The sequence below is a fragment of the Triticum urartu genome, chromosome 3A (assembly GCF_056163025.1).
Source record: "Triticum urartu cultivar PI428250 chromosome 3A, HENAU_Tu73, whole genome shotgun sequence".
Lineage (NCBI taxonomy): Eukaryota > Viridiplantae > Streptophyta > Magnoliopsida > Poales > Poaceae > Triticum > Triticum urartu.
In genome coordinates this window covers 642,791,585-642,863,673 of record NC_141875.1, presented here as the reverse complement: position 1 = coordinate 642,863,673, position 72,089 = coordinate 642,791,585, and positions in this window count along the sequence as shown.

Here is a 72,089-nt window from a genome sequence, read left to right as displayed (position 1 = left end):
TATATAATTCTGAGAGCGTAACCCATTTTGGTTGCAAAAATTGGGAAGCATTTTGCAAGATGTATGGTTTTGATGAGGGTATGCTTATCACCATGGATCTTGGTAATCCTGACATCAACCAAGACAATATGGACATTTGGGTCCTTGTTGATACGCCTCCAGTTCTACCGCTATGTGAGTTTCTCAAACATAGTTATTAGCTAATTTATATTGTTTATTTCAAAATAGTTGACAGCTTATTTTTATTGTTCAAAGAATGTGCCGGAGATGGTAGACAAAACCCACTACACCGATGGCTCCGAATTAACAACTTACAAGGAGAAAAATCATCTGGTCGGATTTTGTACTGACATTGAAAATTACATTATCCACAAACAAACTCCTCAACATTATGGTAAATACGTGCCACTAGTGCATGTGTTCAACTACGGTAACTACCATGGAGATACCCTAGTAAGATTTTTACTATTACGACATCCATGCATCTTTTGCATACTTCTAAAACTAGTACATCATTGCTAACTATGAAGTTATTACTATGTTTTTCAACAGATAATCCCAGAGAATTGTGTGCCTCATATGATGTATCTGAAAGGTAGTGTTAATGTTTTGAACATACAGCCAGGTCGTCCTACGAATCTCAACTGTCCATATGAGATTTCTAAAAGAAGTGGAGACATGAAAATCAAAGGATGGAAAAAATGTATGGACAGTCGTAAGGAGCTTCTTGGAAGCAAAAGGAAGCGAAGCGCAAGAATTGGAGACAGGATGTTCTCCATTCTCCATAATGGAGAGTCAGGGTCTATATTGTTTTATGCTATTTTAGCTTAAATAGGGTATTTAGGTCCTGCCTAATACTGATGATCATGTGCTGATGAACAATTAAGTAGGGTTGGTTCGAAGACTATCAAGATGATGATCGTATGACTTGTTATGAATAACGAGTAGAAGTTGTATGATGATGATTAGTAGGACTTGTTAGGATTAGTTTTACTTCCGACAAACTCGATACTCGCGGTCTTGAGACTTGTAATGTTTTATCTTTGTTCGGTCTTTTGAATTCGGAGACTAATATGATGAATTGTATTCGGAGACTAATCTTCTATTGTATTCGATGAATCTGATGTTGCTGTGTGCTGCTGTCTATATTCTGTCTAATAATATATTTTATATTCTGTCTAATAATATATTTTGTAACCTGCGCAAAAATCAGAAAAGGAAAAAAACAAATATTCATACTAATGGCGCATCACCACCAGGTGCGCCATTAGTATGCCAAAGGATACTAATGGCACATCAACAGAGAATGCGCCATTAGTATGACAAAGCCATGCTTACGTATGGCCCCCCGGGAGGCACACTAATGGCGCATGCTGTTACATACTAATGGCGCACTAGTTGGTGCGCCATTAGTATACCAGATACTAATGGCGCACCCGTGGTGCGCCATTAGTAAGATATACTAGTGGCGTGCTACTAATGGCGCACTAGTAATGCGCCATTAGTAGGCAAAACCAGTGCGCCATTAGTAGGCCTTTTCCTAGTAGTGCCTTTTTTAATTGCTCAGTAATGAGGTTGAGGGAGATAAGGACGATGAACGAGGCAAGGCCTTGTCTATAAATGTGGAGAGAGGTGCGGGTATCTTTTGTAAAATTGTCATAGTTTGCTTTATATCCGTCAGATATAGATTGGACGGTCTATATTACAAGATGGCGGGCACACCATCATCACCAACTCATTTTTATAGGAGTAGAGATGATAAGTTTGCTAACTACTAAAGTAAAGTGGAATTTTTCCATGTTATACAAGTAAATTATGGTGATTACTTATCATACGGGTAAGGTTGGACGAAGGGTGGTAGGAACAAATGCTCCGCCTAGAGCATGTGTGTGTGTGAGATGGAGTCTAAGTGTGTGTGTGGTGTGTGTGTGTGTGTGTTTGATGCGGGGTCCTTGGTGGCGGATGTAATTTAAGTGTGTGTGGCTTCATCATAGTGTATAACAGCGGCCACCAACGAGGCGGTGCGAGAGAGAAAAGGCCCGTAGAGAGGGAAGAGAAGGCGTGTGCGCGTGAGAGGAGTCGACATTGAGAGAACGTGTTTGTTCCAGAGACACCGAGGAAGACTACTATATATCGATGGTGCATGTAGGCGGGAATTAAACGAAGGGATTGTCTTATCGGTTTCGGGGATATTGGGGAAGAGTGAGAGGGGGTAACTAGAAGGAGATTGTTAAGTGTGAGTGTGTGTTTTACCCATCCAGGCGGAAGTTATGTGCACACAAGAAGAGAACGATTCGATGTGGCGTTAGGGTTGAGGGTAATTAACTATGTATGGAGACATAGGAGACCTTGAACATGCATGTGCGAGAGGTATACATGGGATGTGTGTGTGTGTGTGCACGTGCGAGCATGATCGAGATAAAAGAAAGAAGACATAAGTCATAAGATCAACGATATGGGAGAGATCGGTATGACAATATGCATGCATGTGAGAGTGCAGGGAAGAAGGCTCGATAATTGAGCATGTGTTTTTGTCTTTAAGAGATAGTGGCGTGGGCTGGAGCATGCATCTATGGAGAGCAGAGGGAGCAATACACAACGATTGTGCAAAAGAGATCAACCTATAAATGCATGTATGGAGAGACATATATAGTGTGGGAAATAGGAAGCAAGAGTGCGTGCGAGAAAGAAATGTTGACGGAGAAACTACAAATAGATACAGAGACAGAGATGCTAGCTAGAGGGACATCGGCTAGTTTGAGTGTTGGAGATGACCATTGGGTGGTTCAGAGGGTGAAGTTGTGTGTGTGAGAGAGAACGATAATATGAGGGCACTTGATTGCATGTAGAGAGAAACATATATAGTGTGCATGATAGGAAGCAAGAGTGAGGGCGAGAAAGAAGGTTGATGGAGAAACAGATAAATAGAAAGATAAAGATGCTAGCTAGTGTGTGTTAGAGATAGGAGTCGAGTGGATCAGAAGGCTGAGTTATGTGCGTGGGTGTGAGAGAGATAGAGAGAGTGTGCATGTGAGTCACATACAAACAAATATCAGAGAAAAATTAGATCTCGAGAGATGGATTTTTGTGTCTGCAAGAGAGAAAGATATTTCACAACGAGAGAGATAGCTAGAGAGACATATGAGGGAACGCAAGATATCTCTAGGGAGAGAGAGTGTGTGTGAGCGACATACAAGACAATGGTGGAGAGATATGAGACCCTGGGATACAGAGTTTGTGTTTGTGTGTGAGAAAGAGATATTTAAGAGGAAGAGTCGTAGCTTCTCATATGTAAGGAGCGAAAGACATCTCTGTGTGAGAGTGGGTGTGCGAGTGGCACACAGGGGAATAGTAGAGAGAAATGAGACCCCGGGAGATGAAGTTTGTGTTTGTGTGAGACAAAGATATTTCACATGGAGAATCATAGTTAGAGCCACATAGCAGGGAGCGAGACATACTTAGAGAGAGATAGAGTGATAAAGGTCGAGGGAGAGAGTACCATCAGTGTGTTATGAAGATAAAATATTATTGTCGGCATACAGGTAGCACGAGAGATACCCGAGAGACGATGAACGCGTATAGGTCTAGAGAGATACTCCTCTATAAGCATGAGTGATAGCTATATGAGACGAATATCTGGATAAAAGGGGGTTCAAATATTTAAACTGGAGATCACGACATTGATAATATCATGACGCAAATTGGTGTATCAAACATGCATATTCATTTGAATTTGGGGACATGTGTAATGTTATATAGTTTATCAATGTTAGTAATCCATAGATTCTTTAATTACAGACAATGCATGATTTATATGCAATTAATGTCTAAACGGGATTACACTATATGTTGCATGTGTGAAACACATTATACATGTTTGAGAAGTAAAAAACCACATGAAACACACATTAATTGGAGACAGTTAGTGAGGAATGCATACATTGTATTTCAACATAAAGTGGTTTCAAATATTTGGAAATCCAAATGAAGATGAAAACAGCCTTATGAATCTGAGATCATGCCATTTGTAAACCATATTTATGTATAAAGGGTGTTGTGCTTTTGAAAGTATATATAAAAAATGATGTACATAGTATTTTATTCGAATCCCAAATGGATCCTGCCCAAACAAAAATAGAATACAAACTAGATTCGAATTGAGTTGGCATGGTAAACGTGCACTCTTGCTCTGCAAAATTATGAACGAAGCGGGGAAAGTCGCAGTAACCGCCCGAAACCAAAATCTATGAGATGGAAATTACTGCCTATCCCTGGCACGCAAAGCCTATCGGCTTGATTTCTATAGGTTTCGAGAGGGGTAGGTTTGTAATTTCACTCAAACGTGACATAAGTGCCTCTCGCCCGGATTCATACACGGTGGGCGCCAAAACACAGTGTCTCCTCGGCCGAAATCGACTCCCACCCCGATTCATACACGGTGGGCGCCAAAAAGAAACTCTCGTCAGCAAATATTCGGTGTATGCGAGATTACCGTCCTATCCCCAAACGACTAAAATTGATGTGATGTAAGAAATTTTAAACGGGGGCTAAGTTTGTAAATTTCCTCGCATTTGGGACAAGTGCGCCCTGAAGACATGGTTCGCCCTTCCTCTCTCCCTCCATTTCCCCATTCGTACTCCGTGGGCGCCAAAACAGCCTCTCCACCCAAGCCTCCTTTGTCCGCCACCCCATCCATCGCTGTCCTCCTCCACCATGCCGGAGCTGATACCCCGATGCCGTCGTCCATTACAAGAGATCGACCTCTCTCATCCACGGCTTCGGACCGGGATCCTTGCATCCCGTCCTCTTGCTTCATCCCCGCGTTGTCCACCTTGTCGGCGCCGCTGCTACGACCATCTCGTCCACCGCGCCCTGCTGCCACTGTCTACCCTCCTAGACCTACTTCCACGCCGTCAACGGCCATCGCTACCGCAGCACCGTCAAATTCTCAGCAGATGCATACACGGCGCCGCACCAGGGGCGGTACTCTTTCGTATCTGCTCAACTTATTTATCGTAGCAAGAAAATAGATCGCCACTGCTTTACTATGATTTTCTTGTCCATCACTTACTTGCTAGTTGAAAGCAAACATTGGTTGTGAAGTTGCCTTTGTCCGGTTTGCACCTTCAGATCCTCCATGGCACGCTCAACACTATACTCACAATGCTTATGGTTTTCCCTCCACACTAGTTAAATGACAGTAGACTAAATTTCAAAATTGGGCCAGTCGATTTTTCAGAGCTCGCCGGAGTTCGCCGGTGTGAATGAAGGGGCTCATGTGGGGACGGTGGTTGTGGGGGCGGTGGTGGGGCCTCGTGGAATGAAGAAAACTCGACGTGGGTGGGGGCGGGGGTGGGGGTGGTGGTGGCGGAGGAACACAAGCGGTGGGGGCGGTTCAGGGGAGGGCGGGGGGTCGGGACCGGTGGTTCGGCCGGCGGCCCATGCGGTGTTCTGTATGGGAAGAATCAGAGACGAGGAAGAAGGGTTAGGAGACGTAGGATCTTCATCCAACCGCCTGAAATGGTCGACTCACCCAAATGACAAAAGTCACGTGACTTGCATGCAGACATGCAGAATATGCTTCCTCTTCTGTTCTTTAACATGTTCCTCTTTTGTTCTTCTTTAGTAAGCACAGTATGTTCCTTGTTAGGAAGGGGAGCAGGGACATATGCAGTCGACACCTCTACTGGGCCAGTTCTGCTAAATGATTTCGCATTTCGAGTTGGTCTGCCATAATACCCCGAAAATGGTGGGAGCCGTGCAGTCTTCAATAGATTAACTGATAGTAACAGCTATGCGCCTTCAGATGAATAGAGCTGGCCTGTGGGTGATCGATAGGCTGCATATTAGTAGCGGCAAAACCCTATGTTTTCCAGCCAGTTCCGCTTTCTCGATTTATTTATGGTGGTTATGGTGTACCCTATTATCTACACTACGATCTGCCTACTGGCTCTGCACTCTCGTTATCATGGTTTGGCAATAAACTTTCTATACAATATATTATGAACCTATCATCTGCCAACTATCCTTACATCCGGGGCCCCCAACAGGGAGCTTATTTTTGTGTAGTTGTGCCAGATTATATTAATCTACTCACCATATTACAGCACACATGGGCTTTCTCATCAGAATCCAGTGATAGCACACAAGAGTTTATAGGGAGCCTCTATTATATTACAATATCCTCTGCATTACAAAAATAATATCACTACTATTTATGTTTTCATGCTTTACAGATATTGTACGTAATCACAATGAATATAAGAATGCGCACATCAGAAGAACATTGCGGAACAGTTCATTGGGTAACAAACTTGGCATCAAGGGATTGAGGTCCATTGTGGAAGCAATGAAACCCACATGCTCCCGACCTATAGATTCGTATTCAGAATATGATCCTAATGACTATTCTGCGCTCAAGGAGTCAAAGGCAGATGGCCTATCCTGTTCACCCAATAAGGTGCATGTTCCAATTTGGCATGGTTTTATTGGTTGCACAAATCTTGCATAAGGTGTCTTGCATTTCTTTTGCTTCGTATACCGCCATCTTCTTAGTTTACTCATGATATATGTGAAGATGCCATGCCCATCCATTATCAACACCTATTCCATTTGTCGTCATACCATGTTTTTCCATTCAAATGTTGTTCTTGTGTTTCAGACATCCAAAAGGAAGAGGGTGATTGCAGAACCTGAAGGAGTACAAGCAAAGTCCTTGAAAAAGGTGGTGCTACCGGAGAAATCACATAGCACCTGACATATATTGGTGATAGAACCAGCGCCGCAAAACCTAGGATATCGCAACTATGTTGGTCGCTGCTCTGATCTTGTGAGTACGTACTGTCCTATCACTGTCCTTACATTCATACCTGGTGGATTATGTGACATCATTGTGCGTTATAGCTTTCTTATCCACTGTTCTCTCCAAATTATTAGATCTATAATAATGCTTAAATTAATGTAGAATAAACCCAATGCCTATGAAGAAATTTAGTTCTGCATTGTTCTTGTAAGTATCTATTGTCCTTCATCGCTGTACTTATATTTGTCAGCTATTTCTTCATGTACACTTTGCAGCTTATTTTCCCTTGTCCTCCATTTTCTACACATCAGATCTACATTTACTCTTGCCAAAATATTGAATAAAACCAATGTTACTGAGGAAGTTTAGCTACGCATTGCTCTTGCCAGTGCCTTCTGCCTATATGATGTATTTACATTTGTACTCTGCATCTTAAGTTAAATAATTGCCATTTGTTCCTATATTTTCACATCTATATTTACTCTTAACAAAATGTAGAATAAACGCAATACTCTTGAAGAAGAGTGTGCGGTAAACTTCTTGAATTCCCCCCCCCCCCATCAATATGGACAAGGCCTTTATAGAACCTATCTTCACTACTAATGTAAGTTTGTCCTCCTCCAGCCTTCAAATTTTGATGTTTATATTTGGATAGCTATGAGTGCAAATGCTGTTTATTTTTGTCGTCTACATCAAATTGCTTGTTCAAAGTTTATAAAGTAGAAGTACATAAACATAAGTTTGTCCTTCTCAATTTCAGTCTTTAGTTGTACAATCTAGTTCCTTATTCATACCATGTAAATTAAACTAAACATAGCAAGTTATCTTCTTTAGCACTATGTGTATGCTTGTGTTCTTGATCTGTAATCCAGTGGTGTGGTGAGACTACCAACAACAGCACAATGTCATATCCTGCTATGTCTCAACTATGAACAATGCCATATTATATTAATGTTATTTAAATCGTGTATCTTTATTTACCAATCTGAAATGGTATAAATTGATAGTGCACTCACCATTCATGCTTATACATTGTTTAGAACTACATCTATGCTTGTGTTCTTGATCTGTAATCCAGTGGGCTGGTGAAGCTGGGCGCTCCAGCACAATGCCATTTCCTGCCGTCTTAACTATGAAAAATGCCTATTATGTTAATGCTATTTTAAACTGTGTCTCTTTATTTCTGACAAAGAAATGAGATGAATTGACAGCGCTGATGCTTATACGTGCAAAACCTGTTATCTACCTACTTGTTTCTCTTTCAGGGTGACAACACTGCTGCTAGGAAGAACTTCCACAATGATAGTGAGACGAACCCATTGTTTGTCCCTCTAACACATATTATAGAGGAGACGGCAACACATATTGAGGGTAGGGATACAACCATGAAGTCACATCTTGAAGTAGTGTCAAACTTACTTAGTGACACAAGCTCGATGAAGTCGCCGCCTGAATTTGTTCGACTTCTTCAGTCTGAAATTCAAGCAAAAATACACGCTTCCACTCAAATACAACTGGAACTCCAATCTCTATGCAAGATTAACCATAAGTATAGGACGTTTATTGATGCTATGCAGCTTAAGTTGGTGGATATGAGCGCCAAAGAAGCGTAGTCTCATCAGGTTGCTAAGCTGCTTGCGCTGCAGCTCCTGGGTCGGGATAACCTTTCTTGAACTGTGTTGAAGTGTTGTCGGTTCTGTCTATTATTTTGTCCGCCTGTTAACTTCCACTGGTGGCGACATGCCCAGTTTATGTAATCTACTATTTGTGTCGGTGTACTAGAGTAGGGGTACCCTAGTATCCCGAACTTGTGCACGGGCAGTCGCAGCGTCCCGCGGCAAGGCTTGCCGGGTGACCGCCAAGGTCCTCCGTGGTTCCTTTGGAGCCATTCAAGAACAAAGTGTCCAAGCCAAGAAGACAAGACCCCAGCAAGAGGAGCTTGCCGGGAAGGCTAGCAAAAGCATCCCAAGACCCCGGCAAGAGGAGCTTGCCGGGAAGGCCACCCAAGGCATTTCAAGGAACTTGCCGCGGTGCACCGCGCGCCCCGGCAAGGCCCGGCGAGCGACAAGCTCCCGGACGCGACAAGACAACGACAGCGGCAAGGCGCTTGCCGCGACAAGCCACCTCCCTGGGCCCGCGCTCCAGCACATCCACCAACGTGTCGCTCTGGGGCCCTTCCAGGCGTACGTGGCGGGAGGCTGTGCAGCCAGTGGCGTGCGGTGGCAAGCGGCGCTGACAAGACCGCCATCGTGGCGAACGGTGGCGTCCCTGGCGGTCCCTTTTCGCACTGTTTAGGCGACGCAGACGGGCATTTAAGGCCCTTGTCCCCTGCCGTCAGGGTTAGGTATGATACACTGTAGCAGGTAGCTGTACCTACTGCAGCACTTTTCCATTTTTACCCTTTGCCTCCGTTGCCACCTGTCGGTGACCCCTTGAGCATATAAAAGGAGGCCCGTGGGCAACGTAGAGGGGGGTTCAAGCACTCACGCTCGGTCTCGTTAGCTGTTGGTGTGTACTGTAGCATTCAGCGCTCCCGAGCAAGAAATCAATACAAACCACGAAGCAGGAGTAGGGTTTTATGCATCCGTGCGGCCCGAACCTGGGTAAATCGCTCGCGTGCATCGCCTCGATTTGCTCTTTGCACGATCTCCGCCCCCGCTGAACCGAAAGGGACCCGGTCCGCCGGTCCCATAGGTGCCCATGGATCAGTACCCCGGCATCTTTGGCGCGCCAGGTAGGGGGCGTCGAAGTTGTGTGAACCAGATCCGGCATTCTCGCGAGCTAGATCTTCATCATCTTCATCAACATGCCGCCGAAGAAGAAGGTTTCATAGGCGGATGCTCCGTCTGCGCCTTACCCACCACCGCCGGAGCAAACGGCTGATGGGGCGAGCGCTGGCGGAAGAATGGGCGTCGACGAGGGAGCTCACGGTGCTGCCAGGTCCAAGGACGAGGCTGCGCTGCCCATTGGCGGCGTAGCCGGCTCCCACAACGACCGGGCGCACTCCAAGACCTCGGCGTCCGTACATGCACCGCGCCCGTCTCAGGAGGCGCGGGACCGGTAGCGTCATGGTACTCACGGTACCATGCGTTTGCTAGACCAAGATCGAGCTGGTGGATCTCAGAGCGCTCAGGACCACCATGCACGCCAACACGCTGGCACGAGCGAGGCACGGTCGCCTGGAGAGGATATTGCTCCTTCTAACGTGGTTAGAAGTCCGAGCATATCCCGCTCCTCGCACCGTTCGCCACCACCACCCGCCACTGCAGCAGAAGCTTTGGCGCGAGCTCAACTGCTCCTAGACTACCCTCCAACGGCGGACAAGATCGACGACTGGAGGGCCACCATCCAAAGTCTCATCGGCTTCGCCAACGGCGACACTCCACGGCAGCCGAGCACGTCGCAGCCGCGGCAAGTCAGCCAGGCACGAGCCGGAGACGACAAGACTGGTGGGGGTGCAACTACTGTGCACTCTCCGCCCCGAAGGCCAAGATCGCCGACTCGCCGGATCCACCTCGACAGCGACTCCACCGCGTCGTCAGATCCGCGAGCTCGTCGCGATCAGCGCCAAGTTCTTCAAGAACGACAACAAGAAGACGCTCGTACTCGCATCGAGCGCCAAAGAGAAGCGCGACGTCAGTCAGACCAGCGCGCTGGGCCCTCTGTTGACATGCATGCGCCAGGGGAACCGGGCGACTTGCCGTACGCGGTAGGTTGCCCTGCGTTCACTCGTGAGCTGCGGCAAGTCCAGTGGCCCAGCACGAAGAATTTCAAACCAGATGTACCAGAGAAGTACGACGGCAAGACGCATCCGTCGGAGTTCCTCAGCATCTACACCATTGTGGTGCAGGCTGCCGGGGGGCGGGACGACAAGATCCTTGCCAACTAGTTCCCGCTGGTGCTCAAGCCCAACGTCAGGTCCTGGCTCATGCACTTGCCGGACAACTCCATATCCTCCTGGGCTGACCTATGCCATCAGTTTGTCGGCGCCTTTACAGGCGGCCACAAACCTCATGGCCAAGAGAGCGACCTTCATCTGCTCGCCCAGAAGGAAGGAGAGCCCCTGCGCAAGTACATTCAGAGGTTCAGCCGTGTATAGTATAACATCCCAGACGTCCACCCCGCCGCGGTCATCAGCGCGTTCCATCAGAACGTGCGTAACCGCAGGATGCGGGAGGAGATGGCGATGTGCAGGATCAGAGACGTCAGTGAGCTGTGTGCCCTGGCCGACAAGTGTGCACGTGCTGAGGAAGGGAGGAAACTCCCCGGAGAGAAGACCAGAGAAGAAGGATCTGATAGTGAGGATGCCGCCCCGAAAAAGAGAAACCGGCGGCGGAACAGGAAGAAGAAAGGCAAAGAGCTGCTAGTCGTTGAGCAGTCCGGCAGCGAAGGTGGCGCCAAGAAGGCCAAAGTTGGTAGCTCCGGCAAGGAGGTTGCGGCGTGCACCAACTGTCAGGCTGTGGCAGTCGCTGACAAGCAGGACGGCACCGACAAGCAGTACTGCAAGATTCACCGCACCAAGGGCCATGACCTCCAGAGCTGCAAGAAGGTCGAGCAGCTTGTCCAACAGCAAAAGGCTGAGTATGAGCGGCAAGACAAGGAGAGGGCCCAAGGTGGCGCTGCAGAATCTGGCAAGAAGCGCGCCGGCCGGGGAGGACACCGCGGCAAGGCCAAGCAGCGACAAGGAGACAGACCTCCCCGCGGCCGCGACAACGATGAAGACGACGACGACGAAGACATGGATGATGTTGAGGCCAGTGAGCAGGAATTTCAGAAAGCCACAGAGGTCTTGTGCGTTGACGGCGGTGCTTCTCTGCATACTTCACACCGCCAACTCAAGCAGTGGGTGCGGGAAGTCAATGCAGGAGAACCACCTGTCAAATCACGCAAACTTCTGAAATGGTCCAGCACGCCTATCATCTTTGATATTTAGGACCACCCTGATCGCACAACTGTGGTCGGGTGCTTGCCGATGTTGGTTTCACCAACTATCCGCAACCTCAAGGTCACTAAGATGCTAGTTGACGGCGGGGTCGGCTTGAACCTGATCTCCTCCGCTGTACTCCAGAAACTCCAGATCCCTGACAACGAGCTCGAAGAGACCGGCACATTCCAAGGAATCAACCCGGGAAGGAGCAAGCCGAAGGGGAAAGTCACGCTGCCAGTAACATTTGGCAGCGAGCTCAACTTCAGGACTGAGAGGGTCACTTTTGACGTTGCCGACATTCCATTGCCTTACAATGGGATACTTGGCCGTCCAGCACTTGCCAAGTTCATGGCAGCCTCTCACTACGCATATAACATGCTAAAGATGCCAGGCCCGATAAGCGTCATCTCTGTCCCCGGCGACAAGAAGGATGCACTTATCTGTGCCGACAAGATCTACCGGGAAGCAGCAGCCGCAGCGGAACGCGAGACACTTGCCGCTGAAGCTCCCGGGGGGAAGAAGACCAAGTCCGGCAAGAGTTCTGATGCCCACTCCGGCAAGCGCACCTCTTCGGAGTGCTGCGCTGCCGTCGAGGACGCACCATCGAGCTCCACCGGCAAGTGTAAGAAGACGATGGCAGCTCCGCCAGAGACGAAAAAGGTGTCCGCCAAGAAGGACGGCACTGGTGGTACCTTCACCATCAGTGCCATTCTTGACCCTAAATAGGAAAGCGCGCTCGTTGCTTTCTTGCGGGCAAATGTCGACGTGTTTGCCTGGCAACCGTCTGACATCCCCGGTGTTCCCAGGAAAGTGATTGAGCACCACCTTGCCTTTGTCCTCATGCGTGGCCCGTCAAGCAGAAGGTTAGGAAACAAGCAGTGGAGCGCCAAGAGTTCATTGCAGAAGAGATCAAGAAGCTAGAAGTAGCAGGCCTTGTCAGAGGAGTGCTCCATCCTACGTGGTTGGCCAATCCTGTAGTCGTGCGCAAGGCAAACGGGAAATGCAGACTTTGTATCGATTTTACCGATGTTAACAAAGCTTGTCCCAAAGACCCATTTCCTTTGCCGCGCATTGACCAGATTGTCGACCCCACAGCCGGATGTGATTTGCTTTCATTTCTTGACGCATACTCAGGATATCATCAGATCTTCATGGCAGAAGAGGATGAGGAGAAGACCGCATTTATTACTCCATGTGGCATGTACTGTTTCGTACGAATGCCTTTCGGATTAAAAAATGCTGGTTCAACATTTGCAAGAGTAGTCCATGTCACTCTTGAGCCACAAATACACAGAAATGTGGAAGCTTACATGGATGACATAGTGGTCAAGAGCAAGGATAGAGCAACTTTGATCCAAGATTTAGACGAGACCTTTGCAAATCTGCGCAAGATCAGCCTCAAACTCAACCCTCCGACAAGCTTCTCGGGTTCTTCGTGTCTCAGCGGGGAATTGAAGCCAATCCCGACAAGATCAAGGCCATTGAGCAGATTGAAGCACCAAAGCGCGTCAAGGATGTACAAAGACTTGCCGGTTGCGTGGCCGCTCTCAGCAGGTTTATCTCTCGGTCTGCTGAGCGCGCCCTGCCATTTTTCAAATTATTGAAAAAGGCAGGTCCAATTAAATGGACTCCGGAAGCGGAGGCTGCGCTGCAAGACTTGAAGAGATACCTGTCCTCCCCTCCAACACTTGTCGCACCTAAGCCACAAGAGAAGTTGCTGCTGTATATAGCGGCAACCAATCAAGTGGTTAGTGCTGCGTTAGTAGCAGAGAGGGAGGCAGATGACGAGCCCGCAACCACGGCAAGCACATCCAGCGACAAGCAGGGGGCTTCCCCGACAAGCTCTGGTCCCGACAAAGATGAATCTGCGCAGATGCACGAGGAGATACGGAAGAAGATGGTGCAGCGCCCAGTTTACTTTGTCAGTTCCCTTCTGAAGGGGGCTAGGTCAAGGTACTCTGGCGTGCAGAAATTGCTTTTCGGCCTTCTCATGGCCTCGAGAAAGCTGCGCCATTACTTCCAAGCACATGAGATCATAGTTGTCACTCGCTTTCCGCTGAAGAGGATACTGCAGAATCCAGAAGCGACAGGCAGGATTGTTGAGTGGGCACTGGAACTGTCAAGCTTTGGCCTCAAGTTTGAGAGTACTTCAACTATTCAGAGCAGAGCATTGGCAGAGTTTATAGCAGAATGGATGCCAACACCAGACGAAGAAATTCCAGAAACGAGCATCCCCGACAAGGAAGTAAGCAAAGAGTGGCTGATGTACTTTGATGGTGCCTTTTCGCTGCAAGGCGCCGGCGCTGGCGTGCTGCTTGTCGCACCCACCGGAGAGCACCTCAAGTACGTAGTCCAGATGCACTTTCCCAAGGAGAAAGCAACAAACAATACTGCAGAGTATGAAGGCTTGCTTGCCGGTCTCAGGATCGCGGCAGACCTTGGGATCAAGAAGCTCATTGTCAGGGGTGACTCACAGCTTGTCGTCCGCCAAGTAAACAAGAATTATCAGAGTTCGTTGATGGAAGCTTACGTTGACGAAGTGAGAAAGCTAGAAGAGCACTTTGACAGCCTACAAATGGAACATGTTCCAAGAGCTCAGAATGCCATTGCCGAAGGCCTGTCAAAGTGCGCCGCACTTAAGTTACCTGTGGAACCAGGGATCTTTGTGTTCAAGCTGACTCAGCCGTCCGTAACGCCATCAACTGGACAGAGCAAGAAGAGGAAGTTGGTTTCTGGTGACTATTTGCCGGCAGAACTTCCCGAAGCCGCCGCCAAGAAAGTCCCTAAGATCAACGCCAAGAACGCTGAGGAGCAGTCTGCTCCGGCAAGCCCTGGGGTTTGTTCTGTTGTAGCAGAAGCTTCCGACAAGTTTTGCTCCGGCAAGCTTGCCGGGGAATGTCACGCTCCGGCAGACCCGTGGGTTCTCGCCGTAGAAGCGGACATTCTCGCAGCCGCAGATTTGCCTTTAGTCCTTGTTGTCGAGCCACAAGCTCCAGCATGGGCACAGCAGATTGTCCATTTCCTTCAGACAGGAGAACTTCCCGAGGAGCAAGAAGAAGCGGAAAGAGTAGCCCGGCAGTCAAGTATGTACCAGTTTGTCGACAAGACACTGTACAGAAGAAGACTCAACGGTGTGAAATTGAAGTGTATTCACCGGGAAGACGGACAAAAGCTGTTGGCAGAGATACATGGAGGCATATGTGGTCACCACATTGGCGCAAGAGCACTTGTCGGCAAAGCATTCCGGCAAGGTTTCTTCTGGCCAACAGCCCTCCAGGATGCAACTGCACAAGTAACCAAGTGTGAAGCGTGCCAGTTCCATTCCAAGCAGATACACCAACCAGCTCAAGCTCTCCAGACGATCCCTTTATCCTGGCCATTTTCGGTCTGGGGGCTCGACATCCTCGGCTCCTTTCCCCGAGCTGTCGGGGGCTTTGAGTACTTGTACGTTGCAATCGACAAGTTCACAAAGTGGCCGGAAGTGGAACCAGTGAGGAAGGTGACAGCACAGTCAGCAGTCAAGTTCTTCAGGTCGATTGTTTGCCGCTTCGGGATCCCTAACAGGATAATCACCGACAACGGTACACAATTCACGAGCCGCACCTTCATGCAGTACGTCCAAGATCTTGGCGCCAAGGTCTGCTTCGCTTCTGTTGCTCACCCGAGAAGCAACGGTCAAGCGGAGAGGGAAAATGCTGAAGTGCTGCGCGGGCTCAAGACCAGAACTTTTGACAGGCTGCACAAGTGCGGAAGAAACTGGATCGAGGAGCTGCCGGTGGTTCTTTGGTCGATCAGGACGACGCCAAATCGAGCCACTGGCCAGACACCTTTCGCTCTAGTCTATGGAGCAGAGGCAGTTATCCCCATGGAACTCGTATACGGGTCACCTCAAGTGCTCGCTTATGATGAGCTTGAGCAAGAGCAGCTGCGACAAGATGACGCGCTGCTCCTTGAGGAAGACCATCTTCAGGCTGCTGTGCGAGCTGCTCGCTACCAGCAAGCTTTGCGCCGCTACCATAGCCGCAAGGTTAATGCCAGAAGTGTCGAGGAAGGCGACCTTGTTCTTCGGCGCGTTCAGTCCGCCAAGAATTCCAACAAGTTGACGCCGAAGTGGGAAGGCCCTTACCGGGTGAAACGAGTCACTAGGCCTGGCGCTGTCCGCCTTGAGACCGAAGATGGAATTCCGGTGAGCAACTCGTGGAACATTGAACATCTTCGTAAGTTTTACCCGTAAGGCGCGGTTGTCGGAACCTGTTCTGGCAACCACCTTCTGTACAAGTCTTGCCGCTGTTGCATGTAATCCTTTGTACAGAGCCGGGCGCAAACCCCGTGCGTAAATAAAGCTCATGTGCTCCGCACATTTTGTCGATTTCATACTTTCTATTTCTTGGCATATATGATCTGACACTCTGTGCAGCACTTACTCCACGGTAAGCAATAACGAGCCGTAAAGCTCCATATCTGTATTGTCTCGTCTTTCTTTTGAAAGGAAGGTTCCCCTCGCCCACAAGTTTGCCGGGGGGGAAAGAAGACGATGGTATGGACCAGGCATCGTTCAAAGAAGTTTCGCCTTGCCGGGGAGCAAACAACAGAAAAGATAAGTTGCCAAAGTTTGAGCAATCAAATTTTTTAAATTTTAAGTTATCTCCCTTGAACGACCGCACTTTGTATGGAAAACCTGTGCGCGGAGGAACCAACTCGTAGCTAGTTGCGCCCTTATTTTGTTTCGAGTCCGCTCAACAACTTAAGTGAGCTGCAACTAGTTGCGACAAGGTTTCTTGCCGGTAGCGGCACCGCCAGCAGGCTGCTGACGTTCCGCACTCAGCGCTCGCGGCTCTGGTGCCTACACCGGCAAGTTCCCTAAAAGCGTAGTACAAAGGGGGGAATCAAGTAAAGGGAATAACGTTGCGATTATTGCCCAGAATAGAGTTATATTACAAAAATAGCCTGTCGCGGCTCTAATAGATTGTTTTCATGACATGATAAACAGCGACAAGGAAAGAAGAAATGGGCGGCCTAATCTACGCGATCGCCTTCGACCCTCTTGATCCCGCTCACCTTGTCCACAATGGGTGCGACAAGGGCCTTGAGCTCCTCTAGATCAGCTTCTGGCGGCAAGGTCCTGAGGATGTTGGTGAGGCGGAGGCCCGGATTGCGGAAGGCCACCTTCATCAATACTTTCTGGAGGGCTCCTGCGCAGATCTTGCGCGATTCGTCGGCCAGCTGCTTGGGGATCCTCTCCCGGAGTCGCTAGAGGGCTGTCGCCACGCCCTTGAAGAACAGGACGAGCTTGGCGCTGGGTTGGAGGTTGTCGTCGGAGGGATACCCAAGATCTTCCATCCCCAGCTGCGCCAGCTCCTTGTCGATATCTGTAGCGGCGTTCACCAGACTCTCCGTCCAGTGCATCACAGTCTCCCTGAAAGCGTTCTGGGCGGCGGCAGCGCTCTCCAACAGCGCCTTGTCGGCCTTGATTTCCTCCTTCAAGGCCGCCTCCCGCTTCTTGGCGCTATCCAAAGTCTTGGTCAAAGTGGTTAGCTTCAACTCAAGATCCACGTTGGAGACCATGGCGGCGCTGAGCTCTCTGCCCTTCTCGGCGAGATCGGCTTCTAGCTGCGCCACCTTCGTCTTCAACTCCTCCTTGGCGGCCTCGGCGGCGGCGGCGGCGTCCTCTGCTTGTTTGAGGGCTCCACTGAGTTTTTCCTCGTGCGCGGCAAGCTCCTCCTCGTGGGAGTCGAGATTGACCTTCCGCTGCGCCAGCTCGCCCTCCTCCGCGGCTAGCTTCACAGCAGCAAGTCGCTGCCGCTCTTCGACTTCAGCCTTCTCAAGGAGGAAGGCCTTCTGCGCTTCACCAAGCTGCTCCCGCTCCTCCGCCAGGGACCGGAGGGCTTCCCGGTGGAAACCCCCGAGCTCTTCCGCGCGCTTTTCGATGTCAGCCCCCGCCTTAGCGACAAGTGCCTCGCGGGACTCCAGCTTGGCTTGCCGCGCGCGGTAGAGCTACATCAACCTGCGCAGCAGCCGCTCTTCTTCGGGCTCGTTGCTGCTGGTGCTTGGCGCGTCGACCAGCGTCAGCCCCGCGGAGGCAAGCACTTCTCCGTCGAAGATCTCCCCCTCGACCGGCGCTCTGGAGCTTGATGCCCAGGGAAGATTGATGAAGACGTCGTCGCCGGCCTTCAGATAGACGCCAGGCCGGGGCTCCCTGGAGCTTGGCGCTGCGGCTTCGGCGGACGGGTCGGCGGTCGGCGTAGCGCCTGGCGCTCCTGCGGCCTCTGGGCCGTCAGTACGATTGTCGGACCCCTCGTCAATTGCTGCGGCGTCAGCCTTGGCGGCCTCCGCGCCGGCGGCATCTTCAGCACCGGCTGCTTCGTCGGCGGCGACCTCGGTCTCCATCTGCTCCGCAGCAGATGGATCTGACGGCCGGAAAAGGGGGAAGAGTCAAGCAAAAATCCAGCAAAAACCCAGAAGATCAAAAGAAGAAGAACCCAAGGGAAGTTTTGAAGCAAGTGGAGTACCTGCACCAGGTTCTGCAGTTGTGGTCTCCACCGTCGGGGGGGCGCTGGTGCTGTCCCTTGCCGGAGAGCCCTCCCTTGCCGGAGACTTCTCCCTTACGGGGAAGCCATCCCTTGCCGGAGAGTTCTCCCTTGTCGGGGGATTCTCCCTTGGCTCCTGGTGGGGCTGCTCGGCTCCTACACAAGTCAATAAGCAGATATCGGCAAAGATAAGTACCCAAGCGCGCCTCGCAGCAGAAAGTAAATCATACACTTACGCTGGGGGCTGCCCTGGAGGAAAGTCGCCGGGTCCGGCAAGGTTGTCTCGAGCGCGCCACCTGCTGTCGTAGTGGGCTCGTCCTCGATGACGATCACCGGGACCTTAGCTCTCTTTGCCGCTCTCTGGGCCAGAGTCCTAAAAAGGAACAAGTTCAGAAGAAAAGCAAGTGAGAAACAAGATCAACAGCAAGAATTGAAGAACTACAAGTACCACAAGAGAAGCTTACTCTTCTTCTTCTTCCTCGTCGGAGCTGAACGCGGAGAAGTCGAAGTCCGGCGCACGCCCGGCGCTAGGAGGCGGAGGAGAAGCTTCCCTTGGCCGCTTGGCGGGAGCAGTGGCGGCTGTCTGAGAAGACCCCGCTCCGGCTGTCGACGCGGCGTGAGTAGTAGTAGGGACTGAAGCGGTGGTCCGGCTAGACTCCGCTCCAGTTGCCGTCGCAGCATGAGGCGCTCCCGCGGCAACGGTGTTTGCCGCGGTGGAGCGTGTCACGCGGCGCGGCGACTGTTGACCCGCTTGCCGCTCCGTCACGTCACCGACCTTGCGGAGACGCCTTCTTGGTGGGGATGGAGGCTCTGCTTGCGGCAAGCTGCTCGAGGATGAGGAGGAGGAGGAGTTGATTTCCAACGAGCCGCTTGTGTCCTTGGCGGGCTCGCTCGGCTCGGCGTCACGCCCGGCAAGCTCCTTCTTGCCGGCAGGCTCCCCTCGCTCGGCACGGCTTGCCGCCTCCGCTGCATCTGCTTCCTCCACAGTGAACCCAAACTCGCCCGCGGCTGCGGCTGCCGCCGCCTCCTCCAGCCTAGTGGCGATGAGCGCCATCTCTGCGTCGGTGGTGTCGCGGGTGAGGCCATCCTTCTCGTTGGCGTGGATCGGCACTTCCACCAAGTCGTCGAAGAACTGCTGCACGACCTCGTCTGCAAGCTCCTGCCAAGTTGGCACAATCCCGAGCGAGTCGCATTCCGGCATCATTGCACGGATGCGGTCGAGCGCGGAATTGTTGCACAACGGAACGACGCCCCCCGGCAACCTGAACACCTCAGGATGTTGGGGGTCATACTTGAAGAGCTCCTGGAGCATTGCGTTGAGCTCCAGGACTGTGAAGTTGTAGTTGAGGCCCGGCCGCAGCCTCATGATGTCTGCCGCGTTCTTGAACTACCAAGTGGGCCTCCCCCGTTCCTGCAGGGGGGCGATGCAGCGGCGAAGGAAGTCTGCGCCAACAGCGCCAACAGTAAGCCCAGCAAGCCTGAGGCGCAAGATCCTGGTGACGGCGATCTTCAGCCTGTCGTCTTCCGGGGCCACGTCGCTCCAATCGCTGCCGCGTGCTACTGGGGTTCGGCGCCGGGTGGTGAATGGCTGCGGGCTCTCCTCGTCAATCCAGCACCAATCAGCTCTCCACTCCTCCCACTTGCCGCAGAACTCTCCCTCCAGATAGGTCTCTTTCTTGCCGGCCCTTGAGATCCAGGCGATTCCGCCGGATAGAGGCTCTCCTCTCTCTACTCGGGGGATGAAGAAGTGGCGGAAGAGAGCTACGTTGGGAAGGACTCCGACAAAGTTTTCGCAGAGATGTGCGAAAACTGCCATTGTCAAGACGGCGTTGGGGGTGAAGTCAAGGAGGTGGAATCCATAGGTATTCATGATGTCACAGAAAAATTCAGAGAAAGGCGGGCAGAGCCCGCAGTAGAAGAACAGAGCAAAAAAGGGGTATCCGTTCGGAGCCTTCTTCCAAGCGGCGGCGGGGAGTACCTTCGTGCGCGGGTGCGCTCGCGTCTCCGCCGACCAGAAAAGGAAGTAGTCCTCCCTCAGCTCCTTCGCGCCAAGCTTGGGGGGGAAGACAGCCCGCTCCTTCCGTAGCGCCGCGAGCCGCTGCGCCTCGGTCGACTTCACGGCCTTCCCCTTGTCGGCTTTCGGAGCCATTGCGGAGATGGTGGAGGAGGTCGACGGCGTTGGTGGCGTTGGTGGCGATGGGGGGCGGAGCGCTGCTCTCTCTCTCTCTCTCTTAGCTTTGGGAAGGCGAGGGAGCGGCGGAGATTTTTGAGATTGGAAACGGCAACGGGCGAGTGGGCGAACTGCCCCTGTTTCCCCTGCTTATAAAGGGGGAGGGGGCGGACGTTCCACATTTCCGAATAAAGAAACCCCCACGATCTCTCCCACGACGCCGCATTTGACGCGTGCCGTTCGGGGAGGGCGCGGTGGATACGGAGTAAGATACGGCGTAACCTAGGCCGCGCGTGCCCGTGACCTGTTTTGGGCCTGGCCCAACAGCGCTCGGCACCGTGTATGGCCCAGGCCCGGGGGCTCCTGTCGGTGTACTAGAGTAGGGGTACCCTAGTATCCCGAACTTGTGCATGGGCAGTCGCAGCGTCCCGCGGCAAGGCTTGCCGGGTGACCGCCAAGGTCCTCCGTGGTTCCTTTGGAGCCATTCAAGAACAAAGTGTCCAAGCCAAGAAGACAAGACCCCGGCGAGAGGAGCTTGCCGGGAAGGCTAGCAAAAGCATCCCAAGACCTCGGCAAGAGGAGCTTGCCGGGAAGGCCACCCAAGGCATTTCAAGGAACTTGCCGCGGCGCACCGCGCGCCCCGGCAAGGCCCGGCGAGCAACAAGCTCCCGGACGCGACAAGACAACGACAGCGGCAAGGCGCTTGCCGCGACAAGCCACCTCCCTGGGCCCGCGCTCCAGCACATCCACCAACGTGTCGCTCTGGGGCCCTTCCAGGCGTACGTGGCGGGAGGCTGTGCAGCCAGCGGCGTGCGGTGGCAAGCGGCGCTGACAAGACCGCCATCGTGGCGAACGGTGGCGTCCCTGGCAGTCCCTTTTCGCACTGTTTAGGCGACGCAGACGGGCATTTAAGGCCCTTGTCCCCTGCCGTCAGGGTTAGGTATGATACACTGTAGCAGGTAGCTGTACCTACTGCAGCACTTTTCCATTTTTACCCTTTGCCTCCGTTGCCACCTGTCGGTGACCCCTTGAGCATATAAAAGGAGGCCCGTGGGCAACGTAGAGGGGGGTTCGAACACTCACGCTCGGTCTCGTTAGCTGCTGGTGTGTACTGTAGCATTCAGCGCTCCCGAGCAAGAAATCAATACAAACCACGAAGCAGGAGTAGGGTTTTACGCATCCGTGCGGCCCGAACCTGGGTAAATCGCTCGCGTGCATCGCCTCGATTTGCTCTTTGCACGATCTCCGCCCCCGCCAAACCGAAAGGGACCCGGTCCGCCGGTCCCATAGGTGCCCGTGGATCAGTACCCCGGCAATTTGGTTGCCCTTTATTATCACTGGCGGCGAACTTTGATGCCGAGGGGATGTAATATGTTGTAATTTCTTTGTTGTATAGTCTAGGTTTATTCTTGGTCGGTGTGCTATAATTTAGGCCGGAAGGTTCAGTGGATCTCAGTGTTGTCAGTCTTTAGGCCGACCCGTTACTCATATGGGCCAAAACCTAGGCCTATAATCATCTTGGGCCATTAGCAGGTCTAAACCTATAGTTGTTTCCCGCCTTTTACAGGCCGAGTAAAGTTCTGTCCAGCTGGGCCAGAGAATACCATGGGCTTTTAATAGGCTAAACCTAGATTTGGCTAGCATTGAGCCAAAAAATTCACGGGCGAATATAGGACGAAACTACCTAAGGCCCATGTTTGGCCTAAATAGGATGAGCAATTAAGAGGCCGAAATATATCTCGGGCCTGTTTGGCCCAATAAAATTATGGGCTTTAAGCAGGCTGGTATCTACGCGGGCCATAGGCCTAAAAGTGTCATGGGCCATTATCAGATGGGCTGTAAGCAGGCCAGATTCAACGCGGGTTGTAATAGGCCCAACTGTTACACGGGCCATTAATAGGCCTATAGGCCAGTTGGGCTGAAATTTATCTACGAAGTCTACGGACTGTTAAGAGGCCTAAAGTTACTTCGGACAAGAAATAGCCCAGTTTCTGCATGGGTCGTTAAATGGCCTAAAGTTAAACCGGGTCGACAACGTCCCAGATGCACCATGGGCCGCCAACAGGCCGAGACTATTATCAGGCCGAACTGGTAAACGGGCATTTGACACGCTAAAATATAAACTTGTCTTAGTATGGGCCCAAAAGAACAGTGGCATGTTAACGGGCCTGATCCGATGTGGACCGTAATTTGGCCTAAAACAAGGCAGGCTGTGAATGGGCCTGATCCGATATGGGCCGTAATTTGGCCCAAAACACGACAGGCTGTGAACGGGCCTGATCTGGTATGGGCCTCCATTTGACCCAAAACATGGCACGCTATTAACGGGCCAGCCCACTAGTGTCTGAAAAAACATGGTGGGCCTTTAGCTGGGCCGGCCTTTTCACCAGAATAGCCCTCGTTGGGCCGCGCCACGTGTCGACATATCATAGCGCCTCCTATCCAATGAGTGGATGACATCTGTCCGAACGATGAGCCGACACGTGTTTCCTTCGGCCAATGAGAATTTTACACGTGGAAAATTCCCATTGGTCCGGGCTGTTAACGGGTTATCTAATCCAAAACCGGACCTGATAGCTTAACGGCGTCCCGTTACAGTGGATGCCACGTGTCGGTCACCCTTGACGAAAGCACTTCTATGACACGTGATTTATTGTCATGGAAGTGGACACTTCCATGATGATAATTTTGGTAATGTCATGGAACACTTCTACGATAGCATAGGTATGACTATCTTGATTTTGTCATAAATGTACATGCATGACATAAAACGTGACCTACTGTGACAAACACGTATCATCACGGAAGTGTATATGTTTTGTAGTGTTGATGAAACATAAGTCTGAAACATTTGAAAAGTTCAAAGAATTTCATAGTGAAGTGGAAAATCATCGTAACAAGAAAATAAAGTTTCTATGATCTGATCATGGAGACAAATATTTGAGTTACGAGTTTAGTCTTCATTTGAAACGATGTGGAATAGTTTCGCAGCTCACACCACCTGGAACACAAAAGCGTAATGGTGTGTCTGAACGTCATAACCGTACTTTATTAGATATGGTGCGATCTATGATGCCTCTTACGGATTTATGACTATCGTTTTGGGGTTTATGCATTAGAGATAGTTGCATTCACATTAAATAGGGCACCATCTAAATCTGTTGAGACGACACCATCTGATTTGTGGTTTGGCAAAAAAACTAAGTTGTCGTTTCTTAAAATTTGGGGCTACGATGCTTATGTGAAAAAGCTTCAACCTGATAAGCTCGAACCCAAATCGGAGAAATGCGTCTTCATAGGATACCCAAAGGAGACTGTTGGGTACACCTTCTATCATAGATCCTAAAGCAAGATATTCGTTGCTTAGAATGGATCCTTTCTAGAGAAGGAGTTTCTCTCAAAAGATGTGAGTGGGAGAAAAGTAGAACTTGATGAGGTAATTGTACCTTCTCTCATATTGGAAAGTAGCTCATCACTGAAATCAGTTCCAGTGATGCCTACACCAATTAGTGAGGAAGTTAATGATGATGATCATGAAACTTCGGATCAAGTTACTACCGAACCTCGTAGGTCAATCAGAGTACGTTCCGCACCAGAGTGGTACGGTAATCCTATTCTGGAGTTCATGTTACTTGACCATGACGAACCTACGAACTATGAGGAAGCGATGATGAGCCCAGATTCCGCAAAATGGCTTGAGGCCATGAAATCTGAGATGGGATCCATGTATAAAGAACAAAGTATGGACTTTGATTGACTTGCCCGATGATTGGCAAGCCATTGAAAATAAATGGACCTTCAAGAGGAAGACAGACGCTGATAGTAGTGTTACTATCTACAAAGCTCGAATTGTCGCAAAGGGTTTTCGACAAGTTCAAGGTGTTGACTATGATGAGATTTTCTCACTCGTATCGATGCTTAAAAGTGTGTCTGAATCATGTTAGCAGTTGCCGCATTTTATGAAATTTGGCAAATGGATATCAAAACTACATTCCTTAATGGATTTATTAAAAAACAGTTGTATATGGTGCAACTAGAAGGTTTTGTCAATCCTAAAGGTGTTAACAAAGTGTGCAAGCTCCAGCGATCCATCTATGGACTGGTGCAAGCATCTTGGAGTTGGAATATACACTTCGATTAGTTGATCAAAGCATATAGTTTTATACAGATTTGCGGTGAAGCCTGTATTTACAAGAAAGTGACTGGGAGCACTACAGCCTTTCTGATAAGTATATGTGAGTGACATATTGTTGATCGGAAATGATGTAGAATTTTCTGGAAAGCATAAAGGAGTGTTTGAAAGGAGTTTTTTCAAAGAAAGACCTCAGTGAAGTTTCTTACAAGTTGACCATCAAGATCTATAGAGATAGATCAAGACGCTTGATAAGATTTTTTCAATGAGTACATACCTTGACAAGTTTTTGAAGTAGTTCCAAATGGAACAGACAAAGAAGGTGTTCTTGCCTGTGTTGCAAGGTGTGAAGTTGAGTAAAGACACAAAACCCGACCATGATAGAAAATAGAAAGAGAATGAAAAGTCATTTCCTATGCCTCGGTCATAGGTTCTATAAAGTATGCTATGCTGTGTACCAGACCTATTGTATACCTTAGCATGATTTTGGCAAGGGAGTACAATAGTGACCTAGGAATAGATCACTGGACAGCGGTCAAAATTATCCTTAGAGGACTAAGAAGATATTTCTTGGTTATGGAGGTGATAAAAGAGTTCATCGCAAAGAGTTACGTCGATGGAAGCTTTTTACACCAATCTAGATGACTCTAAGTCTAGATCTAGATACATATTGAAAGTGGGAGCAATTAGCTAGAGTATCTCCGTGCAGAGTATTGTAGACATAGAACTTTGCAAAATACATACGGATCTGAATGTTGCATACCCGTAGGCTAAATTTCTCTCACAAGAAAAACATGATCGCTCTTTGGGTGTTAATCACATAGCGATGTGAACTAGATTATTGACTCTAGTAAACCCTTAGGGTATTAGTCACATGAAGATGTGAACTAATCACATAAAGATGTAAACTATTGGTGTGAAATCACATGACGATCTGAACTAGATTATTGACTCTAGTGCAAGTGGGAGACTGAAGGAAATATGCCCTAGAGGCAATAATAAAGTTGTTATTTATATTTCCTTATATCATGATAAATGTTTATTATTCATGCTAGAATTGTATTAACCGGAAACTTAGTACATGTGTGAATACATAGACAATCAGAGTGTCCCTAGTATGCCTCTACTTGATTAGCTCGTTAATCAAAGATGGTTAAGTTTCCTAGCCATGGACATGTGTTGTCATTTGATGAACGGGGTCACATCATTAGAGAATGATGTGATGGACTAGACACATCCGTTAGCTTAGCACTATGATCGTTTAGTTTATTGCTATTGCTTTATTCATGACTTATACATGTTCCTATGACTATGAGATTATGCAACTCCCGAATACCGGAGGAACACTTAGTGTGCTATCAAACATCACAACGTAACTGGGTGATTATAAAGATGCTCTACAGGTCTCTCCGATGGTGTTTGTTCAGTTGGCGTAGATCGAGATTAGGATTTGTCACTCCGATTGTCGGAGAGGTATCTCTAGGCCCTCTCGGTAATTCACATCACTATAAGCCTTGCAAGCAATGTGACAAAAGAGTTAGTTACGGGATGATGCATTACGGAACGAGTAAAGAGACTTGTCGGTAACGAGATTGAACTAGGTACGAGGATACCGATGATCGAATCTCGGGCAAGTAACATACTGATGACAAAGGGAACAATGTATATTGTTATGCGGTTTGAGCGATAAAAATCTTCGTAGAATATGTAGGAGCCAATATGAGCATCCAGGTTCCGCTATTTCTTATTGACTGGAGATGTGTCTCGGTCATGTCTACATAGTTCTCGAACCCGTAGGGTCCGCACGCTTAACGTTCGATGATGATTTGTATTATGAGTTATGTGATTTGATGTACCGAAGGTTGTTCAGAGTCCCGGATGAGATCACGGACATGATGAGGAGTCTCGGAATGGTCAAGATGTAAAGATCGATATATTGGAAGGCTATATTCGGACATTGGAAAGGTTCTGAGTGATTCGGATATTTTTCGGAGTATCAGAGAGATACGGGAATTCGTCGGGGAAGTAGTGGGCCTTTATGGGCCATAAGGGAAAGGAGAGAAGGGTCTCAAGGGGTGGCCGCACCCCCCCCCCATGGCAAGTCCGAATTGGACTAGGAGGGGGCGGCGCCACCCTCTCTGTCCTTCTCCCTCTCCTACTCCCGCCCTCTCTCCCCTCTTGGAAAAGGAAGGGGACTCCAACTAGGATTGGGAATCCTAGTTGGACTTCCCCTATAGGCACGTCCCTCCTAGGCCAGCTGGGGGGCAACCCAAAGGCACTCCAAGATTTGTCTTAGCCATGTGCGGTGCCCCCTCCACAGTTTTCCACCTCAGTCATATTGTTGTAGTGCTTAGGCGAAGCCTATTGGAAATATGCCCTAGAGGCAATAATAAAATGGTTATTATTGTATTTCCTTGTTCATGATAATTGTCTATTGTTCATGCTATAATTGTATTGATAGGAAACTCAGATACATGTGTGGATACATAGACAACACCATGTCCCTAGTAAGCCTCTAGTTGACTAGCTCGTTCATCAATAGATGGTTACTGTTTCCTAACCAACGACATTGGATGTCATTGATAACGGGATCACATCATTAATTAGGAGAATGATGTGATGGACAAGACCCAATCATAAGCCTAGCACAAGATCGTATAGTTCGTCTGCTAAAGCTTTTCTAATGTCAAGTATCATTTCCTAGACCATGAGATTGTGCAACTCCCGGATACCGTAGGAATGCTTTAGGTGTACCAAATGCCACAACGTAACTGGGTGGCTATAAAGGTGCACTACGGGTATCTCCGAAAGTGGCTATTGGGTTGGCACGAATCGAGACTGGGATTTGTCACTCCGTGTAAACGGAGAGGTATCTCTGGGCCCACTCGGTAGGACAACATCATAATGTGCACACTGTGACCAAGGAGTTGATCACGGGATGATGTGTTACAGAACGAGTAAAGAGACTTATTGGTATCGAGATTGAACAAGGTATCGGGATACCGACGATCAAATCTCGGGCAAGTACTATACCGGTAGACAAAGGGAATTGTATACGGGATTGACTGAATCCTTGACATCATGGTTCATCCGATGAGATCATCTTGGAACATGTGGGAGCCAACATGGGTATCCAGATCCCGCTGTTGGTTATTGACCAGAGAGATGTCTCGGTCATGTCTGCATTATTCCCGAGCCCGCAGGGTCTACACACTTAAGGTTCGATGACACTAGGGTTATAGGGAAAGTATGTACGTGGTTACCGAATGTTGTTCAGAGTCCCGGATGAGATCACGGACGTCACGAGGAGTTCCGAAATGGTCCGGAGGAAAAGATTTATATATGGGAAGTTCCGTTTTGGTCACCGGAAAAGTTTCGGTGCTATCGGTAACGTACCGGGACCACCGGGAGGGTCCCGGGGGGTCCACCAGGTGGGGCCACCAGCCCCAAAAGGCTGTGTGGGCCAAGTGTGGGAGGGGACCAGCCCCAGGTTGGCTGGTGCACCCTCCCCCACCCCCCCACCAAGGCCCAAGGTGCGTGGAGAGTGGGAAGGGGGCAAACCCTAGGTCCATATGGGCCTTAAGGCCCACCCTAGGGCGCCCCCCTCTCTCTCCCCCTTGGCCGCCACCCAGATAGGATCTGGGGGCTGCCGCCACCCCTAGGGAGGGAACCCTAGGTGGGGGCGCAGCTCCTCCCCTCCCCCTATATATAGTGGAGGTTTTGGGCTGCCCAACAGATGAGTCTCTCTCTCCCTCTTGGCGCAGCCCTACCTCTCTCCCTCCTCGTCTCTCGTAGTGCTTGGCGAATCCCTGCTGGAGTCCCACGCTCCTCCACCATCACCATGCCGTCGTGCTACTGCTGGACGGAGTCTTCCCCAACCTCTCCCTCTCTCCTTGCTGGATCAAGGCGCGGGAGACGTCACCGGGCTGTACGTGTGTTGAACGCGGAGGCGATGTTGTTCGGCACATAGATCGGAATCGACCGCGATCTGAATCGCTGCGTGTACGACTCCACCAACCGCGTTCTTGTAACGCTTCCGCTTAGCGATCTACAAGGGTATGTAGATGCACTCCCCTTCCCCTCGTTGCTAGATTACTCCATAGATTGATCTTGGTGATGCGTAGAAAATTTTAAATTTCTGCTATGATCCCCAACAGTGGCATCATGAGCTAGGTCTATGCGTAGTTTCTATGCACGAGTAGAACACAAGTTGTTGTGGGCGTTGATTTTGTCAATTTACTTGCCGTTACTAGTCTTATCTTGATTTGGCGGCATCGTGGGATGAAGCGGCCCAGACCGACCTTACACGTACGCTTACGTGAGACTGGTTCCACCGATTGACATGCACTTGATGCATAAGGTGGCTGGCGGGTGTCTGTCTCTCCCACTTTAGTTGGATCGGATTCGATGAAAAGGGTCCTTATGAAGGGTAAATAGCAATTGGCATATCACCGTTGTGGTTTTGCGTAGGTAAGAGACGTTCTTGCTAGAAACCCATAGCAGCCACGTAAAACATGCAACAACAATTAGAGGATGTCTAACTTGTTTTTGCAGGGTTTGCTTTGTGATGTGATATGGCCAAAAGGATGTGATGTATGAGATTGATCATGTTCTTGTAATAGGAATCATGACTTGCATGTTGATGAGTATGACAACCGGCAGGAGCCATAGGAGTTGTCTTAATTTATTTATGACCTGCGTGTCAACATAAACGTCATGTAATTACTTTACTTTATTGCTAACCGTTAGCCATAGTAGTAGAAGTAATAGTTGACGAGGCAACTTCATGAACACACAATGATGGAGATCATGATGATGGAGATCATGGTGTCATGCCGGTGACGAAGGTGATCATGCCGCGCCTCGAAGATGGAGATCAAAAGGCGCAAGATGATATTGGCCATATCATGTCACTTTATGATTTGCATGTGATGTTTGTCATGTTTTTACATCTTATTTGCTTAGAACGATGGTAGCATAAATAAGATGATCCCTCGTTAAAATATCAAGAATTGTGTTCCCCCTAACTATGCACTGTTGCTAAGGTCCGTTGTTCCGAAGCACCACGTGATGATCGGGTGTGATAGGTTCTAATGTTCGCATACAACGGGTGTAAGCTAGATTTACACACGCAATACACTTAGGTTAAATTGACGAGCCTAGCATGTACAGACATGACCTCGGAACACGAAAGACCGAAAGGTCGAACATGAGTCGTATAGTGGATACAATCAACATGAAGATGTTCACCGATGATGACTAGTCCGTCTCACGTGATGATCGGACACGGCCTAGTTGACTCGGATCATGTATCACTTAGATTACTAGAGGGATGTCTATCTAAGTGGGAGTTCATTAAATAACCAGATGAACTTAATTATCATGAACATAGTCAAAAGGTCTTTGCAAATTATGTCATAGCTCACGCTTTGGTTCTACTATTTTAGATATGTTCCTAGAGAAAATTCAGTTGACAGTAGCAATTATGCGGACTGGGTCCGTGAACTGAGGATTGTCCTCATTGCTGCATAGAAGGGCTATGTCCTTAATGCACCGCTCAGTGCGTTGAACCTCGAGCGTCATTTGTAGATGTTGGGAAACATCTGACATACATGTTTTGATGACTACGTGATAGTTCAGTGTGTAATACTAACGGTTTAGAATTGTGGCACCAAAGTCGTTTTTGAAACGTCGCAGAACATATGAGATGTTCCAAAGACTGAAATTGGGATTTCAGACTAGTGCTCACATCAAGAGGTATGAGACCTCTGACAAGTTTCTTAAGCCTGCAAACTAAGGGAGAAAAGCTCAATCGTTGAGCATGTGCTCAGATTGTCTGAGTACTACAATCACTTGAATCGAGTGGGAGTTAATCTTCCAGATGAGGTAGTGATATTTATCCATAGTCACTGCCACCAAGCTATTAGAGCTTAGTGATGAACTATAACATATCAGGGATAGACATGATGATCCTTGAGCAATTCGCGATGTTTGACACCGTGAGAGTCGAAATCAAGTAGGAGCATCAATTGTTGATGGTTAGTAAAACCACTAGTTTCAAGAAGGGCAAGGGAAAGAAGGGATACTTCATGAGACGGCAAATTAGTTGCTGCTCTAGTGAAGAAACCCAAGGTTGAACCAAACCCGAGACTAAGTGCTTCTACAATGAGGGGAACGGTCACTGAAGCAGAACTACCCTAGATCCTTTGTAGATGAGAAGGCTGGCAAGGTCGACAGAAGTATTTTGAATATACATTATATTATTGTGTACTTTACTAGTACTCCTAGTAGCACCAGGGTAATAGATACCGGTTCGGTTGCTAAGTGTTAGTAACTCGAAATAAAAGGCTACGGAGACTAGCTAAAGGTGAGATGACGATATGTTGGAAGTGTTTCCAAGGTTGATGTGATCAAACATCGCACGCTCCCTCTACCATCGAGATTGGTGTTAGAACCTAAATAATTGTTATTTGGTGTTTGCGTTGAGCATAGACACGATTGGATTATGTTTATCTCCATACGGTTATTCATTTAAGGAGAATAATGGTTACTCTGTTTACTTGAATGATACCTTCAATGGTCCTGCACCTAAAAATAAATGGTTTATTGAATCTCGATCATAGTAATACACATGTTCATGCCAAAAGATATAAGATAGTAATGATAGTACCACATACTTGTGGCACTGCCTTTTGAGTCATGTTGGTATAAAACGCATGAAGAAGCTCCATGATGATGGATCTTTGGACTCACTTGATTTTGAATCGCTTAAGACATGCAAATCATACCACATGGGAAAGTGTTGGAAATATGCCCTAGAGGCAATAATAAATTAGTTATTATTATATTTCATTGTTCATGATAATATTTTATTATCCATGCTAGAATTGTATTGATAGGAAACTCAGATACATGTGTGGATACATAGACAACACCATGTCCCTAGTAAGCCTCTAGTTGACTAGCTCATTGATCTATAAGATGGTTACGGTTTCCTGACCATGGACATTGGATGTCATTGATAACGGGATCACATCATTAGGAGAATGATGTGATGGACAAGACCCAATCCTAAGCCTAGCACAAGATCGTGTAGTTCGTTTGCTAAAGCTTTTATAATGTCAAGTATCATTTCCTTAGACCATGAAATTGTGCAACTCCCGGATACCGTAGGAGTGCTTTGGGTGTGCCAAACGTCACAGCGTAACTAGGTGGCTATAAAGGTACACTACAAGTATCTCCGAAAGTGTCTGTTGGGTTGGCACAAATCGAGACTGGGATTTGTCACTCCGTGTAAACGGAGAGGTATCTCTGGGCCCACTCGGTAGGACATCATCATAATGTGCACAATGTGACCAAGGAGTTGATCACGGGATGATGTGTTACGGAACGAGTAAAGAGACTTGCCGGTTATGAGATTGAACAAGGTATCGGATACCGACGATCGAATCTCGGGCAAGTACAATACCGCTGGACAAAGGGAATTGTATACGGGATTGATTGAATCCTCGACATCGTGGTTCATCCGATGAGATCATCGTGGAACATGTGGGAGCTAACATGGGTATCCAGATCCCGCTGTTGGTTATTGGCCGGAGAGTTGTCTCGGTCATGTCTGCATGGTTCCCGAACCCGTAGGGTCTACACACTTAAGGTTCGGTGACGCTAGAGTTGTTATGGGAAATAGTATGTGGTTACCGAAGGTTGTTCGGAGTCCCGGATGAGATCCCGGACATGACGAGGAGCTCCGAAATGGTCCGGAGGTGAAGATCGGTATATTGGACGAAGGGTACTGGAGTCCGGAACTGTTCCGGGGGTACCAGGTGATGACCAGCGTGTCTGAAAGGGGTTTCGGAGGCCCCGGCAAGCGTTGGGGGGCCTTATGGGCCAAGGGGAGAGGGAACATCAGCCCACTAAGGGGCTGAGCGCCCCTCCCACCCCATCTCACGTAACCAGGAGAGGTGGGGGCGCCACCCCTAGGGCAGCCGCCCCTCCCGGCTTGGGGGGCAAGTTTCCTAGGGGGTGGGGGCGCCCAAACCCATCTAGGGTTTCCCCTGTGGCCGCCGCCCCTCCCCTAGGGAACCCTAGGCCGCCTCCCCCTCCTCCCTTCCCCCTATATATAGTGAGGGAGAGAGAGGGCAGCCGCACCCCTTCCCCTGGCACAGCCCTCTTCCTCCTCCTACACCTCCTCCTCCTCCATAGTGCTTGGCGAAGCCCTGCTGGAGAACCACGAGCTCCATCACCACCACGCCGTCGTGCTGCTGTTGGACTCTCTTCCTCAACCTCTCCCTCCTCCTTGCTGGATCAAGGCATGGGAGACGTCTCCGTTCCGTACGTGTGTTGAACGCGGAGGTGCCGTCCGTTCGGCGCTAGGATCATCGGTGATTTGGATCACGACGAGTACGACTCCATCAACCCCGTTCACTTGAACGCTTCCGCTTAGCGATCTACAAGGGTATGTAGATGCACTCTCCTTCCCCTCGTTGCTATATTACTCCATAGATTGATCTTGGTGATGCGTAGAAAATTTTAAATTTCTCCTACGATCCCCAACAGTGGCATCATGAGCTAGGTCTATGCGTAGTTTCTATGCATGAGTAGAACACAAGTTGTTGTGGGCGTCGATTTTGTCAATTTACTTGCCGTTACTAGTCTTATCTTGATTCGGCGGCATCGTGGGATGAAACGGCCCGGACCGACCTTACACGTACTCTTACGTGAGACTGGTTCCACCAAGTGACATGCACTAGTTGCATAAGGTGGCTAGCGGGTGTCTGTCTCTCCCACTTTAGTCGGATCGGATTCGATGAAAAGGGTCCTTATGAAGGGTAAATAGAAATCGGCATATCACGTTGTGGTTTTAGCGTAGGTAAGAAACATTCTTGCTAGAAACCTATAGCAGCCACGTAAAAACTTGCAACAACAATTAGAGGATGTCTAACTTGTTTTTGCAGCATATGCCTTGTGATGTGATATGGCCAAAAGGATGTGATGAATGATATATGTGATGTATGAGATTGATCATGTTCTTGTAATAGGAATCACGACTTGCATGTCGATGAGTATGACAACCGGCGGGAGCCATAGGAGTTGTCTTAATTTATTTATGACCTGCGTGTCAACATAAACGTCATGTAATTACTTTACTTTATTGCTAAAGCGTTAGCCATAGTAGTAGAAGTAATAGATGACGAGACAACTTCAAGAAGACACAATGATGGAGATCATGATGATGGAGATCATGGTGTCATGCCGGTGACAACGATGATCATGGAGCCCCGAAGATGGAGATCAAAAGGAGCAAAATGATATTGGCCATATCATGTCACTATTTGATTGCATGTGATGTTTATCATGTTTTACATCTTATTTGCTTAGAACGACGGTAGCTTAAATAAGATGATCCCTCGTAATAATTTCAAGAAAGTGTTCCCCCTAACTGTGCACCATTGCGAAGGTTTGTTGTTTCGAAGCACCACGTGATGATCGGGTGTGATAGATTCTAACGTTCAAATACAATGGGTGTAAGCCAGATTTACACACGCAATGCACTTAGGTTGACTTGACGAGCCTAGCATGTACAGACATGGCCTCGGAACACGGAAGACCAAAAGGTCGAGCATGAGTCATATAGAAGATACGATCAACATGAAGATGTTCACCGATGTTGACTAGTCCGTCTCACGTGATGGTCGGACACGGCCTAGTCGATTTGGATCATGTTTCACTTAGATGACTAGAGGGATGTCTATCTAAGTGGGAGTTCATTAAATAATTTGATTAGATGAACTCAATTATCATGAACATAGTCTAAATTGTCTTTGCAAATATGTTGTAGATAAATAGCTCACGTTGTAGCTCCCTGTTTCAATACGTTCCTAGAGAAAGATTAAGTTGAAAGATATTGTAAGCAATGATGCGGACTAGGTCCCTAGTCCGAGGAGTGTCCTCACTGCTACACAGAAGGCTTACGTCTTTGATGCACTGCTCGATGTGCAAACCCCTACAAATGTCGTCTGTGGATGTTGTGAACCCCTGACAGACACGTCCTGATGACTTCTTGATAGTTTAGTGCACCATACTTTACGTCTTAGAATCGGAATTCCAATGACGTTTTGAACGCCATAAGACATATGAGATGTTCCAAGAGCTGAAATTGGGATTTCAGGCTCATGCCCGTGTTGAGAGGTATGAGACCTCTGACAAGTTCTTTTGCCAACAAGATGGAGGAGAATAGCTCAGCTAGTGTGCATGTGCTCAAAATGTCTGGGTGCTACAATCACTTAAATCAAGTGGGAGTTAAACTTCCAGATAAGATAGTGATTGATAGAGTTCTCTAGCCACTATCACTAAGCTACTAGATCTTCGTGATGAACTATGACATGCAAGGGATGGAGTTGATCCCGGAGCTGTTCGCGGTGCTTAAGACCACAAAAGGTAGAAATCAAGAAGGAGCATCAAGTGTTGATGGTTTAACAAGACCACTGGTTTCAAGAAGGGCAAGGGCTAGAAGGGAAACTTCATGGATGGCAAACCAGTTGCCGCTCCAGTGTAGGAACCCAAGGTCGAACCCAAACCCGAGACTAAGTTCTTCTATTGTAAGGGGAACGGTCACTGGTAGCGGAATTACCCAAAATACATGCTAGATAAGAAGGCTGGCAACTTCAACAAAGTATATACGTGTTATTAATGTGTACCTCACTAGTACTCCTGGTAGCACCTGGGTATTGGATACCGGTTCAGTTACTATTATTGGTGACTTGAAGCAAAATCTACGGACTAAACGGAGACTGGCTAAGGGCGAGGTGACGATGTGTGTTGGAAGTGTTTCCAAAGTTGATGAGATCACCATCGCACGCTCCATGTGCCTTCGGGATTAGTATTGAACCTAGATAAATGTTATCAGGTGTCTACATTGAGCATGAATATGATTAGATCATGTTCATTGCAATACGGTCATTCATTTAAGTTAGAGAATAATGGTTATTCTGTTTACATGAATGATACCTTTCATGGTCATGCACCCTATGTGAATGGTTCATTGAATCTCGGTCGTGGTAATACACATGTTCACGCCAAAAGATGTAGAGTTAATAATGATAGTACCACTTTCTTGTGGCACTGCCGCTTAGGCCATATTGGTGTAAGATGCATGAAGAAACTCCATATTGATGGATGTTTGGAGTCACTTGATTTTGAATCGCTTGACACATGCGAGCCATGCCTCATGGGCAGGATGACTAAGACCCTATTTTCAGGAACAATGAAACGGGCAAGTGACTTGTTGGAAATCATACATGCTGATGCGTGTGATCCAATGAGAATTGAAGCGTGCGGTGGATATCGCTATTTTCTCATCTTCACTGGCGATTTGAGTAGATATAGGTATATTTACTTAATGAAGCACAAGTCTGAAACATTTGAAAAGTTCAAGTGATTTCAGAGTGAAGTTAAGAACCATCATAACAAGAAGATCAAATTCCTACGATCTGATCGATGAGAATTTCTGAGTTATGAGTTTGGCAATCACTTAAGACATTGTGGAATTGTTTCACAGTTGAAGCCACCTGGAACACCACTGGGTTATGGTGTGTCCGGACGTCGTAATCGAACCTTATGAGATATGGTGCGATCTATGATGTCTCTTACCGATCTACCGTTTTCATTTTGAGGTTATGCATTAGAGACAGCTGCATTCACATTAGATAGGACACCATCTAAGTCCGTTGAGACGACGTCGTATGAACATTGGTTTGGCAAAAAACCAAAGTTGCCGTTTCTTAATGTTCGGGGCTGCGATGCTTAAGGCTTCAGCCGGAGAAGCTCGAACCCAAAACGGACAAACACATCTTCATAGGATACCCAAGGGTGACAGTTGGGTATACCTTCTATCTCAGATCCGAGGGCAAATTGTTTGTCGCTAAGAATGGGTCCTTTCTCGAGAAGGAGTTTCTCTCGAAAGAATTGAGTGGGAGGAAGATAGAACTTGATGAGGTTGTCAAACCTTTACTTCAACTAGAAAGTGATGCAACACAGAAGGATGTTTTCTGTGGCGCCTACATCTGTTGAATAGGAAGTTAATTATAGTGATCATGAAGCTTCGGATCAAGTTGCTATCGAACCTCATAGGTCGACAAGGATATGTACTACTCCTGAGTGGTACGGTAATCCTGTCTTAGATATCATGTTGTTAGACAATAATGAACCTACGAGCTATGGAGAAGCGATGGTGGGCCCGTATTCCGACAAATGGTTAGAAGCCATGAAATCCGAGATAGGATCCATATATCAGAACAAAGTATGGACTTTGGTGGACTTGCCTGATGATCGGCAAGCCATTGAGATAAATGGGTCTTTAAGAAGAAGACGGACGTGGGCGGTAATGTTACCGTCTATGAAGCTCGACTTGTGGGAAAGAGTCTTTTCACAAGTTCAAGGAGTTGACTACGATGAGAATTTCTCACCCGTAGTGATGCTTAAGTCCGTCGGAATCATGTTAGCATTAGCTGTATTTTTCGATTATGAAATCTTACAGATGGATGTCAAAACAAGTTTTCTTACCAGTTTTCGTAAGAAAAGTTGTATGTGATACAATAAAAGGTTTTGACGATCCTAAGGATGCTAAAAGGTATGCTGGCTCCAGCAATGCTTCTATGGACTAGAGCAAGCATCTCGGAATCGGAATATATGTTTTGATGGAGTGATCAAAGCTTTTAGGTGTGAAGTTGAGTAAGACTCAAAGCTTGACCACGGCAGAAGAAAGAGGAAGGACGAAGGTCGTCCCCTATGCTTTTGTCATAGGCTCTATACAGTATGCCATGCTTAGTACCGCACCTGATGTGTGCCTTGCCACATGTCTGGCAAGAGGGTACAAAGGTGATCTAGGAGTGGATCACCGGATAGCGGTCAAAAATTATCCTTAGAGGAATAAGGAAAAGTTTCTCGGTTATGGAGGTGATAAAGAGTTCGACGTAAAGAGTTACGCCGATGAAAGCTTAACACCTATCCGGATAGCTCTGAGTAGAGATACCGGATATGTATAATGGAGCAACAATTTGGAATAGCTCCAAGTGGAACGTGGTAGCAGCATCTACGATATAAAGTTTTGCGAAATACATAGGGATCTGAATATGGCAAGACCCGTTAACTACAACCTCTCTCACAAGCATAACATGATCAAACCCAGAACTCTTTGAGTGTTTATCACATAGTGATGTGAACTAGATCATTGAGTCTAGTAGACTCTTGGATGTTGGTCACATGGCGATGTGACCTGTGAGTGTTAATCACATGGCGATGTGAACTAGATTATTGACTCTAGTGCAAGTGGGAGACTGTTGGAAATATGCCCTAGAGGCAATAATAAATTAGTTATTATTATATTTCATTGTTCATGATAATCGTTTATTATCCATGCTAGAATTGTATTGATAGGAAACTCAGATACATGTCTGGATACATAGACAACACCATGTCCCTAGTAAGCCTCTAGTTGACTAGCTCGTTAATCAATAAGATGGTTACGGTTTCCTGACCATGGACATTGGATGTCATTGATAACGGGATCACATCATTAGGAGAATGATGTGATGGACAAGACCCAATCCCAAGCCTAGCACAAGATCGTGTAGTTCGTTTGCTAAAGCTTTTCTAATGTCAAGTATCATTTCCTTAGACCATGAGATTGTGCAACTCCCGGATACCGTAGGAGTGCTTTGGGTGTGCCAAACGTCACAATGTAACTGGGTGGCTATAAAGGTACACTACAAGTATCTCCGAAAGTGTCTGTTGGGTTGGCACGAATCGAGACTTGGATTTGTCACTCCATGTAAACGGAGAGGTATCTCTGGGCCCACTCGATAGGACATCATCAGAATGTGCACAACGGGACCAAGGAGTTGATCACGGGATGATGTGTTATGGAACGAGTAAAGATACTTTCCGGTAACGAGATTGAACAAGGTATCGGATACCGACGATCGAATCTCGGGCAAGTACAATACCGCTGGACAAAGGGAATTGTATACGGGATTGATTGAATCCTCGACATCATGGTTCATCCGATGAGATCATCGTGGAACATGTGGGAGCCAACATGGGTATCCAGATCCCGCTGTTGGTTATTGGCCGGAGAGTTGTCTCGGTCATGTCTGCATGGTTCCCGAACCCGTAGGGTCTACACACTTAAGGTTCGGTGACGCTAGAGTTGTTATGGGAAATAGTATGTGGTTACCGAAGGTTGTTCGGAGTCCCGGATGAGATCCCGGACATGACGAGGAGCTCCAGAATGGTCCGGAGGTGAAGATCGGTATATTGGACGAAGGGTATTGGAGTCCGGAATTGTTCCGAGGGTACCAGGTGATGACCAGCGTGTCCGAAAGGGGTTTCGGAGGCCCCGGCAAGCGTTGGGAGGCCTTATGGGCCAAGGGGAGAGGGAACATCATCCCACTAAGGGGCTGAGCGCCCCTCCCATCCCATCTCACGTAACCAGGAGAGGTGGGGGCGCCACCCCTAGGGCAGCCGCCCCTCCCGGCTTGGGGGGCAAGTTTCCTAGGGGGTGGGGGCGCCCAAACCCATCTAGGGTTTCCCCTATGGCCGCCGCCCCTCCCCTAGGGAACCCTAGGGCGCCTCCCCCTCCTCCCTTCCCCCTATATATAGTGAGGGAGAGAGAGGGCAGCCGCACCCGTTCCCTTGGCGCAGCCCTCTTCCTCCTCCTACACCTCCTCCTCCTCCATAGTGCTTGGCGAAGCCCTGCTGGAGAACCACGAGCTCCATCACCACCACGCCGTCGTGCTGCTGTTGGACTCTCTTCCTCAACCTCTCCCTCCTCCTTGCTGGATCAAGGCGTGGGAGATGTCTCTGTTCCGTATGTGTGTTGAACGCGGAGGTGCCGTCCGTTCGGCGCTAGGATCATCGGTGATTTGGATCACGACGAGTACGACTCCATCAACCCCGTTCACTTGAACGCTTCCGCTTAGCGATCTACAAGGGTATGTAGATGCACTCTCCTTCCCCTCATTGCTAGATTACTCCATAGATTGATCTTGGTGATGCGTAGAAAATTTTAAATTTCTGCTACAATCCCCAACAGAAAGATGACTGAAAGGCCTTGTTTTTAGTAAGATGGAAAAAGAAAGCAACTTGTTGGAAGTAATACATTTTGATGTGTGCAGTCCAATGAGTGTTGGGGCACGCAGTGGATATCGTTATGTTCTTACTTCACAGATGATTTGAGTAGATGCTGAGTATATTTACCCTATGAAACACAAGTCTGAATTATTGAAAGGTTCAAGTAATTTCAGAGTGATGTTGAAGATCGTCGTGACAAGATGATAAAATGTCTATGATATGATCATAGAGATGAATATCTGAGTTACGAGTTTGGCACACAATTAAGACATTGTGGAAATTGTTTCACAACTAATACCGCCTGGACCACCATAGTGTGATGGTGTGTCCGAACATCATAACTACACCCTATTGGATATGGTGCATACCATGATGTCTCTTATCGAATTACCACTATCGTTTATGGGTTAGGCATTAGAGACAACCGCATTCACTTTAAATAGGGCACCACACAATTCCGTTGAGACGACACCGTATGAACCATGGTTTAGAGAAACCTAAGCTGTTGTTTCTTAAGAGTTTGGGGCTGCGATGCTTATGTGAAAAAGTTTCAGGCTGATAAGCTCGAACCCAAAGTGGATAAATGCATCTTCATAGAATACCCAAAAATAGTTGTGTATACCTCCTATTTCAGATCCGGAAGCAAAAGTGATTGTTTCTAGAAACGGGTCCTTTCTTGAGGAAAAGTTTCTCTCGAAAGAATTGAGTGGGAGGATGGTGGAGACTTGATAAGGTTATTGAACCGTCACTTCAACTAGTGTGTAGCAGGGCACAGGAAGTTGTTCCTGTGGCACCTACACCAATTGAAGTGGAAGCTTATGATAATGATCATGAAACTTCGGATCAAGTCACTACCAAACCTCATAGGTCGACAAGGATGTGTACTACTTCAGAGTGGTACGTAATCCTGTCTTGGAAATCATGTTGCTAGACAACAATGAACCTACGAGCTATGGAGAAGCGATGGTGGGCCCGGATTCCGACGAATGGCTCGAGGCCATAGAATCCGAGAGAGGATCCATGCATAAAAACAAAGTATAGACTTTGGAAGAACTACTTGATGGTCGTAAGGCTGTTGGGTGCAGATGGATTTTAAAAGAAAGATGGACAATGATGGTAAATGTCACCATTAAGAAAGGTCGACTTGTCGTTAAGATGTTTTCCGACAAGTTCAAAGGAGTTGACTACGATGAGACTTTCTCACTCGTAGCGATGCTAAGAGTATGTTGGAATTATCTTAGCAGTTACTGCATTATTTATGAAATCTTGCAGATAGGATGTCAAAACATTGTTTCCTCGAAGTTTTTCTTGAGGAAAGGTTGTATGTGATACAACCAGAAGGTTTTGTCAATCCTGAAAGATGCTAACAAGTATGCAAAGCTCCAGCAATCCTTCTAAGGACTGGAGTAAGCATCTAGGAATTGGAATGTACGCTTTGATGAGATGATCAAAGATTTTGGGTTTATACAAAGTTTATGAGAAACTTGTATTTCCAAAGAAGTGAGTGGGAGCACTATAGAATTTTTGATGAGTATATGTTGTTAACATATTGTTGATCAAAATGATGTAGAATTTCTGGAAAGCATGCAGGGTTATTTCGATGGAAAACCTGGATTAAGCTACTTGAACATTGAGCATCAAGATCTATAAGGATAGATCAAAAACGCTTAATAGTACTTTCAAATGAATACATACCGTGACAAGATTTTGAAGGAGTTCAAAATAGATCAGCAAAGAAGAAGTTCTTGGCTGTGTTACAAGGTGTGAGTATTGAGTAAGACTCAAGACCTGACCACGGCAGAAGAGAGAGAAAGGACGAAGGTCATCCCCTATGCTTTAGACGAAGGCTCTATAGTATGATATGCTGTGTACTGCACCTGAAGTGTGCCTTGCCATGAGTCAGTCAAGGGGTACAAGAGTGATCCAGGAATGGATCACATGACAGCGGTCGAACTTATCCTTAGTAACTAGTGGACTAAGGAATTTTCTCGATTATGGAGGTGGTAAAAGAGTTCATCGTAAAGGGTTACGTCGATGCAAACTTTGACACTAATCCGGATGACTCTGAGGAGTAAACCGGATTCGTATAGTAGAGTAGTTATTTCGAATAGCTCCAAGTAGCGCGTGGTAGCTACATCTACAAGATGACATAAAGATTTGTAAAGCACATTGGATCTGAAAGGTTTAGACCCATTGACTGATAAACCTCTCTCACAAGCAAGATATGAACAAACCCCATGGGTGTTGGATTCATTACAATCACATAGTGATGTCAACTAGATTATTGACTCTAGTGCAAGTGGGAGACTGTTGGAAATATGCCCTAGAGGCAATAATAAAATGGTTATTATTGTATTTCCTTGTTCATGATAATTGTCTATTGTTCATGCTATAATTGTATTGATAGGAAACTCAGATATATGTGTGGATACATAGACAACACCATGTCCCTAGTAAGCCTCTAGTTGACTAGCTCGTTGATCAATAGATGGTTACGGTTTCCTAACCATGGACATTGGATGTCATTGATAACGGGATCACATCATTAGGAGAATGATGTGATGGACAAGACCCAATCCTAAGCCTAGCACAAGTTCGTATAGTTCGTCTGCTAAAGCTTTTCTAATGTCAAGTATCATTTCCTTAGACCATGAGATTGTGCAACTCCCGGATACCGTAGGAATGCTTTGGGTGTACCAAACGCCACAACGTAACTAGGTGGCTATAAAGGTGCACTACGGGTATCTCCTAAAGTGTCTGTTGGGTTGGCACGAATCGAGACTGGGATTTGTCACTCCGTGTAAACGGAGAGGTAATTCTGGGCCCACTCGGTAGGACATCATCATAATGTGAACAATGTGACCAAGGAGTTGATCGCGGGATGATGTGTTATAGAACGAGTAAAGAGACTTGCCGGTAACGAGATTGAACAAGGTATCGGGATACCGACGATCGAATCTCGGGCAAGTACTATACCGGTAGACAAAGGGAATTATATACGGGGTTGACTGAATCCTTGACATTGTGGTTCATCCGATGAGATCATCGTGGAACATGTGGGAGCCAACATGGGTATCCAGATCCCGTTGTTTGTTATTGACCAGAGAGATGTCTCGGTCATGTCTGCATTATTCCTGAGCCCGTAGGGTCTACACACTTAAGGTTCGATGACGCTAGGGTTATAGGGAAAGTATGTACGCGGTTACCGAATGTTGTTCGGAGTCCCGGATGAGATCCCGGACGTCACGAGGAGTTCCGGAATGGTCCGGAGGTAAAGATTTATATATGGGAAGTCCCGTTTTGGTCACCGAAAAAGTTTCGGGTGCTATCGGTAACGTATCGGGACCACCGGGAGGATCCCGGGGGGTCCACCAGGTGGGGCCACCAGCCCCAGAAGGCTGTGTGGGCCAAGTGTGGGAGGGGACCAGCCCCAGGTGGGCTAGTGCCCCCCCCCACCACCAAGGCCCAAGGCGCGTGGGGAGTGGGAAGGGGGCAAACCCTAGGTCCAGATGGGCCTTAAGGCCCACCCTAGGGCGCCCCCCTCTCTCTCCCCCTTGGCCACCACCCAGATGAGATCTGGGGGCTGCCGCCACCCCTAGGGAGGGAACCCTAGGTGGGGGCGCAGACCCTCCCCTCCCCCTATATATAGTGGAGGTTTTGGGCTGCCCAACAGATGAGTCTCTCTCTCCCTCTTGGCGCAGCCCTACCTCTCTCCCTCCTCGTCTCTCGTAGTGCTTGGCGAAGCCCTGCTAGAGTCCCGCACTCCTCCACCATCACCACATCGTCATGTTGCTGCTGGATGGAGTCTTCCCCAACCTCTCCCTCTCTCCTTGCTGGATCAAGGAGCCGGAGACGTCACCGGGCTGTACGTGTGTTGAACGCGGAGGCGCCGTTGTTCGGCGCTTAGATCGGAATCGACCGTGATCTGAATCGCTGCGTGTACGAATCCACCAACCGCGTTCTTGCAACGCTTCCGTTTAGCGATCTACAAGGGTATGTAGATGCACTCTCCTTCCCCTCGTTGCTAGATTACTCCATAGATTGATCTTGGTGATGCGTAGAAAATTTTAAATTTCTGCTACGATCCCCAACAAAGCCCTGTGTCTGTAACTTCATCATCACCGTCACCACACCGTCGTGCTAACGAAACTCTCTCTCGGCCTCAACTGGATTAAGAGTTCAAGGGACGTCACCGAGCTGGACGTGTGCAGATCGCGGAGGTGTCGTGTGTTCGGTACTTGGATCGGATGGATTGCGAAGACGTTCGACTACATCAACCGCGTTACTAAACGCTTCCGCTTTCGGTCTATGAGGGTACGTAGAGACACTCTCCCCTCTCGTTGCTATGCATCTCCTAGATATATCTTGCGTGTTTGTAGAAATTTCTTGAAATACTACGTTCCCCGACAAGTTTGACACATAGATGAATTCAAGGTGGTGGAGAATATTCGCCAAGGTGGAGTTTGTTAGAGTTGTGCCAAACATTGTGTATAAGGTAGGTTACGGTTGGACTTATAGTTGTATTGTGTTTAGATATATGGAGTCGTATCGAAGTAGCCACTTGTATCCTAGGACTCTCATATATAGTGGGGGTAGACACACGATGTAACTTATGCCAATATAATAGCACTGGAACACAGGGGAAGCCGGCGGCATGTGCCGGCGTCCAAGGCGACCGGGTGCGGTACTGTAGCGGTGTCATGGGGAGGAGCGTCCATAGTCAGGCCCTTGGATGTAGCCATATCGATGAACCTCATGAAAAAAACTCGTTGTCATGCTAGCTCCTCGGATAATCGACGATATGCCTTGGATTTATTCTAACATCTACTGCCAGTCGCTTAAGACGGCGAAGACGTACGCTTGGCGCCTCCGTCAGAAGAGCGTCAAGGCGCTCCGACTTGCCATTGAGCAGTCAGAGCTTGAGGCGGCGGAGGCTGGTGAAGCTCAAGCGGTAGCAGGACAGGGCCGCCAACGGTTCAAAGGGCTGGTCGTTCTCTCCGACTCCGATTCCTCCGACGACGACGACGATCATGGCACCTTGTCCGAGATGACTCGGACAATCCTCCACCAGCCACCGACGCCTACAGTAATGTGTCGACCGGAAGGGGAAAGCGCCGGTGAGAAACTTGTGAAGATCCATCTTCTTCACCTTAATTTCAAGTTTTTAGATGTAGTTTGAACTTGCCCGTCACGTTATGTGCATTATGTGAACTTTGGCTATCTTTTAAAGATCCAGTTGTGATCTTTTAGTGAACGGATTGTGCACTTGTATGTCCATTTTTTAACCGGGCTTTTACCCCTTTCCATTGCAATGAAAGAAAATACATCAGTTTCAGATACATGTCCAGGGGGAGGGAAAGAGGGAAAAGCGAGTTCAAGCACTACCAGAAAACCCACCACATTCGACCGACATTGTGACGAATGTTATGGGGCGAAAACCTGAGCAGCACAAATAGTTCAGACTAACCAGCTATTACAGCTCCAAAACACAAGGAGCACTGACCAAGAGAGCCAAACCACAGAGCTGACCCAACGAGCACAATGACCTACGAAGCGCAGCACCAGATTCACTCTCCGATGCTCGGTTGCCTGGCAGCGTCACACATCTTCATCAGCTGCATGGTACTCGCCCTGATCTGCTCAGCACCCGCACGTAGCTCCTTAGCATCATCTCCTTGTTGCAGCCCTGTCCAATAAAGCAAGAAAGAATACATGGCAAACACAATTTCAAATGGTGTTTTTCTCAACTTTTTCTCAAAAGTGGCTCGATTCCGAGCTAGCCAAATGGCCCAGCAGGCAGCTGCAAGGCCAACTGTCGGTGTCAAAACCGGCTGATCTCGGGTAGGGGGTCCCGAACTATGCGTCAAGGCCGGATGGTAACAGGAGACAAGGGACACGATGTTTTTACCCAGGTTCGGGCCCTCTCGATGGAGGTAATACCCTACTCCTGCTTGATTAATATTGATGATATGGGTAGTACAAGAGTAGATCTACCACGAGATCAAGGAGGCTAAACCCTAGAAGCTAGCCTATGGTATGATTGTTGTATATGGAGTTGATTCTGTCCTACGGACTACAACCCTCCGATTTATATAGACACCGGATAGGGTTAGGGTTACACAGAGTCGGTTACAATGGTAGGAGATCTCGAATATCCGCATCGCCAAGCTTGCCTTCCACACCAAGGAAAGTCCCATCCGGACACGGGACAAAGTCTTCAATCTTGTATCTTCATAGTCCAGGAGTCTGGCTGAAGGTATAGTCTGGCTACCCGAACACCCCCTAATCCAGGACTCCCTCAGTAGCCCCTGAACCAGGCTTCAATGAAGACGAGTCCGGCGCGCAAATTTGTCTTCGGCATTGCAAGGCGGGTTCCTCCACCAAGTCCTTCATAGAAGATTGTAAACACCAAGAGTAGTGTCCGGCTCTGCAAAATAAGCTTCCACATATTACCATAGAGAGAATAATATTAACACAAATCAAATCTGCTGACGTATTCCACAATGCGTCATCACACTACAGCCAAGTCCTTCACTCGAATCGTTTTCACTTTTCCATCTCAGCATGTTTTGCGAGACGGTTTCCTTGGCACGTCTTATCAAAGCAGAGATCGTGTACCCCCCCTTTTACAGGATTCTCATCAATACGAATGTGGGTAACCCAACCACGCCACTTATCACGGCGCTTGGGAGGCAAGCAAGTTTTACTAGGTAGGTGGGGACGCACAACCGCATCCGCCCATATAAGGGGACAAGGATCCACCTTTTTACCTACGCCTTCTTCCTCCCTTGCCTACCCATCTCTTGCGCACCCGAGCTCCAGCGCCCAAGCCCGCACTTCCCACCTCAACCTTCTCCAGCAATGTCCGGAGCGGGAGGAAAGTGGATGGTCTCCTCCGTCACGGAGGGAAAAATTAAGAAGCTAAGGAAGGCCGGTTATCTGTCCAAGGACATCGTGCACCGGCTTCCCGAAGAGGGGCAGCTTATCCCCACCCCAAAGCCCCATGAGAGGGTAGTATTTCTCCCCCACTTCCTCTGCGGACTGGGTTTTCCACTCCACCCATTTGTCCGGGGGCTCATGTTCTACTACGGCCTGGATTTCCACGATCTGGCTCCAAACTTTGTCCTCAACATCTCGGCGTTTATCGTCGTGTGCGAGGCTTTTCTCCGCGTCCGCCCCCATTTCGGCCTCTGGCTCAAGACCTTCAACGTCAAGCCCAAGGTGGTGCGCGGCAGCCAGGCGCAGTGCGGAGGCGCCATGGCGGGCAAGATGGCCAACGTCCTATGGTTCGAGGGCTCTTTCGTGGAGACCCTAAAGGGATGGCAAGCCGGGTGGTTTTATATCACCGAGCCGCGCGATCCGGAATGGACCGCAGCCCCCGAGTTCCGATCCGGACCCCCCACGCGGCTTATGTCCTGAAAAGAGACGGGCCTGTCGTGGGGTGATGAAAAAGAGGTGACCGGATTGCAAACATGCATCCAATCCCTGGTGAACAAGCCAGTCTGGCTTGTTAATGTAATCCAGGTTATGCTCGTCCGCCGGATCCTCCCGTGCCAACAACGGGATTTTAATCTGTGGGAGTTCGACCCGGCGCAGCATCAAACCCTCAGCAGGCTCTTCGACACGATGTACGAAGACGCCTGGAAGATGCTATTCAAGGGCGCCGAGGCTCCCGCATCCGCTTTTGAGGACTGCGGATACAGCTCGCAGCGTCACGCTAGCGAGGTATGCCATCTACACCTTTTACAGGATGTTAAGCTTTTTTTCATAGTTTGACTCTATGCGGGATCTAAACTCCCTTACCTTTGACAGGCTTGGCGGGCGATATCCGGACCGATTAACTGTCCGGCTCTGCTGCCCGAAGACCCAGCCCTAGCTCTACTAGTGAAGTTGCTCGCTCCGGCGCCTTATGTGGTGCCGGAGAAGAAGGCCAAGAAGAAGAAGACCACGGGGACTCGAAGGAGTGCCCGCAATGTGGTGGTGTCGGCCTCATCATCTGACGAGTCCGAGACGCCCTCTTCCCACGAAAACGAGGAGGAAAAAGAAAACTCTCCTCCCCCAGTGGAGGGAGGAGAAAAGAGGAAGGCCTCCCCAACGGGGGAGGCCGAGGGGTCTAGGAAAAGGAAGACCCCTCCGCCGGACTACGCCCCCGATGCCAAAGAGGGCGAAGAGGAGTGGCCAAACAGGACCAAGCGTCCGGCGAAATCGTAAGTTCGGATATCAGAGTAACTCATGATGTTCCTTTGTTGCACAGCTTTCCATAATGTCGAATGTAATTATGCAGTCCGCCCCGGGCCGAATTCGACGAATCGTCGGGCGGCTCCCTGGACTCATCGGACGTGAACTCAGTTCCGCCGCTGTCTCCCCCCGCACTGCAGACGACGCTGAAGTGGCGTCGCGACAAGCTCCAGGGCAGGAGGAGGTGGTCCCGGAGGAGCCGCAAGGCAACCTCCCGGACTCCAGGAGTGAAGGGGATAAGGCTCCCCAGGGCTCTTAGTCCGGCTTTGTGCAGGACACCGCGCCGGAATCAGTTTCGGACCATGGTAGGCGAACTCCTTCCAAGAGGAGCAAGTCTTCTAAGCCAGCGGCCTCCGTCCAACCGGAGGTGCCGAATAATCTGCTGGAGGTGCTTCACGATGCCTCCATCGACGAGGGGCACCGTACTATTATGAGTACGGTGATCCAGAAGGTTCAGTCCGCCAAGAGCGGACTGACTGAAGCTTGCGCTAGCCTTCTAACAGGCTTCGAGGTAAGTAAAAAATATGTAAAAAAATATTACCGCATAGACAGTAGCCCCTGATGCTCTGTTTGGCGTTCGGAAAGAAAAGCCGAATAGAGGATCTATTAAATATCGCAGGAGTCTAACAAAAAAGAGTCAATATGCGTATGCAGGCTTCGCTGCTATCCACTGCCGCACTGACTGCGGAGGTGGGTGTCCTGAAGCAGGACCTCGAGCGGACCGAGCGAGAGCTCGGCTTTGCCAAGCGGCGGCTCGAAGAGGAAGAAGGTAAGAAATTCCTTACAGAAAAAGTGCCTATAGAAAGGGTTGATTGCAAAAAAAAGTAACAGGATTGTACTGCTTATTGTAGGGGCCACGACTGAGGTGGAAACCCTTAAGCAGGCGCTGTCTGCGGCCAAAAAGAAAACGGCCACGGAGCGCACCGAGCGAGAGAAACTTGAGGTCCAGTTCGGCGAGGTGCAGCAGGAGCTTCAGGCTCTCATGGAAAAACATGAGAGTTTGGAGCTTGAGTCCAAGACGCAAGCGTCCGAGCTCGCGGCGGCCCTTGAGACTGCTAAGTCTGCCAAGGTCGAAGCCCAAAAGGCCCTCCAAGAGTTGGAGGAGATGAAAAAGATAGCAGCGGGTAAGGCATTCTATATGCAAAGCAGACATATAAAAGTAAACTACTTGTTACTTACCCGAATCCGCAGCTCTCCAGGGGCATTCACAGATCTTCCCCGCAGCGTATCCGATGCCGCCGCATTCTACCGAGCCGAGGAAGGCAGCTCGACGGAGAAGGTGTTCTGGTCTCAGTACGCTGAGGCCGGACACCCTGTGCCCTTGAGCGACCAGCTGAAGCAGCTGGTCGAGCTCCACAAGGCGGTCGAACAGGCCCTGAAGGGCTTCATAGTTCGGCTGTGGCCCGGAGAGGCCCTGCCTGGGAGCTACTTCAGGCTGGTGCGGCGACTGGTGGAGGCCTGTCCAAGGCTCGAGGTCGTCAAGCGCTCCGTCTGCATCGAAGGTGCCCGTAGGGCCCTTGCCCGTGCAAAGGTGCACTGGGGTAAGCTGGACGGTGAGAAGCTTGTGAGGGACGGGCCGCCGCCGGGGAAGGAGCATCGCAAGCCCGAGAACTATTACAAGGATGTTCTTGCTGGTGCCCGCCTTGTGGCGGATGAATGTACCAAGGATGTAATTTTCGAATGAACTCGCTCGTGTTATCCTGTGCGCTGAAAACTTGTTCATATGCGCTAAGCAATGCTTATTGAATTTAAAATATTACTTTCTGTGTAGCCGTTTATCAAAAATTGAGAGATGGCCAGTCGTCGGCTTCTGCCCCCGTGCCACTAGTGCTGGGGTGTTCGGGATAAACCTGAGTGCTCTTTTTCCCATAGTTGGGTCCTTCGAGGGAGGCGCTCAGCACAACGAACCAGGCAATCGGACTATAATGCTTGAACACTCTCACTTAGCCATAGAACTCTATAATTTTAAATTTCGGCGAAGCCCCTAGTTCAGAAGACCGAGTTCGGGGCGCTATCCACGCCTTGGCTGGACAAAGCCAGCTCCTCGCTCGAAGCGGCATAAGCCTTTAGGGACTCGAAAAACCTCTCGAACAGCGACCGGTCTCTCGCCACATCATGACAGTCAGTTTTAGCTTTCTCCACTGAGGTGCTTAACCCAGCTCAACCGGGGCACAATCGCAGTGGTTCTCCTAGTGCTACCTTAGCCGATAGAGCGGAACGTAAGGCACCAAAACATAGGAGCCGGGCAAACCCAACTATTGACCCAAATCATGATTCGAAGCCGATGCATATAGTGCTATAAGTTCGGGGTGCCGCACTTGTGAAAGTGTACGAACTTCTCACACCATTATGAGGGGTACTGAAGCCCCTGCCGCGTTTGCCGTACCATGGTGTACGGGTGCAATCATGTCATTTAATAAACATAAATGTGAAAAGAAGACAATGCAAATAATAGACAAGAAGCTAAGCATTGTTTATAGAGAGGCTATTTATCAAAGCCGAACGATACAAATAGTGCGGTAAGCAAAAGATATTGGACTATTCAGTATGTCCTGACCAGGGGAAGGCCGCAGAATTGTATTTAAAACAGGTATACCGCTCGTAACAGAGGCCACCTGGGAGTTCCATAATGCGGCATGGCTTGTCTGCCTCCCTGGATCTTGCATCGTTTGTGCGGCAGTCGAATTGCCGAACAGGTCATCCGAAGTATAGAGTCCTGAAAGTAAGAAAAAATTAAAAAAAGAATCCGGCAGCCCCTGGTACGTTTTAAGCCGTATTTTGGGCATGCCGTTATTGTGCCCCTTCCCCTGTGCCCATGGTATTTCAAGGGCGTAGTTATGTACGCGAGGTACTGGTTTCGCTATGTCGCGAAAACTGGGGTTGGGGCCGCGTTGCTACGCTTGCTCAGAGTGTGCCAGGCGGTCCTGCTGTTGGATACTCCGGGCGCGCTTGGCAGTGTCTGGCTTTTTAATGGCCGGACTGGAGAATTGCCTGAGAAGGCTACTTTGTACCTCCGCTGCGAGGGCCGCCGTATGCTCCTCCGTACAGAGGGAGCGTTCGGTGTTTCCGTTGACCGTAGTTACTCCTCGAGGGCCTGGCATCTTGAGCTTGAGATATGCGTAGTGCGGCACAGCATTGAACTTTGCGAATGCGGTTCGTCCGAGCAGGGCGTGATAGCCACTGTGAAACGGGACTATATCGAAGATTAACTCTTCGCTTCGGAAATTGTCCGGGGATCCGAAGACCACGTCAATTGTTACTGAGCCTGTACAGTTGGCTTCTACACCTGGTATAACGCCTTTAAAGGTCGTTCTTGTGGGTTTAATCCTTGATGGATCTATGCCCATTTTCCGCACTGTATCCTGATAAAGCAGGTTCAGGCTACTGCCGCCGTCCATGAGGACTCTTGTAAGATGAAATCCGTCGATGATTGGGTCGAGAACCAATGCGGCGAAACCGCCATGACGGATGCTAGTGGGGTGGTCCCTTCGATCAAAAGTGATCGGGCAGGAGGACCATGGGTTGAACTTTGGGGCGACTGGCTCTATCGCGTATACGTCCCGTAGCGCATGCTTCCGCTCCCGCATGGGAATGTGGGTTGCGTATATCATGTTCACCGTCCGCACTTGTGGGGGAAAGCCCTTCTGTCCATTGTTGTTCGGTGGCTTGGGCTCCTCGTCGTTGCTGTGCAGCCCCTTGTCTCTGTTTTCAGCCCTTAACTTGCTTGCCTGCTTGAACACCCAACAATCCCTGTTAGTGTGATTGGCTGGCCTTTCGGGGGTGCCATGTATCTGGCACAAGCGATCGAGTATTCGGTCCAAACTGGACGGTCCCTGAGTATTCTTTTTGAATGGCTTTTTCCGCTGACCGGATTTATAGCCTTTGAATCCGGCATTAACTGCCGTTTCTTCATTGCTGTCGCTGCTAACGCGGCGTTTTTTCTTATTCCGACGTGTCCTGCCACTTTTGTCCTTGGTATCCGAATTACCAGGGTTCTTTGATAAGTTGTTACTGCGAGCTAGCCAGCTGTCTTCTCCCGCGCAAAAGCGGGTCATGAGTGTCGTGAGGGCTGCCATGGATTTCGGCTTTTCCTGTCCCAGGTGCCAGGCAAGCCACTCGTCGCGGATGTTATGCTTGAAGGCTGCTAGGGCCTCTGCGTCCGGACAGTCGACTATCTAGTTTTTCTTTGTTAGGAACCGTGTCCAGAATTATCTGGCTGATTCTTTTGGCTGCTGAATTATGTGGCTTAAGTCATCAGCATCCGGTGGTGGCACGTAAGTGCCCTGGAAGTTGTCGAGGAATGCGGCTTCCAGGTCCTCCCAAGAACCGATTGAGTCTGCTGGCAAGCTGTTAAGCCAATGCCGGGCCGGTCCTTTAAGTTTGAGCGGGAGGTATTTGATGGCGTGTAGATCATCGCCGCGTGCCATGTGGATGTGAAGGAGATAATCCTCGATCCATACCGCCGGATCTATTGTGCCATCGTATGATTCGATGTTTACGGGTTTGAAACCCTCTGGGATTTTATGATCCATTACTTCATTCATGAAGCATAGCGGGAGTGCGGCGCCTCTGTACTGGGCTATATCACGACGCAGCTCGGAAGAGCTATGTCTGTTGTGTTCGGCCCGGCCGGATTTGTTGTATCCGGAGTGAAGATCATTGTCACATGCCGTAGGGCGCCTGCGCGATCCGTAGATCGATCTTGTTTGTCTTGCCTTATCCTCCAGTATGTCTCGCAGGTCGGGCACATTTTCCCGTGCCTTAGTTGAGCAGCGTTGGGGCATGGCTAGGGTGGAGGGCCGAGAGGCCTCTCTGTCGCGGCCGCGAGGTGGCCGGTCTGCCATGTCATGCGCTGGTGATGTAGGTGCTTCCTCCTCTGATTGGGGTAGCGGCCTGCACTTCGGGTAACTCTTGGAGGGGCCTTCGAGTTCATACTCTTCGGCCGCAAGGACTTCAGTCCATCTGTCAGCTAGCAAATCTTGGGCAGCTCTAAGCTGTTGCTGCTTTTTCTTGAGGCTGCTTGCCATGGCTAAAAGCCTGCGTTTAAAACGCTCTTGTTCGGCGGGGTCTGATGGTATGACGAATTCGTCGTCGTCGAGGCTTGCCTCGTCTTCGGAGGGAGGCGTATAGTTATCATCCTCGACCTCTCGGTCTGCCGCTCTCTTATGAGGGCTGGCTTCTCCATCTTCCTGTGCCGAATCTTGCTGAGGTGGGTGTTCTTTGGCGCTATCCGGGGTAGTATTATCTCTTGTGCCGGTATCACCGTTTTTGCTTTGGCGGGATTTAGAGCGGCGCCGCTGACGCCGGCGCTTTGGCTGTTTCTTGGGGGCATCATCCCCCACTGTTCCATCGCCATCTCCATCTTTTGGAGTATCCACCATATATATGTCATATGACGAGGTGGCCTTCCAGTGCCCTACAGGTGCTGGTTCCAGTTCGTCTCCTACGTCGTCGTCCATGCCGTCGATGTCTTCGGAGCCGAAGTCAAGCATGTCGGTTAGATCATCGACAGTGGCTACAAAGTGGGTGGTGGGTGGGCTTTGAATTTCCTCATCATCTTTATCCCACCCTCGCTGACCGTAGTCCGACCGGGGCTCTCCTGATAAAGAGAGAGACTTAAGAGAATTCAGGATGTCGCCAAAAGGCGAATGCTGAAAGATTTCTGCGGCGGTGAACTCCATTATCGGCGCCCAATCGGATTCGATTGGCAGGGGCGCGGGGGGGTCGGAGTCCGGGAAGGAGTCCGGATCCTCGGAGTCACGGGTCGTGCAGAGTGCGGGGCTGGAGTTCGGCTCGATCGCCTCTGAGATCGCAGCCCCTGAGGTAGCGTCCAACCGCTGATCCTCGATCGGCGCAGTAGGCTCTGAATCGACGGTCGGAACCGGTGCGTGTGCGGCCTCCAAAGCGTTGTTCGGCGGCAGAGCTATATCATGCCCATCGAGACAGTGCGGCGTGCTTGGCTGTGGCTCGAATCCGTCGAAGATCAAGTCCCCGCAGATGTGGGCCGTGTAGTTTAGGCTTCCAAACCTGACCTGATGGCCAGGGGCGTAGCTTTCGATCTGCTCAAGGTGGCCGAGCGAATTGGCCCGTAGAGCGAAGCCGCCGAAGACGAAGATCTGTCCGGGGAGAAAAGTCTCACCCTGGACCGCATCGTTGTTGATGATCGAAGGAGCCATCGGGCCTGAAGGCGACGACACAGAGGAACTCTCAATGAAAGCACCAATGTCGGTGTCAAAACCGGCTGATCTCAGGTAGGGGGTCCCGAACTGTGCGTCAAGGCCGGATGGTAACAGGAGACAAGGGACACGATGTTTTTACCCAGGTTCGGGCCCTCTCGATGGAGGTAATACCCTACTCCTGCTTGATTAATATTGATGATATGGGTAGTACAAGAGTAGATCTACCACGAGATCAAGGAGGCTAAACCCTAGAAGCTAGCCTATGGTATGATTGTTGTATATGGAGTTGATTCTGTCCTACGGAGTACAACCCTCCGGTTTATATAGACACCGGATAGGGTTAGGGTTACACAGAGTCGGTTACAATGGTAGGAGATCTTGAATATCCGCATCGCCAAGCTTGCCTTCCACGCCAAGGAAAGTCCCATCCGGACACGGGACGAAGTCTTCAATCTTGTATCTTCATAGTCCAGGAGTCCGGCTGAAGGTATAGTCCGGCTACCCGAACACCCCCTAATACAGGACTCCCTCACCAACCGTGTAGAATCTCTCTCCGCCAGGGAGAAAAGTATGGCACCACGTAAAGTACTGTCAGTAGCTATTGGGATATCTGTCAGTTCCCAACATGACCCCAATAGATCTCCACAAGCATTTCGCCACATGGCGGGTAAAAAAGAGATGCTGAGAGCTCTCAACCTCCTTACAGAAGGAACAACAGGGATTTCCAGGCCATTTCCTTGTACGCATAACCTGCCGAGTGAGCGCTGCATCCTGTGACATTTGGCAGAGGAAGATTTTGATTTTGAGAGGTATCTTAGCTTTCCATATCCGTCTATAGTGGCACCCACTAATAGATCTCTCCAGCCATTTGTAGACTGACTTCGTTGAGAATTTGCCGTTTTGGCTTAACCCCCAGGTAACCTAGTCACTTTTATTAGTCCGCGACAGATTGCTGATCGTGGCCCAAACCACTTTCCATTTCTATGTCCGCTCATGATCTACGTGGTTTTTAGAAACGTTGCGTGGTGGTTTGGTATGGATATAAGGGATCGGATACGAGATATATGAATATGGATGATGAAATTTGAGAACTGACCGGTCAGTGCCTTGAGTGGCTGTTTTTGCCGTGTCCGGCCGTGGATGCTCTTAACAGTATAGTTATTGTCTTTCTTTTCAAATTTGCCTTTCTTCTAAGCACTGTTCCATGGGATGGTACATAGTTGTACATGCATGGTACCTACTCATGGCTAGGTTATAGGGCTTCCAGCTCTGCCAGACGTGCCAACCTTTGCTCGCGGCGCACATATGTATACGTTTTTTTAGGCAACGTACGTATACGTGGTGTCGCTGTCAGGGGCGGAGAGCCAGGCCACCAGCAGGCCCCGGGCCGCATTGAAGCACTGTTCTTGGATTTGGGGCAACCCTAACCGTTCCCCTAAAATAGCGAAGGATCTGGCGGAGTAAACTCTTAGCGGAGTACTTTTACTTCACTAAGTTTTCGCCGGACCTAACCGATCCTCTATATATAAGGGAGTAAAAAAATCATTTGCATTTCATTTTCGGCCACCTGAACACATTTATTTACTTCTTTATTTCATCAACGACATTTTGATATATTGAAGTACATAATTAACCGATTCTTCGCTATGAAAGCAAAACCAAATAAAACAAGAACTACGATTAGACAGTTTAAAAGATATCCAACTTGCATAACTGCTCCCGCTAGTTCGATTAATATCTTCTCTATCTCTTCATTGTTTATTCTCTCTATTGGCTTCTCGATCTTTGCACACTTCTTTCTTCTTCTATTCCGACAAATTTGACGTTGCTTCGCATCTAACCTCATCTCTAGCCTCTATTCTAGCAACGAGTACACAAGCAGCAATCAAATTTCGTGATATCAATAGATCGATGTAATCTTCTTCCCAATACCAAAACTTGCATCCATCCTACACACACATTTGAATAAACATTGAGCTACCGAAATTACGCCAAATTTGGTGAACAACCGAATCAAAAGAAGCACATACCCCATCTTTTTTGCACTTGAAGAACACTCATCTAGGATGTTCCAGCATGGTGGAAAATCGGCTCACCACCTGTCGTGGGAAGTCGTCACACTTTATGACCGGCAGCACGGAGCCAATGAGCCGTTGGGCCAGTGCTGAGTGTGTTGGGGAACGTTGCATGGAAAACAAAAAAATTCTACGCACACGCAAGATCTATCCATGGAGATGCATAGCTACGAGAAGGGGAGAGCATCTACATAACCTCGTAGACCGTTAAGCGGAAGCATTTATCAATGCGGTTGATGTAGTCGTACACCTTCATGATCCGCCCGATCAAGTACCGAATGTACGGCACCTCCGTTCAGCACACGTTCAGCTCGATGACGTCCTCGCCTTCTTGATCCAGCAAGACGGGCAAAGTAGTAGATGAGTTTTGGCAGCACGACGACGTGGTGACAGTGGTGATGCAACTATCTCCACAGGGCTTCGCCGAGCACTACGAAAATAGGACCGAGGATGAACTAGAGGGAGAGGGGCGCCGCACACGGCTATGGAATCATGGTGTGCGTTGCCCCTCTCCCTCCACCCATATATATAGGTGGAGGGGGAGAGGAGGCAGCCCCTAGGGCGCCCCCAATTGGCCGACGGCAGCCCTAGAGGACTACCTAGCCGCGCCCCCTTCAATATTTGAACATGAGGGGGAAGGAAAGGGGGGTTGGCTGCCTTAGCGCGCCTCCCCCTTCCTCCCTCCTTCGGGGCGCGCCAGCCCCCTTGTGGGCTGGTGTGCTTGAAGGTAATATGCCCTAGAGGCAATAATGAAGTTGTTGTTTTATATTTCCTTATTCATGATAAAGTTTTATTATTCATGCTATAATTGTATTGATCGGAAACCTAAATACATGTGTGAATACATAAACAAATACCGTGTCCCTAGTAAGCCTCTACTAGACTAGCTCATTGATCAAAGATGGTTAAGGTTTCCTAACCATAGACATGTGTTGTCATTTGATAACGGGATCATATCATTAGGAGAATGATGTGATAGACAAGACCCATCTGTTAGCCTAGCATAATGATCGTTCAGTTTATTGCTATTGCTTTCTTCATGTCAAATACATATTCCTTCGACTATAAGATTATGCAACTCCCGAATACCAGAGGAATACCTTGTGTGCTATCAAACGTCACAATGTAACTGTGTGATCATAAAGATGCTCTACATGTATCTCCGAAGGTGTTTGTTGAGTTGGCATAGACCGAGATTAGGATTTGTCACTCCGAGTGTCGGAGAGGTATCTCTGGGCCCTCTCGGTAATACAGATCATAAGCTTGCAAGAAAATGATTAAGGAGTTAGTCACATGGTGATGTATTACGGAATGAGTAAAGAGACTTGTCGGTAATGAGATTGAACTAGGTATAGAGATACCGACGATCGAATCTCGAGCAAGTAACATACCGGCAGACAAAGGGAATTATGCATGTTGTCATAAAGGTTCAACCAATAAAAGATCTTCGTGGAATATGTAGGAATCAATATGGGCATCCAGGTCCCGCTATTGGTTATTGACTGGAGAGGTGTCTCGGTCATGACTATATAATTCCCGAACCCGCAGGGTCGCACGCCTAACGTTCGTTGACGCTAGAGTAGTATTGGGATATTTGATGAGTGGTAACAAAATGTTGTTAGGAGTACCGAATGAGATCCCGGACATCATGGGGAGTCTCGGAATGGTTGAGAGGTAAAGATTTATATATGGGAAGTCATATTTTGGGTTCCGGAAAAAAGTGCAGTTTTTTCGGTATTGTACCGGGAAGCTTCTAGAAGGTTTCGGAGGATTCCGGAGGGGTCCAGAAGTCCACAAGTGAGTCCACCACGACCCAAGGGCTAGCATGGGCTGCAGGGAGGTGCCCTAGACTTATTGGGCTACGCGCACCAAGTCCTCAAAAGCCCATGTGGCTAGGGATGGCAAAAAAAGGAAGGAGTCCTAGTAGGAATAGGATTGGACTTGGAGTCCAAGTCCTCTCCCCCTTAGCTGCGCCCTAGGGCTTGGAGGGGCTGTTTCCCACGCCCCTCCACCTATATATAGAGGGGAGGGGCGCCCCAAGAGGACACACCAAGCCCGTGGCGCCCCTCTCTCTCCTGTTACTCCATAGTTCCACCGCCTCGTCCAGGTGACGTTTAGCGAAGCGCTGTCGGTACTCCACCACCACCATCACCACCACACTGTCGTGTTGGTTGTGATCCCATCTACTTCTCCTCTCTCGCTTACTGGATCTATAAGGAGAAGACATCATCGAGCCGCACGTGTGCTAAACCCGGAGGTGCCGCCCGTTCGGCACTAAATCGGTTGGACCGTGATCGGATCGCGAAGAGTATGACTACAACCGCGTTGTTAAATGCTTCCGCTTATAGTCTATGAGGGTACGTAGACACACTCTCCCCTCTCGTTGCTATGCATCTCCATGGATAGATCTTGGTGTGTGTAGAAATTTTTTGTTTCGCATGCAACGTTTCCCAACAGTGGCATCATGAGCCAGGTCTATGCGTAGATAATATGCATGAGTAGAACACAAAGAGTTGTGGGCGGTGACAGTCATACTTGTTGGGGAACACAGTAATTTCGAAAAAAAATCCTACGCACATGCAAGATCCATCTAGGTGATGCATAGAAAAAAGAGGGGGAGAGTATGTCTACGTACCCTCGTAGACCGAAAGCGGAAGCGTTATGAAACGCGGTTGATGTAGTCGAACGTCTTCGCGATCCAACCGATCAAGTACCGTACGTATGGCACCTCCGCAGTCTGCACACATCCAGCTCGGTGACGTCCCTCGTACTCTTGATCCAGTTGAGGCCGAGGAAGAGTTTCGTCAGCACGACGGCGTGATGACGGTGATGATGAAGTTACCAACGCAGGGCTTCGCCTAAGCACTACAACGATATGACCGAGGTGGAAATCTGTGGAGGGGGGCACCGCACATGGCTAAACAATCAACTTGTGTGTCTATGGGCTGCCCCCTTCCCCTGTATATAAACGGGGGGAGGAGGAGAGGGCCGGCCTAGGAGGAGCCGCGCCTAAGGGGGGCAATCCTACTCCAAGTAGGTTTGCCCCCCCCCCCCTTCCTATTCCTACTAGGAGAAGGAGGAAGGAGGAGGAAAGAAGAAGGAAAGGGGGCAGCCCCCAAAACCCTAAACCAATTCGGTTTGGGCCTAGGGGGCGCGCCCCACCACTTTCCTGCTGCCCTCTTTCTCCACTAGGGCCCATTAAGGCCCATTGACTCCCCCGGGGGTGATGTCTACTACACAACCTTCTTCTTCTAGACGTTGTTGGGCCTCCAAGTGTAGAGGTTTGTAGGACAGTAGCAAATTTCCCTCAAGTGGATGACCTAAGGTTTATCAATCCGTGAGAGGCGTAGGATGAAGATGGTCTCTCTCAAACAACCATACAACCAAATAACAAAGAGTCTCTTGTGTCCCCAACACACCCAATACAATGGTAAATTGTAAAGGTGCTCTAGTTCGGCGAAGAGATGGTGATACAAGTGCAATATGGATAGTAGATAATGGTTTTTGTAATATGAAAATATAAAAACAGCAAGGTAGCAAGTGGTAAAAGTGAGCACAAACGGTATTGCAATGCTAGGAAACAAGGCCTAGGGTTCATACTTTCACTAGTGCAAGTACTCTCAACAATAATAACATAATTGGATCATATAACTATCCCTCAACATGCAACAAAGAGTCACTCCAAAGTCACTAATAGAGGAGAACAAACGAAGAGATTATGGTAGGGTACGAAACCACCTCAAAGTTATTCTTTTTTATCGATCTATTCAAGAGTCCGTAGTAAAATAACACGAAGCTATTCTTTCCGTCCAATCTATCCTAGAGTTTGTACTAGAATAACACCTTAAGATACAAATCAACCAAAACCCTAATGTCACTTAGATACTCCAATGTCACCTCAAGTATTTGTGGGTATGATTATACGATATGCATCACACAATCTCAGATTCATCTATTCAACCAACATAAAGAACTTCAAAGAGTGCCCCAAAGTTTCTACCGGAGAGTCAAGACGAAAACGTGTGCCAACCCCTATGCATAAGTTCACGAGGTCACGGAACACGCAAGTTGATCACCAAAACATACATCAAGTGGATCACGTGATATCCCATTGTCACCACAGATAAGAACATGCAAGACATACATCAAGTGTTCTCAAATCCTTAAAGACTCAATCCGATAAGGTAACTTCAACGGGAAAACTCAATTCATCACAAGAGAGTAGATGGGGAGAAACATCATAAGATCCAAATATAATAGCAAAGCTCGCGATACATCAAGATCGTGCCGACTCAAGAACACGAGAGAGAGAGAGATCAAACACATGGCTACTAGTACATACCCTCAGCCCCGAGAGTGAACTACTCCCTCCTCGTCATGGAGAGCGCCAAGATGATGAAGATGGCCACCGGAGAGGGATTCCCCCCTCCGGCAGGGTGCCAGAACGGGTCTATATTGGTTTTCAGTGGCTACAGAGGCTTGCAGCGGCGGAACTCTCGATCTATTCTGCTCCCCGATATTTTTAGGGTATATGGACATATGTAGGCGAAAGAAGTCGGTCAGGGGAGCCACGAGGGGCCCACGAGGGTGGGGGCGCGCCCAGGGGGCAGGCGCGCCTCCCTGCCTCGTGGTCACCTCGAAGCTTCCCTGACGTCTACTCCAAGTCTCCTGGATTGCTTCCGTTCCAAAAATAACTCTCCCGAAGGTTTCATTCCGTTTGGACTCCGTTTGATATTCCTTTTCTTCGAAACACTGAAATAGGCAAGAAAACGGCAATTTGGGTTGGGCCTCCGGTTAATAGGTTAGTCCCAAAAATAATATAAAAGTGTATAATAAAGCCCATAAACATCCAAAACAGATAATATAATAGCATGGAAGAATCAAAAATTATAGATTCGTTGGAGAAGTATCAGCATCCCTAAGCTTAATTCATGCTCGTCCTCGAGTAGGTAAATGATAAAAACAGAATTTTTGATGTGGAATGCTTTCTAGAATATTCTTCAATATATTTTTCTCTATTGTGGCATGAATGTTCAGATCCGAAAGATTCAAGATAAAAGTTTATTGTTGACATAAAAATAGTAATACTCCAAGTATGCTAATCAAGCAATTATGTCTTATCAAAATACCATAGCCAAAGAAAACTTATCCCTACAAAGTCATATAGTTTGTCCATGCTTCATTTTCGTCACACAAAATGCTCTCATCATGCACAACCCCGATGACAAGCCAAGCAATTGTTTCATACTTAGCCTTCTCAAACTCTTTCAACTTTTACGCAATATATGAGCGCGAGCCATGGACATAGCACTATGGGTGGAATAGAATATGATGATTGAGGTTGTGTGAGAAGACAAAAAGGGAGAAAGTCTCACATTGACACGGCTAATCAATGGGCTATGGAGATGCCCACCGATTGATGTCAATGGAAGGAGTAGGGATTGCCATGCAACGGATGCACTAGAGCTATAAATATATGGAAGCTCATCAAAGAAACTAAGTGGGTGTGCATCCAACTCGCTTGCTCACGAAGACCTAGGGCAATTTGAGGAAGCCCATCATTGGAATATACAAGCCAATTTCTATAATGTAAAATTCCCACTAGTTTATGAAAGTGACAACATAGGAGACTCTCTATCATGAAGATCATGGTGCTACTTTGAAGCACAAGTGTGGAAAAAGGATAGTAACATTGTCCCTTCTCTCTTTTTCTCTCTTTTTCTATTTGGGCCTTCTTTCTTTTTTGGCCTCTTTTCTTTTCTTTTTTTATTTTATTTATTTATTTTTCGTCCGGAGTCTCATCCCGACTTGTGGGGGAATCATAGTCTCCATCATCCTTTCCTCACTGGGACAATGCTCTAATAATGATGATCATCACACTTCTTTTTTACTTACAACTCAAGAATTACAACTCACTACTTAGAACAAAATACGACTCTATGTGAATGCCTCCGGCGGTGTACCGGGATATGCAATGAATCAAGAGTGACATGTATGAAAAAATTATGAACGGTGGCTTTTCCAAAAGTATGATGTCAACTACATGATCATGCATGGCGATATGACAATGATGAAGCGTGTCATAACAAACGGAACGGTGGAAACTTGCATGGCAATATATCTCGGAATGGCTATGGAAATGCCATAATAGGTAGGTATGGTGGCTGTTTTGAGGAAGATATAAGGAGGCTTATGTGTGATAGAGTGTATCATATCACGGGGTTTGGATGCACCGGCGAAGTTTGCACCAACTCTCAAGGTGAGAAAGGGTAATGCACGGTACCGAAGAGGCTAGCAAGGATGGAAGGGTGAGAGTGCGTATAATCCATGGACTCAACATTACTCATAAAGAACTCACATACTTATTGCAAAAATCTACAAGTCATCAAAACCAAGCACTACGCGCATGCTCCTAGGGGGATAGATTGGTAGGAAAAGACCATCGCTCGTCCCTGACTGCCACTCATAAGGAAAGCAATCATAGAACACCCCATGCTTCAAATTTGTCACATAACGTTTACCATACGTGCATGCTACGGGACTTGCCAACTTCAACACAAGTATTCATCAATTTCACAATAACTAAACTAGCACACCTCTAATATTACCACCTTTATATCTCAAAACAATCTATCAAGAATCCAACTTCTCTTAGCATTTAAAATTTATAACCAAAGTGAATTACCATGCTGTTCTAAAGGACTCTCAAAATGATATAAGTGAAGCACATAGAGTATTCCAATAAATTCCAATTCATGTGTGTCTCTCCCACAAGGTGTGTACAGCAAGGATGACTGTGGTAAACTAAAAAGCAAAGACTCAAATCATACAAGACGCTCCAAGCAAAACACATATCATGTGGCGAATAAAAATATAGTCCCAAGTAAAGTTACCGATGGACGAAGATGAAAGAGGGGATGCCTTCCGGGGCATCCCCAAGCTTAGGCTTTTGGTTGTCCTTGGATTTTACCTTGGGGTGCCTTGGGCATCCCCAAGCTTAGGCTCTTGCCACTCCTTGTTCCATAATCCATCAAATCTTTACCCAAAACTTGAAAACTTCACAACACAAAACTTAAAGTAGAAAACTCGTGAGCTCCGTTAGCGAAAGAAAACAAAAGGCCACTTCAAGGTACTGTAATGAACTCATTCTTTATTCATATTGGTGTTAAACCTACTGTATTACAACTTCTCTATGGATTATAAACTATTTTAATAGCCATAGATTCATCAAAATAAGCAAACAACACACGAAAAACAGAACAGTCTGTAGTAATCTGTAGGTTTCAAATACTTATGGAACCCCAAAAATTCTAAAATAAATTTATGGACGTGAGGAATTTATCTATTAATCATCTGCAAAAAGAATTAACTAAATAGCGCTCTCCAGTAAAAAAAATGCAGCAAATCTCGTGAGCGCTAAAGTTTCTGTTTTTTACAGCAAGATCGCAAAGACTTTCCCCAAGTCTTCCCAAAGGTTCTACTTGGCACAAACACTAATTAAAACATAAAACCACATCTAACCAGAGGCTATATGAATTATTTATTACTGAACAGAAATAAAAAGCAAGGAACAAAAATAAAATTGGGTTGCCTCCCAACAAGCGCTATTGTTTAACGCCCCTAGCTAGGCATGATGATTTCAATGATGCTCACATAAATGATAAGAATTGAAACATAAAGAGAGAATCATGAATAATATGACTAGCACATTTAAGTCTAACACTCTTCCTATGCATAGGAATTTTGTGAGCAAACAACTTGTGGGAACAAGAATCAACTTGCATAGGAAAGCAAAACAAGCATAACTTCAAGATTTTAAGCACATAGAGAGGAAACTTGATATTATTGCAATTCCTATGAGCATATATTCCTCCCTCATATTAATTTTCAGTAGCATCATGAATGAATTCAACAATATAACCATCACATAAAGCATTCTTTTCATGATCTACAAGTATGCAAAGTTGACACTCTTCCAAAATAGTGGGATTAACATTAACTAAAGTCATGATCTCTCCAAACCCACTTTCATAATTATCACAATAAGATTCAACACCCTCCAAAATGGTGGGATCATTACTTCCTAAAGTTGACACTCTTCCAAACCCACTTTCCTCAATATAATCATCATAAATAGGAGGCATGCTATCATCAAAATAAATTTGCTCATCAAAACTTGGGGGACAAAAAAATATCATCTTCATCAAACATAGCATCCCCAAGCTTGTGGCTTTGCATATCATTAGCATCATAGATATCCAAGGAATTCATACTAAAAACATTGCAATCATGATCATCATACAAAGATTTAGTGCCAAACATTCTAATGCATTCTTCTTCTAACACTTTGGCACAATCATCGGAATCCATATTTTCATGAAAGACATTAAAAAGATGAAGCATATGAGGTATCCTCAATTCCATTTTTTTGTAGTTTTCTTTTATAGACTAAACTATTGATAAAACAAGAAACTAAAAGATTCAATTGCAAGATCTAAAGATATACCTTCAAGCGCTAACCTCCCCGGCAACGGCGCCAGAAAAGAGCTTGGTGTCTACTACACAACCTTCTTCCTGTAAACGTTGTTTTGACCTGGGAATTTTTTTTTGACCTGGTCCTGTAGACGTTGTTGGGCCTCCAAGTGCAGAGGTCTGTAGGACAGTAGCAAATTTCCCTCAAGTGGATGACCTAAGGTTTATCAATTTGTGGGAGGCGTACGATGAAGATGGTCTCTCTCAAACAACCCTACAACCAAATAAAAAAGAGTCTCGTGTGTCCCCAACACACCCAATACAATGGTAAATTGTATAGGTGCTCTAGTTCAGCGAAGAGATGGTGATACAAGTGCAATATGGATAGTAGATAATGGTTTTTGTAATATGAAAATATAAAAACAGCAAGGTAGAAAGTGGTAAAAGTGAGCACAAACGGTATTGCAATGCTAGGAAACAAGGCCTAGGGTTCATACTTTCACTAGTGCAAGTTCTCTCAACAATAATAACATAATTGGTTCATATAACTATCCCTCAACATGCAACAAAGAGTCACTCCAAAGTCACTAATAGCGGAGAACAAACGAAGATATTATGGTAGGGTACGAAACCACCTCAAAGTTATTCTTTCTGATCGATCTATTCAAGAGTCCGTAGTAAAATAACACGAAGCTATTCTTTCCGTTCAATCTATCCTCGAGTTCGTACTAGAATAATACCTTAAGATACAAATCAACCAAAACCCTAATGTCACCTAGATACTCCAGTGTCACCTCAAGTATCCGTGGGTATGATTATACGATATGCATCACACAATCTCAGATTCATCTATTCAACCAACACAAAGAACTTCAAAGATTGCCCAGAGTTTCTACCGGAGAGTCAAGACGAAAACGTGTGCCAACCCTTATGCATAAGTTCACGAGGTCACGGAACTCGCAAGTTGATCACCAAAACATACATCAAGTGGATCACTGTAACGCCCCATATGTAACCTGCCATATTTGTATTCCAACTCTTGCCATTTCCGGCACTAAGTTATGATATTTCCTCGTTGTCGGGTTTTTGTCTTCATGTTGCTTTTGTCTTTGTCATGCATCTCATATCATGTCATCATGTGCATCGCATTTGCATACGTGTTCGTCTCATGCATCCAAGCATTTTCCCCATTGTCCGTTTTGCATTCCGTCGCTACTTTGTCCTCCGGTGTCCCCTTTTACCTCTTTTCATGTGCGGGTGTTAAACGTTTTCGGATTGGACCGAGACTTGCCAAGTGGCCTTGTTTTACTACCGGTAGACCACCTGTCAAGTTTCGTGCCATTTGGACTTTGTTTGATACTCCAACGGTTAACCGAGGAACCGAGAAGGCCTCGTGTGTGTTGCAGCCCAACACCTCTCCAAAGTGGCCCAAAGCCCAGCCAAGCCCCCTCCATCATCTCGGTGGTTTGATCACGATCGCGTGGCCGAAAACCGTGCTCAATTTGGGCCTCCTAGCTCCCTCTACCTATAAAAAGGTCCTCTCATTCCAAATCCCAGATCAAATCACCCCTAACCCTAGCTCCCCTCACCTCCACGCGGCTGGACGCGTCCGCCCGCCACCGGACAGGATCCCGTGCCGCCACGTGTTTCCTCCCCACTCGTCACCCGCGCGCCCCACTTCGTCGGCCCGTCCGGGCCCAGGGCAGGCCCTCCCGGCCTGCCTCGCCCGACCCGGCTCCCTCGCCGCGCCGTCGCCGCCTCGCCGCGCCGGCCAGTCACCGCCTCGCCGTTGCTCCGCCGCACCAGCTCCGTCGCCCCTCGTAGCTCCCCGCCGTTCCCCGCCGTCGTCGGTGCCTGTTCCGGCCGGATCCGGGCAGGAGCAGCCCGGATCTCGCCATCCCGACCTCCGGTGACCTTCCTCCGGCGAACCCCTCCAACTCCGGCGGCCTCCATCTCCGGTGGACCTCGGTTTCCGCACCGCCCCGATCTAGATCTGGGAGGTTGACCTAATTTTCGCCCCAAGTCCCAGTAATTTTTAGCTTTCTTCATCGCATCATAACTCATCATCCGTGGCTATGTTTTGGGCGTGTAGCATGTCAAATTGTTCGTCTCGATGAGTACTTCATTTCATTCCATTGCACCATGTTCATTTGAATTCATCTTGATGCCCTAAATGTTGTTGTAAGAGTGCTATGTAATGTTAGTTTCAGATTCTTATCAGTAATTGGACATTTGTCATTTTTGCCATGATTAATGTGTGCATCCTATGAACTTGAGCCCTACATGTGTTTTGAAGTATGTCATGCCATATTTACAGCGGTGTATGCCATGTATTTTTGTGATCTCTGTGGTGACTAGAACAAGCATGCAAAGTAGCCCTCGTAATGTTGCTGATTTTAGGGACTTAGAGATCTTCTAAGTCTTTGCCCTATTAATATTTTTATGCCATGTATTCTTGTTGCTACAGAGTGATCCATGCCTGTTTTGAGCATGATCAGTAAGGATGTTTTGGAGATATTGTTATGCTCTATCCATCCATGTCTTTGTTTGCAATTATGGAGCACCCTAGCTTGACTCAATCGAGCTCTACTTTTGCTATAAAATGTTCCTGGTAGATTGTTTACATGTTAAGCAATTTTGCCGAGGTTGTTGTAGTTGATCTGTGCATGTTATGAGGTTGTTCTTGCCATGTTTAGCTTCTATGTCATGTCTACTTGCTGGGTGTATGCTTAGTTTGTCATGCAATGCCTTGTGGTGAGTGCATCGAGCTCGTAAACATGCCTATGTGAATCTGTTTTGCCATGTTTCAGTTTTCTGCTAAGTCTGAATCTGTTAACGAAAGTTGCTATGTTCACATGGTTGCCATTGTATTTTCTGATCCCTTTTGGCTTATGGTCAGTAAGGTACTTTTGTTGTATGCTTTGAGTAGCTTCATGTCATGCCTTGCTTTGCCATGATATGTTCCTGTAGCATGTTGTTATCGTGCTCTAAACATTGCTTCCTGATGTTAAATTCCTGACATGTTATTTTCACTAAGTCTGTAACCTGTTATCTTTTGCACTTTTGCCTTGCTTGTTTGAACCTTCTTTTGAGTGAATTAGCCATAGCTCAGTGTTCATCTTTTGTCAAGCATCTTGAGTGGATCCCTGCCATGTGATTTGTTGCTATGTTAGAGTGCAGTAGCTTGTCGTTCTTGATGCATTTAGATGGCCTTGTGTTGTTAATCGCAGCTTTGCGCCATTATTGTTTTGCTTGCCATTTGCAAACCGTGCATCTGATTCCGGTGATGTTTATATCGATTTCGACCGAAATCAACTCATCTTTCCAGCGGCACTCTTGGTTTTCCAAGTTGAGTCCAGGTTCCATCTTTCCTTTCCGAAGCATGCATATGCATTGCATATCACATCCCGCATATCATGCCATGTTTTGCATCATGTTGCTTGTGCATTGCACGTGGTTGATTGTGGTTCCCTTTGTTTGTGTTCTTGCTTTGGGTAGAGCCAGGAGACGAGTATGTGATCGAGGAACTAGTTGAGTACGCTTACGAGGATCAAGCTAACGTCAACTCGGAGAACTTTGCAGGCAAGATGACCATACCCTCGAAATCACTTCTATCTTTGCTTGCTAGATGCTCGCTCTTTTGCTATGCCTATGCTACGATACCTACCACTTGCTTATCATGCCTCCCATATTGCCATGTCAAACCTCTAACCCACCTTGTCCTAGCAAACCGTTGTTTGCCTATGTTACCGCTTTGCTCAGCCCATCTTATAGCGTTGCTAGTTGCAGGTGAAGATTGGAGTTTGTTCCTTGTTGGAACATGTTTATTGTTGGGATATCATTATTATATCTTGCTTACTTTAATGCACCTATATACTTGGTAAAGGGTGGAAGGCTCGGCCTTATGCCTGGTGTTTTGTTCCACTCTTGTTGCCCTAGTTTCCGTCATACCGGTGTTATGTTCCTTGATTTTACGTTCCTTACACGGTTGGGTTATAATGCGAACCCCTTGACAGTTTGCCCTGAATAAAACTCCTCCAGCAAGGCCCAACCTTGGTTTTACCATTTGCCACCTAGCCTTTTTCCCTTGGGTTTCGTGGACTCAAGGGTCATCTTTATTTTAAACCCCCCGGGCCAGTGCTCCTCTGAGTGTTGATCCAACCTAGAGCACCGTGCGGGGCCGTCCCTTGGAAACTTGGGTTACGTTGGCTCCCGTACGCTTAGCTTATCCGGTGTGCCCTGAGAACGAGATATGTGCAGCTCCTATCGGGATTTGTCGGCACAGCGGGTGGTCTTGCTGGACTTGTTTTACCATTGTCGAGATGTCTTGTAACCGGGATTCCGAGTCTGATCGGGTTGTCTTGGGAGAAGGAATATCCTTCGTTGACCGTGAGAGCTTGTGATGGGCTAAGTTGGGACACCCCTGCAGGGATTTGAACTTTCGAAAGTCGTGCCCACGGTTATGGGCAGATGGGAATTTGTTAATGCCCGGTTGTAGAAAACCTGAAACTTAACTTAATTAAAATGAATCAACAGAGTGTGTGGCCATGATGGTCTCTTTGCGGCGGAGTCCGGGAAGAGAACATGGTCTCGTGTTATGCTTGAACGTAGGTTGTTCTAGGATCACTTCTTGATCATAGTTTCACGATCGTGCCTTGCCTCTCTCTTCTCGCTCTCATTTGCGTATGTTAGCCACCATATATGCTAGTGCTTGCTGCAGCTCCACCTCATACCTTTTCCCTACCTATAAGCTTAAATAGTCTTGATCGCGAGGGTGTGAGATTGCTGAGTCCCCCTGACTCACAGATTCCTTCAAAAACCAGATGTAGGGACCGATGATACCGCTCCAGGAGATTCGACTGAGCTCAAGTGGGAGTTCGATGAGGACTCGGGACAATACTACATTTCTTTTCCAGACGATTAGTAGTGGAGCCCAGTTGGGGCGATCGGGGACATTGTGCATTTGGGGTTGTCTTTATTTTGGTTCCGTAGTCGGACCTTGATTGTATCTGGATGATTGTAATGTTATATTTATGCATTGTGTGACGTGGCGATTGTAAGCCAACTATGTACCTCTTTTCTTATTCAGTACATGGGTTGTGTGAAGATTACCCCACTTGCGACATTGCTTACAATGCGGTTATGCCTCTAAGTCGTGCTTCGACACGTGGGAGATATAGCCGCATTGTGGGCGTTACAATCACGTGATATCCCATTGTCACCACAGATAAGCACATGCAAGACATACATCAAGTGTTCTCAAATCCTTAAAGACTCAATCCGATAAGATAACTTCAAAGGGAAAACTCAATTCATCACAAGAGAGTAGAGGGGGAGAAACATCATAAGATCCAAATATAATAGCAAAGCTCGCGATACATCAAGATCGTGTCGACTCAAGAACACGAGACAGAGAGAGAGAGAGAGAGAGAGAGAGATCAAACACAAAGCTACTGGTACATACCCTCAGCCCCGAGGGTGAACTACTCCCTCCTCATCATGGAGAGCACCGAGATGATGAAGATGGCCACCGGAGAGGGATTCCCCCCTCCGGCAGGGTGCCGGAACGGGTCTATTGGTTTTTAGTGGCTACAGAGGCTTGCAGGGGCGGAACTCTCAATCTATTCTGCTCCCCGATGTTTTTAGGGTATACGGACATATATAGGCGAAAGAAGTCGGTCAGGGGAGCCACGAGGGGCGCACGAGGGTGGGGGCACGCCCAGGGGCAGGCGTGCCTCCCTGCCTCGTGGCCACCTCGAAGCTTCCCTGACGTCTACTCCAAGTCTCCTGGATTGCTTCCGTTCCAAAAATAACTCTCCCAAAGGTTTCATTCCGTTTGGACTCCGTTTGATATTCCTTTTCTTTGAAACACTGAAATAGGCAAGAAAACAGCAATTTGGGCTGGGCCTCCGGTTATTAGGTTAGTCCCAAAAATAATATAAAACTGTATAATAAAGCCCATAAACATCCAAAACAGATAATATAATAGCATGGAACAATCAAAAATTATAGATACGTTGGAGACGTATCAGGGGGTTCCGGTAACCTCCCGGTACTCTGGAAAATGCTCGAACTCATCCGGAACCATTCCGGTGTCCAAACATAGCCTTCCAATATATCGATCTTTATGTCTCGGCCATTTCGAGACTCCTCGTGATGTCCGTGATCACATCCGGGACTCCGAACTACCTTCGTTACATCAAAACACATAAACTCATAATACCGATCGTCATCAAACTTTAAGCGTGCGGACCCTACGGGTTCGAGAACTATGTAGACATGACCGAGACTTACTTCTGGTCAATAACCAATAGCGGAACCTAGATGCTCATATTGGTTCCTACATATTCTACGAAGATCTTATCAGTCAAACCGCATAACAACATAAGTTGTTCCATTTATCATCGGTATGTTACTTGCCCGAGATTCGATCGTCGGTATCTCAATACCTAGTTCAATCTCGTTACCAGCAAGTCTCTTTACTCGTTCCGTAATGCGTCATCCCTCAACTAACTCATTAGTCACATTGCTTGCAAGGCTGATAGTGATGTGCATTACCGAGAGGCCCCAGAGATACCTCTCCGATACACGGAGTGACAAATCGTAATCTCAATCTATGCAAACTCAACAAACACCATCGGAGATACCTGTAGAGCATCTTTATAATCACCCAGTTACATTGTGACATTTGATAGCACACAAGGTGTTCCTCCGGTATTCGGGAGTTGCATAATCTCATAGTCATAGGAACATGTATAAGTTATGGAGAAAGCAATAGCAATAAACTAAACAATCATATTGCTAAGCTAACGGATGGGTCAAGTCAATCACATCATTCTCTAATGATGTGATCCCATTCATCAAATGACAACTCTTGTCCATGGCCAGGAAACTTAACCATCTTTGATTAACGAGCTAGTCTAGTAGAGGCATACTAGTGACACTTTGTTTGTCTATGTATTCACACATGTATTAAGTTTCTAGTTAATACAATTCTAGCATGAATAATAAACATTTATCATGATATAAGGAAATATAAATAACAACTTTATTATTGCCTCTAGGGCATATTTCCTTCAGTCTCCCACTTGCACTAGAGTCAATAATCTAGATTACACACTAATGATTCTAACAACCATGGAGTCTTGGTGCTGATCATGTTTTGCTCGTGAGAGAGGCTTAGTCAACGGGTCTGCAACATTCAGATCCGTATGTATCTTGCAAATCTCTATGTCTCCCTCCTTGACTTGATCACGGATGGAATTGAAGCGTCTCTTGATGTGCTTGGTTCTCTTGTGAAATACGGATTCCTTTGCCAAGGCAATTGCACCAGTATTGTCACAAAAGATTTTCATTGGACCCGATGCACTAGGTATGACACCTAGATCAGATATGAACTCCTTCATCCAGACTCCTTCATTTGCTGCTTCCGAAGCAG